Source organism: Colossoma macropomum, unplaced genomic scaffold (genome assembly GCF_904425465.1).
Source record: "Colossoma macropomum unplaced genomic scaffold, Colossoma_macropomum, whole genome shotgun sequence".
In the NCBI taxonomy this organism is placed as follows: Eukaryota; Metazoa; Chordata; class Actinopteri; order Characiformes; family Serrasalmidae; genus Colossoma; species Colossoma macropomum.
This window is the reverse complement of record NW_023494791.1, coordinates 31503892-31557606: the sequence shown is the minus strand read 5'-3', so window position 1 is coordinate 31557606 and position 53715 is coordinate 31503892. Positions and strand designations below refer to the sequence as shown.

General features: G+C 38.8%; 1 protein-coding gene across 1 annotated transcript; it reads right to left on the bottom strand.

Moving 5' to 3' along the window:
* Positions 1-575: 575 nt before the first annotated feature.
* si:dkey-117m1.4 lies at positions 576-28150 on the bottom strand. Its single transcript, XM_036574850.1, has 9 exons — positions 25177-28150; positions 10018-10124; positions 9314-9410; positions 8151-8346; positions 6880-6945; positions 5246-6207; positions 3853-4676; positions 1213-1401; positions 576-985 (listed from the first exon to the last, which is right to left on the bottom strand). The coding sequence occupies exons 1-9, from the start codon at positions 25266-25268 to the stop codon at positions 735-737; spliced, it is 2784 nt and encodes a 927-aa protein (XP_036430743.1). The 5' UTR covers positions 25269-28150; the 3' UTR covers positions 576-734.
* Between the last annotated feature and the right edge of the window lie 25565 nt (positions 28151-53715).

The following is a 53715-nucleotide window of genomic DNA, read 5'->3' as shown; positions in this document are numbered from 1 at the left end:
CGCTAACACTTTTATGCCAAAATAAAAACTGGGTTAAAGTGTTTTCTTGGCCTTTGCTTATGTTCTTTTTCTGTCTGAGTGTAAGGTAACAGCAGAGAGCCAGACACAGCTCACAAGGGACTACCACCATTTAAATTTTCAAATAGAATGTTAAGGGTGTTGATGACCTTAAGGAGACATATCGTTGCTGTCAGGAACGAAACCTCCAAAACAATAACTTTCATTATCAGTTCTTAAATTCGAATATACATTAATGTACCAAGTGGTCCATTCAGCATAAAATGTTTACACAATATAAAAGGTAGCAAGGGCTCAAATAATGACTAGTGATGATTAGTGTTCTTTCTTCTGTAAAGTCATAAAGATTGTGAAATGATTATGAAAACTCTGGCTGTGTTTGTGGGTTGAATATTTGTGGGTCAGTCTAGCATTAGAAGCACCTTTCCTCAAGTTTGAAAGCCTTAAAGTACCATTTCTATCTTCCTATACAAAACAAGTATGAATGTTTTTTTTTCTAAAAAAAAAAAAAGTCTTTTGTTTATATGTTAATCTTCATCAATGTGCCTCTGTCAATGCCTCTGTCAAAGCCTTGGCAAAGCACTGGAACAAAAATGTCTGCTAATTGTACATAAAAGAGGCTACACATTAAAATTACAGCTTTATTCTGGTAAATATTCTCACATTCTCTTCCTACTTTGGACTACACCTACGCTACACCTCCCTGTCTGGCCACCTCAGCAAACAGACAGGGTGGGTGGGCTCTGTCTCTGCTGGGTTTTTTTCAGCAGCTGAATACGATTGTGGCAGTAGAACTTAATGGCCCTCCAGTCACGGCGGTTGGTGACCAGAAGGGGGCACTGCTCGAGGCACCGTTCACAGTCAGCTTTAGCGGGAACACGCAGCTCCATGATGTTACGCACAAGATGGGACTCCACGGCTGCACGCTCTGCTTCAGACCAAGGCCGCTTCAGAACACCCCGTTTACCTGAGGTGGGAAAGGGAGGAGGGCGTGGGGAGAGAGAGACAGAGAAAGAGAGGACAATCATTGGTCATGTGCAACCACATTACTTAGTGTAGCTTACAGACAGAGAAAGGGCTGTTTGAAAAGGAAATCTTGTACACATATGGCCATAATCTTACACAGTAGTGAGAGTCTAATTAGCTATGTTAATTAGTAGACACTAATATTCATAAACACAATTATATACTCACCTGGTTTGGCCTGTCCAGAGCTTCTCTTGCGGCTTGGGGAAAAGGGAGAGGAATTCATTTTCTTGGGGCGAGGGGGCTTGTTGTTAGTGGTGATCTTTTTAATCATAACGGTGGGCGATTCATTCTTTTCTTTTTCCTGCTCTCCTTCTGATTGCTCTGACAGAGAGTCTGCAGAGTTCCCTGACATCACTGCAGAGAGACAAACAAAATAAGACAGATACAGAGAGAGAATATTTGACAGAGCTCAAAACCTATTACATTTGTACTCCTGTAGGCTTATTCATCTTAAGGCTTATTCATCTTAAGACTTATTCAGTATCTCAAAACTAAAAATTGTTCTGTAACAACTACACTGTGTCACAATTATGCACATGCCTTTTTTGTTTGTTTCTCCTAAACAGTCAGTATGTTTAAGGATTTTTTATCCTCAACAGTGCTGATGTTATTACAACTAGAAGTACTGATACTAGCAGTTTTTTGAAAATTCAACTGTTTTTATGCCTTCTGCAAGACTTTGCACTATTTGACACTTTTCGTCTTCAGAAAGATCTTTCTTCCTTTCCATATTGCATGAGAACTGTGACTTGCTTAATAATGTGGTAATAATAAGTTTCCCTTTAATCAAGATCACCTAGCAAACTAATTAACAAACCTGTCTGAGATTGATACCAGTTATCTAAAAAGATATGAGGAATAAAACAAACAAAAACTTTATTTGAAAAATTAAATCTAAATGTTTATTTTACTAAAACCCTACCAATATATCACTTGCAAAATAATTTGGAACATGGTGTATAAAACAAATATGTCATAGCTGTCTGAACAAAATGTCTTATATCCATTTCTTTTCTGTTATTCTTTTTTAATTTCATTTTAAAATGCCAGCTACTATACAAATTGTGTCAACATTTCATAATACATGGACCATAAAAACTGTCAAAAATGACTACTACATTTTGTAACATTAACTTACACTGAAAGTTAAGAATGTTTTTTTAAGTTTAAGTTACTTTTTTGGAGATACGAGGTAATAAAGGACACAGTTTCATGAATTCAAATTAATTGTTCCTTGATTCCATTGTATATGTTTTTTTATATTTTATTTAGTCTTCATTCTTATTTCTATTGTATTATTTTTAAAATATAACTTTTACTCACTTTGTTGTATTTATTCTTCTCTGCCTATTGATTTTTCATTGTTTATTTTTTATTTTAAAGTACAAAAGAGACTACATAAATAAAGCTTAGCATTTATAAAGGGTGTAACAATGCATATATTTTGTGTTAAAAGGTCTTGATTCTATAGAGCTGTATTGACACTGACAAAAGTCATGGGACAGGAACAAGTAATGTGTAGGACCCCCTCTAGCGCTGTGATGTGCAGCAACTCGACGTGGCATTTGATCCCACAAGTAGACGGAAGATAGCCACTCACAGCTCCATGGTATTTGTAGGTGCAGGACCTTGGGTGCGAATGGACCTCTCCACCACATCCCCTAAATGCTTGATTGGGCTCATGTCCGGGGAACATGCAGGCCACACCATTCGTTGGAACTCTCCAGAATGCTCTTCGAACCAATTCTGCATAATTTGGGCCCAAGAGCATGGTGCCTTATCCTGCTGGAATATCCCATCATTGTGGGAATACATAATGTCCATGAAGGGCTGCAAATGGTCACCCAAAAATGAAACGTAGCAGTCACTGGTCAATGACGTGTTTAGGCGGACCAGTGGACCCAACCCAGGCCATGAGATCACATCCCACACCAGTATGGAACCACCACCAGCCTGCACAGTGCCTTGTTGATAACTGAGGTCCATGGCTTCGTGGGGGCTTTGTGCACTACACACAAACCATACCATCAGCCCAAAACAATTGGTAGCATGACTAATAGGACTATGCCACATGTTGCCAGTCCTTCAGGGTCCATTTAGTAACCTCACAAGCCCAGGTGAGGCACTGTGTCCAATATCGTGGAGTCAACAGAGGCACTCTGGTGGGTCTTCTGCTCCCATATCCCCTGGAAGCTAAAGAACACTGCACTGACCTGCAGGATATGCATGTGGGCCTCCTGTATTGAATGTGGATGTGATTTCTGCCAGAGTCACTTGTCCATTCGCAAGGACAATTCTAGCCAAACGCCGCCAGTTACAATCATTAAGCACCCGTGGGCAGCCACTGCACTGTCCACTGTGGGTCCACTAGGTCCACTATGACGTATTCCTGATACACACGTGACACTGTGGATTGAGGAATGTTAAATGTCCACACAACTTTGGAAATGGAATGTCCCATCCGTCTGGCACCCACTATCATGCCTCGATCGAGCTCCAATAAGTCATGTCATCTTGCCATGAGCATGCTAGCCAGTGTTCAACCTCACTCACAAGATAACACCTCACAACTTATACAGGTGTTGACGTTCAAAAGGGCGTATTGGCTCCTACTTTTACATTTCCATAAACTGTTCTAAACATTAATTTTTAAATTTTTCAATACTGCACTGAAATCGTTATACCCTTAGTCTTTATGAGAGTGAAGAAATGGAGGTCTGGACCTACCAACAGATCAGAGTTTTATTGTTTTAATTCAGTTTAAGGTGTTAACAAATGCTTTAAATTTAACACACATCCACTCACCGTCTAACTCCAAGCAAATATGATGGAGACTCATGCCCCGGAACAAAACGCCATCCCTCTCCCCACACAGGACCACTCGCCCAATCAGGCCCATCAGCCCAGGATCCTGACCAATGGTAGCGCAGCTCTGGGTCACATGGTACTCCTTCTGCAGGAAGCTTTCCAGACGCTGTGTGGCATTTCCACGCTGGCCTTCCTCTTCTCCCTCACCCAGCAGCAGCAGTTGGGTTAGAATGGCCACCTGCCGGCGAACACGTGTCTGCGTTAGCGCCCGTGGGTGACGAGTACCGCTGGATTTGGCCAAACTCCGTAGGAGATCTGTACCCCGCAGAGGAGTGGCAGGGGAATGATATGGCCGGGCAAAAATGTAAGGGTTCTGGGGGTCCACTCCGACTCCGGGCCGCGTCTGCAAAAGAAGCTCCAGGCAGGCCTCAGAGTGCGGGGGCAATATGAGAGGCTGGACACGCCCCCTTTTGCCCTGGACTCCCACACGTGGCAAATGAGGCAGCACAAGCCGTTCGAAAGGGGAAAGTGAAGCCTCAAGTGGAGTCAGAGCCGGCGGGGCACCAAGAGGCACAGGCATGGGGCACTGTGGGGTAACACGGGCTTGGTACTCAGAAATGGTGAGTTTGGACACCTCACACTCACGGCGGCGGTTGTAGAGGATAAGCAGAGCCAGGCTGGAATGGCAGAGCAGACGCCATGCTTCAGCTGACTGAGGAGAGCGTGAGAGTGAGATAAAGGCGGAGTGCTGAAGACGCCGCAGGTACAGAACCAGAGAAGAAAGAGAGGACAGGAGGGGGAGCATGTGGGGCCGACGAGAACTGAAAGAGAGAGAGTTAGATAGAGATAAGAATGGAAAGGGAGATAAAGAAGAACAAAGAAAAACAGAGAGAGAGGGCAGATTATTTGTATGCATGGTTACATAATATCCATAATTAGACCTGTATTTTGTGTTGTAGAACAATATTTGGTCATTTTTTTATTATTAACTCTAATTATTCAATAATTGAAATTACTTTTACCACTGGTCAAACTGATTTTTAACAGCGAAAATCCAAAAGCAAAATTATGTTGCAGACTTAGAACGGAAAAAAACACATTAGAAACATTGCTTAGTTGAGCAATAACAACTGGTTGAGAGATGGACTAGAATGGTATAATGACCTTTACTTTTCTGTTTTTTACTGTCTATGGCTGGCAAATTAGCTAACTTGCTAGCAACCCAATCTGAGAATCTGCACTGCCAATATTTTGTTCTTGCCCAGGATCGTGCCTATTTCACCGAGATGCAAACTGCCAGTGTCTAATGTGAAAGTGGCTTTAGAAAGCTCTTTCATTTACACAGGACAGTATCATTACGGCACAGTCAGGTTGTACTCCGGGCTCTTACCTTGACAGGTCGCTCTTGTCCTCTGCTCCGCTGTCTTCCTCCCTCTCACCGTTCTCTGCCTCTTCCACCTTTGGCTGCTGTGTCTCCAGGTCCTTTGCTTCCATGGGAATCCCCTCTTCTTTTGGTTTTTCCACCACTTCAGTCTCTTCTTTGTCTTTCTTCACTTTGCGTCCCACCTTCCGGGACAGAGTCACAGGGGTAGGTGGGCTTCTCTTCAAAACAGACACTGGGACTCCTCCCCTACGGGGGGGGGTTATTGGTGGAGGGGCGGTGCTTTTGTGGGAAGGGCTAGAGGGGGCTGGGCTCCTTCTAGTTGGGGAAGGGGATAAAGGGGATGGGGACTGCTGTGTTGCTAGAACTGCATGCCCGGTTATTTCTTTATGACAGCGATGATGTGTGGAGGAAGAGGAGGAGGAAGATGAAGATGAAGGCAGGGAGGCATGCAAATGTGGCAGGTGAGCAGAGGTGTGTGCTCGTTCCATGGAAGCACGTACATCTGGCTGGTGGGCATGGTGTTTCTCCAGGTGGCGTGGGAGTGAGCGGTAGTGTCGTCCACAATACACACAGCACTGTCTCGGCAGCGTTACACTAACACCCCTACCTGCCGCTACGTTAATAGTACTCCCTGCAACTCCAGCTGGTGCAGGACACTTAAAAACAGGCCTGGAGGGGGCAGCAGGCTGCGGTGGGGAAGAAGGTAAAGAGCGGGGTAGTGTGGGAGGCCGCCCGGGGGGGCGCTGAGGAGGTTTCTTTTTGCTATTAGTATTAATCATAGGAGAGGACACTGTTGATTTGCGTTTTTTGCGGCAGCGAGGCATCCGGTTGTGTGCCTCACCGTTAACACAGTCCGATTCACGGTCAGAGTGGCTGGGCTCAGAGTGAGAGACAGGGGAGGACGAGGGAGAAAGAGACCAAGATGGTGTAACATAATCCGACAGAGGGACTGGTCCAGACTCATCCTCCTAAAGACAGAGAAAGAGAGTGATAGAAAGAAAGAGTGAATGAGACAAATATATATAAACTATTTTTTAAATAAGTAATATTTTAAAAGATAACAAGTAAGTATATCTTTCTAGCTGAATAATAATAAATATTGGTATTAATATCACTATAATGACTATTATTGTAGTTATTGAGAAATGTAATGTAGCAAAACTCAAAAAATAATTTGTGCATTACCATGCTATGTCTGTGTGTACACAAGAATTCAGGATATGGACTATTTTTGCTCTTACTGATTGAGATTCAGGGGCATTTTGTACACAGATGAGGGTACTTTGAAAAATAATATTATATTATTAACAAAATAATATTTGAACTTAACTAGAATACTAATATTTGAAGTGTCACTGTTTTATTAGTACGATAGCAACATTAACTTACACTGATTTCTTACTCATTAATTTAGATGTTTATTCAATTAATTATTACATTGAAAACCAGTTATTTGGAGCCATAATATGCTTCCATACCTGTGCTATATGAGGCAAAAATGTTGAATATGGGATCATTTTTGCGCTTGGTTATTTCCTGCGTTTTGTGTGTATGTGTGCATAATTTATGATGACACTATTTCTAAGCTTAATGTTTATTGAGAGGTGCAAGTTTTAAAGGAGATGTAGCAGAAACTTTACCTTCTTAATGTTCTCTTGGTCAGAGTGGCATTCAAAGCCAGCAGGAGGCACTGTGCCATGAAAACCCTGTAAAGGAGTAGAACAAGTTTGTTGTACACTATTCAATCATTTGCTCTGTGCATACACACAATGTGTGAAATACACCCAGTATTCAGGGGGTCACATGTTGGGTGGCTACTAACTCACTTGCCATAGTAGCGCTGATGGTAACTTCAACAGCTAAACATAAACAGACCATGGTTAAAATTCTTAATTGCCACCAGTGAATAAACTTGTGGCTGAAAACTGTCATTTGTTCACACTTAACAGTCCTAGGCTGCTACAGACATATTGAAACATACCTTACTGATTAAAAGTCTGGAATCACCATTTCTTTGGAAGTGATGTTTTCAATCTTATAAAGCCAGTATGGTTGCAAATAATGTATAAAATGACTGTAACATAATAGTCCTGTGTAACAAATGTATAGAATTAATTAAATTAATTAAAAAATAATCAGAAGGAAGCTATAAAATAAAAACAAATAAATCAAATGTTCTTGTTATATATGTTGTTATATTATAAAATAAGAAAAATAATATGAAAACTGTTTTCAAAGTGGTAGCATCAGTCAGTCAGCAAATTCTGCATCTTATGTGCTTAACCTTTATACACAAAGCATTCACATCCCTGGTCTTAACTGACCAATATATGCATTATTACTTATTATACCATAGTTCTGACCACACAACCTGGTTAGTTAAAAGTGCTCTACCTGTGTTGTTATATCTGACAACAGCACATTTTTCACATGTGTACTTACATTATTCCACTGACCATGGGTTGCTAAGTGACAACTGTGGTCACTACACTCTAAGTTGTTGCAACAATTTTTTTGGAGGAAGCAACTACCAGTATTTGAAACAATGTTCAGGAATTCTTTTCTTTGCTTTTTTCTTTACTTTGCAAAACTGTTATATAAAACAATAGAACACTCTAGAATATAACAGTTCTTATGAATACTATCATGTCTGTGATGACCTACATTGACCAAATCAACACAGCTGTGTCATTATTCAATGTAACATGCTCCCTCTAGTGTTCTGTTGCTTAATTATTGATCACAAATTACATATGAGCAAAATTAGCAACCAAAATAATTAAAATTAAATTAATATAGGTAAATGCAGAAATACATTTTATAACAAATTACAAGATCGTGAGTACTACTTAAAACCAAGAAAAGGTCTGCTCAGTGTTAAGGTAACAGCTATTGCCCTAGTGACTCTCACCATCGTGTTTTCTGCCAACTCTGTCAAACTGTAGTCCACAGTGATTTCCTCGCCCTTAGTGATGTCGCGGATTGCTATGACTACCAGCCGTACTTGATTGCCACAGTGTACTTCTCGAATGCGGCAGTTTGGAGGAGGGGGATACAGGACTGGAGCTCTACCACTACTGGAGCCTTCCGCTGCCATCTCTCCAGAACTGAGAGAGTACACGCGAGAGAGAGAGAGAGAGAGACAAAGAGAGCTACATTAACATATACTGTCATATCAAAACCATGAAATTTCTGTAAAAACTTCCAGCTTTATTTTTTTTACACCATTTTGTATATTTGATATCATTTTTTCCTTGTTTTACATCATTTGAAAATGCCAGCCAAAAATGACTTTACATTGTACAAAGATTTCATGACTATGGACTAATAGCAACTGTCCAAAATTACCTGTAATAATTGACAAATGTTAAATTGTTCAATGTCAAATGTCTTAAATTTGAAACTCAAAGTCTTTATTATAATACAATAATAAACATGCCATTCACAAAAAAAACATTAAAATGTAACTTTAAACAGGTAACTTTCAAAGTAAAAGCAAATTTAAAGTTGTCTGTTCTAGCTAACAACAGAACCTTGAGATCAGCTGATTTTATCAGCCAAATGATATTTCCCTCATGGCCTTCATCCAACTTCAAGTTGCTATATTTTTAAAGTAAGACTAACATGGATTTTCATTGTTGTTTCTGTATTGTTACTTGCACTCACAATATTACACTTGAATTTATGGTCTCAATATATAAAACATACACAACTCTATCACCATATCTATTCCACTAAATGCCCCCCCCCCACACACACACACACTTTTTACACTATTACTAAACACAAACACTCAGACACATATACACACATACCACCTGTACAAATATATACTGCAATACACACTCACAGACAGAGCTACACAGCCACAAATTCCACCACTGGACCAAAGATAATAAACACATTGCAATAAACACACACAGCCTGCATTCCTGTAATCCCCTACCTCTACACACACCCCCAGACTCTCTGACACACATGCACATGCATTCACATATCTCTCCAACCTCCATTTTCCCTATCTGCATGCACACACATAAACATAGTAAGACGTGCATTAACACACTCACACACCAGGATTGAGAAGAAGATTCTGGTGTGTAATATGGCCCCTCTGGCCCTTCTGCAGAAAATGATTTGTGCTTGTTCTGTATTCCCTCCCGACCATCACCTGAAACACACATAATGCATATAATATATTATAGTGTTACTTTGTAAGAATACAAGAATTCGAAAACGCAACAGTGACTGATGACTACAATTAATTGTGAGCTGCTACACTGGGAGGTGTAGAAATGTTTAAACAAAAACATAACATACATAAAAATGCTTATTACTTATTGCTTACTTATATTTATTACATTAATGTAATTTGTATTTGTTCTAGTATTAGTGTTTTTCTGAGCAAATAAAAAGTTACTTTTCAGATTTTCTCAGGTGCCTAAAACTTTTGCACATTATGAAGACAAAAACATTCTAAACTTCTAATGTAAATGAATGTTAAAAGGTTTAATTCCAAGTGATTGAGGAGCATTTCTGTTGGCCCTTTTATCATGAAAACTTCACACAATGTTAATGACAGTTGTTGTGTTCAAATGATGCAGAAAAATAAAAACTGGCAAAAATGGATATACATGTTTTTATAGATGCCATATTATAGATATATAATAATAAACTTATAATTCTCTTACCTTCTGTGTGTATACCAAACACTAGGTTGATAATATCTTGCAATTGAGGAAAACAATAATTACACAAAACACACACACACTCCCCACCTGGTCCGTAGCTGTGCTCCGACATGCTCTCTTCATCATCTTCTGTGGCAAAGACTCTATCACACACCTTCACCGGTGTGCCTTTCCTTTTCCTTCCACAACCACGTCTGTAACACACACACATATAAACAAACACACAAACAAACAAAAAATGCAAAATCATTTTTTTATTTTACAGCACATGGCAAATATCATCACACAGAGCAATCAATAATCTGGTAATCCCTTTGTATAACAGCTTCCAGTCTTCTGGGAAGGCTTTCCTCATTATGGACCTTGCTTTGTACACAGGGGCACAGTCATGCTGGAACAGAAAGAGGTCTTCCTAAAACTGTTCCCATGAAGTTGGAAGCATACGATAGTCCAAAATGCCTTGGTATTTCCCTTCACTGGAACTAAGCAGCCTAGGCCAACCCCTGAAAAACAACCCCATAGCATTATCCCTCCTCCATCAAACTTCACAGTTGGAGCAATGCAGTCAGGCACTGGTATTCGCCAAACCCAGACTCGTCCATCAGACTGCCAGATAAAAATGCGTGATTCATCACTCCACAGAATACGTTTCCACTGCTCCAGAGTCCAGTGGTGGCATGCTTTACACCACTCCATCCAACGCTTGGCATTGTGCTTGATGATGTAAGGTTTGCATGCAGCTGTTCGGCCATGATAACCCATGCCCTGATGCTCCTGTCGCACAGTTTTTGTGCTTATGTTAATGCTAGAGAAGGTTTGAAACTCGGCAACTTGTATGCACTATGCGCCTCAGCACCGGCGACACCACTCTATAACTTTACATGGTCTGTCACTTTGTGGCTGAGTTGCTGTGGTTCCTAAATGCTTACACTTTTCAATAATACCACTCATAGTTGATTGTGGAATATCTAGGAGGGAAGAAATTTCGTGAACTGACTTGTTGCAACGGTGGCATCCTATTATAGTACCATGCTCGAATTCAATGAGCTCTTTAGAATGAACCATTGTTTCACAAATGTGTGTAAAGGCAGACTGCATGGCCAGGTGCTTGATTTCATACACATCTGGCAATGTGACTGAATGAAACACCTGAATTTAATGATTAAGAGGTGTGTCCCGATAATTTTGTCCATATAGTGTGAGTTTATGTAAGTGACAAACATATCTGAACTGAAATAAATTGAAGTAAACAGACAGAAAATATCTGAGATAAAATTGGTGCACAAAATTATCCACCAAAAGCCTGATCCAGAGTCAGATCTAGCTTCAAATTTTTAGTCCAAACAGGCTTCAACCAGCAAAAGGAACCTGAACTGACAACAGATTTTCAGGCCTACTATAGTTTCTTATGAAAGAAGCAACTGAGAATGCTTAATTAAATGAGCACGAAGATGCACTGTTTGTGTGTGTGTGTGTGTGTGACTGACACATTCACTGAGCTGTGATAAGACTCAGTCTTGCAAACATGATATTGATCTGGCCGACCCTCCATCTGGATCTGAAGAGAGAAAGAGAAAGTGTGTGTGTGTAGAGAGAGCGTGCATGTGCACACATGAGCATGCAGGCGCATTTATGTGTCCAATTTCAATGCACCATTTCAGGCCAGCAGCAGCTTCATGAAGGTCTGGCCTGTCCTATGCCTATAGCCTATTCATGAGTAACGTATGAAAAACAACATAAAATACAAACCACTAAAATAAGAGAGAGAGAGAGAGAGAGAGAGAGAGAGAGAGAGCTTTTATTTATGGGGGGCATTTTAGGGTAAAATACACTGAAAGATTTGTACACACACACATACTACTCACATACACCACTGAAACACTCGCACACAACAAATATTTCAATAGTTTGAAGGTGAAAGAGAGCAAGAAAGAAATATTCTCACAGACCCAACAACAAATCCTGTCATGCATACACCAGTGACTGCAGTATGTGTACAATCTTCCACACACACGTGTGCAGTTGTTTCAGTGGTGTGTGCCAGTAGTATGTGCGTGTGCAAATTGTTTTGTGTTTTTACCTAAAGGGGGGGTTAGGATGAAATACACTAAAACGCACACACACATTTCTCTCACATCTCACTGAAACACTCACACACCCCACTGAAACACTTGAACACGCACTATGCACACACCACTGAAACACTTGTACATGTGTGTGTGAGTGATGGTACACAGACTGCAGTCACTGGTGTGTGCATGAGAGTTTTCAGCATGCCCGGAAGTTATTTCACTGTAACAGGATGGCAGATTTTTACAAAATAAGAGCATACTCAGCAGCACAAAGGAACAGAGTATCTGGAAAAAAATCTGTTCAGCCTCTTTTAAAGATGAACAAACAGTTGCTCCTTACAGTTTAATCAGCCTTTTCATCTTTAATCAGCTTTTCTGTATTGATGGTGATAGTGAGGATGTTTTTACTGCATCCTTGACTGTGCAGAATCCATACAAGATGACCTGCTAGATAGGCCCCTGACTGAACTGGAGCACCACACAAGAACTGGTCATTCCATCATAACTGTAGATCAGTGTTGAGAAAAGCCGACATCAAGAGAATGCATGACTCCCTTGGATGCATTTTATCAGCATCTAATTCACCTTTTACAACAGTTTGAAGGCCTAAGACAGCAATGAGGAAATATTTTCACAGTCTCAACAACAAATCCTGGTGACCCAGTGTTCTGATAAATTATGATACAGAATAAATAATCCTATATTTTTTTCCAAAAACCCTTTTACTTTGTTCTGCTGAGCATGCTCTTATTTTGTGAAACTGTGCCTTCCTGTTACAGTGAAATGACTTCCGGGCCAATGAAAACTGTCAAACTGTCAAATGCACACACCACTGACTGCAGCCCATGTGTGCAAGTAGTGTGTGTGTATGTGTGATTGTCTCAGTGGCGTGTGCGAGTGTTTCGGTAGCATGTCCGCGTGTTTCAGTGGTGTGTGCGTGTGTAAGTGTTACAGTGTATTTCACCCCAAATGCCCCCCCCCAAATATGCTGGTTTAATTGCTTCCCAAGATGTGAGTATGTCATTCAATTTCAATGTCTCTCTCTCTCATATTCCTCTGTCTCTCCCCCCCTTTTACTCTCCGTCTCTATCCTTTCTTACGCTGTCTCCTTTCCTTCTCCCTTTATTTTTTCTTTTTCTTTTCCCTCCTCTCAATGTCTCTTTCAAACCTTTCATGTTCTCTTGTTCTCTCTCTCCCTTTCTCCCTACCTCAGTTGTTTCTCCCTCTTTGTCTTCTTTTTCCCATCCCTCTCTCCCTCTTTCCCCTTGTCCTCCTCTCCCTTTCTCTCCTTCTGTCTACCCTCCTCTTTCAGTTTTTGTCTATTCACTTTGTTTCTCTCTCCTCGCTTCTCTTAACAGCCCTCACTCTTTCTCTCTCCTCCTAACAGTTTCTATACCTGTCTCTCGCTCTCTCTCTATCTCATATTTCTCCCTTTATCTCTTTTTTCCTTTCTATTCCCCCAATTTTTTCTCTTTTCTGTTCTTTTTCACTTTCTCGCTCCCTCCTTCTCCCGAGGGCTCTTGTTTCTCTTTCTCTCTCTCCTCTACTTCTCATGCTCTCTCTCAGTCTCTCCTCTTTCTTACATCTCTCTTTGTTGTTCTTTCTCTGCCTGTTTTTCACATGAATATTCTATCTCTGACTCCTCTTTCTCTTTCTCTCCCTCTCTCTCCTTCTATCTTTTACGTATACATGTCTCTCTCTGCCTCTTTCCTCCACTAACTTTCTTTTCCTTACTCCCTCCCTCTTTTTTCACATATACACGTCTCTTTCCTACTCCTACTTTGTCATTTTCCTCTCACTTTCTCTCCCTCACTCACTCTTTCTACCTTTAAATATACATCTGTCTGTCACCTCCTCCTCTCTCCTTTGACTTTCATATGCTCACTCTCTCCTTTTTTCACATATACAACATGTATCTCCTCCTCCTTTCTTTCTCTCCTCTCACTTTGTCTCTCACTCTCTATCTCTTTCACATATACACATCTCTCTTCTCTCACTTTCTCTATCTCACTCTCTCTCTTTCACATCTACACGTCTCTCTCTTCTCGTTCTGTCACTCACTTTCTCTTTCCTTCACACGTGCCTCCCTTCTCCTGTCCCCCTCTCTCCTTTCACGTTCCCTCCCTCTTTTACACATGCACAGGCATCTCTAGTGTTTGCATTTAGCTGAAATTCTGAAACTTTAACGTTTTTAAATTTCTTTTTTCCTCACAAAAACGGAAAAACTGAAACCTACTTTTTTCTCTCTATTCCTGTATTCATTATCTGTTTATCTGTTTTCTATCTTTTCTGTGTCCTGTTTTTCTTTTTCCCTCTTACACACACATGGACATGCACACACACACACACACACACACACACACACACAAACATATGTACATAACCCTCCACCAAACACATACACATGCACAAATTCACAAACAGGTCTGCTTTAAAAATGCACGTGCATGCACACATTCACAAGGACATACGCACACACACACACACTTCTTCAGTTTGAGCCCACATGTGTACTCACATACACACCATCCCCCACTTAGACTCACACATGCAAGTGCAAACACATGCACACACACACCTCTTCTTTTTAAAGCTCTCTCTCTCTCTCTCTCACACACACACACACACACACACACACACACAAATATCCTCTCTTCAGCCAAGCTCACATGCATGCACACACACACCCTCCCCCATCTCTCCAGCTCACACACACACACACACACACACACACACACACACACAGACACACACATTCTCTCTTTCTCTCTTTTTCTCTCCCTCACAAATAACCAAACCCAGAGTCTCATATTCTCTCTCCACACACACAGCACCAAATACACTCTCTTCAGCTTCTCTCTCAAAATGCTTGCTCTAACACACTTCATTTCCATAACACATATGCAGTGTTTCTCTCTCACTACCTGTCACTAACTCTCTTACTGTCTCATTCTCCTCTCTTTCTTTCTTTGTCTCTCTCACTAACTCTCACTCTCTCATTTTCCTTTCTCTCACACGTTTGAATAATGAACACACACACACACAACACACACACATTCTCTCTCTCACTGTATCATACTAATGCAGTCCTGTAACACACACACACGGTTCTTTGTTGAGAATATTCTCTGCTTCATTCAGTCTAGGCAACACACACAAACACACTGTCTCTTCAGCCCTCCTCCTCAAACATATATCCGCCTACACACACACACACACACACACACACACACACATTCTTCCTCTTTCATAAACAAAGTAGATTCATAAACAGTCCCTTTATTCGTTTTGTCTGTTCCACCTTTTCTGTTTTTTCTTTCTTTTTCTCTCTCCACTTCTTTCATCTTCTCTCCATGTGTATATATACATACACACACACACACACGTTCACACACACACACATCACTGATGTCAGAACAAAACCTTGTATTTTTTTGTTTTTTCAGTTTTTGACATCATTTGACAATGTCTGACATTGTGTCTAAATTTCATGATGAATGGACAAAAAGAAATGGTCCAAAATTACTTGGGAAAATATCTGGTTACATTGACTTTGCATTAAAAGTAAAGTATATTTTTCCTTCTTCTGTAAAGTTACCATTTTGGAGATGCAAGATTTTCTTCCAACAGCAGTGATATATTGTATCTGTCTTTCTTTCTATTTCTTTCTTTCTATCTATATATCTATATGTCTCTTGCTCTTTTTCTCTTAATTTCCCATTCTCCTACTCTCTCTATACAAGTCCATCTCTCTCTCTCTCACTCTCACACTCACACAACAACCTAACGCGTGCACAAGCACACACACATACACACACATACCCTCCCTTTTCTCTCTGCCTCTAAAGCACAAACACACTCACCCTCCCCTTCTGTATGAGCCACCAGAATACACACACATACACACACACACACACACTCTTTCTCTCTCTAGCACACATACAAACCACCTCTCTGTTTCCAAGGCACACACATATACACATACACACACTAACAAACACACCCTCCTCTTTTTTCAGTTTCAAACCTGCAAGCAAGCACACACTCACACACACTCACAAGCACACTTACATGCACACACACACACACACACACACACACACACATTCATTCAGATGCATACACACAAACACAAACACACACAAGCACACAGTGACACACACTTCCACACCGTTTTCCCTCCTCTCTCCTTCTCGCACACACACACACACCCTCCCCTTCTGTTGCTCTCTCTCACACGCACACACACATACACACACCCTCCCTCTTCTGTTCCTCTCTCTCACTCTCACGCACACACACACACACACACACACACACACACTACCCTTTGCCTTCTTCACACACACACACACACACACACCCTCCCTCCTCTCACTCTCTCCCTATTAAATTCTCTCTCTATCTCTCTCTCTGCCTCTCACTCACACACACAAGCACACATCTACACAACCTCCCTTTCTCTTTTCATCCCAATATACTCTCTCCTTCTTTTTCTTGAACAGACACAGACTTTTTCTTCACCTTACAAATCTGTCAATCTAAAACTGATTCTCACTTGTGGACAGACATTATGTGCTTCACACACACGCACACACACACACACACACACACACACCAGCAACACACCGTGACCACTAGGGGTGGGGCGACCGATTCTTAGATGCATCGTGATGCAGACGTGGATGATTCAGAATCTATTCACAAATGTCAAAAATCAATTTTCTAAATTTCTAAATTGATAATGTAATGGTGACGGAACACAAAAGGCAGAACTTTGCAAAGTGCAGCGCCCGGACAGTCTGAGGCGTGCAAACTACATTAAAAGCTAGTGCAGAGGTTGCCAACTCAAATGTTAATAAGTGTAATTTTGTCTTTTCGACAAAAATAAAACCACCTTAGGAGCCACAACATTTTGAGTCCATTTTACCATCTTAGCTGTACATGTGTCTCAGTATGTGCTGATGTCCTAGTGTAGGCTAAAAATAGAATACAAACAAAAACACAGACTTACTTTGCTCTGCTTTAAGCTTTAGCTCAGCTGTAGCCGCTTTTCTTGCATCACCAGCTGGAAACATTTCTTGTAAAATGTCTCTCAACTGTCGACTTATTACGAGGCTGAAGTCAGTTTCTCGTTTTTTTTTTCCGTTATACCTTAAATGGTGCCTGAGGTGCCAAAATGTAACTGCTGCACCATTTAAGATGGAATGGGAGAATTCGAACAAGAAGCTGGAGAACGAGAAACTTGACTTCAGTTTCACATGTTTTTTTTAGTGTTTGACAGTTTCTGGTTGCAGATTCGTCTTAAATCTCTCTCTTTGCCTTTTTGTTAGCTACTAGCTTGGTGAACTAGCAGTTATAGGCTACATTAATTCCAGCATTTAAGATCATTTATTGCTAAAACTGTGTAAATCTGTTTGAATGATCAGCAGAGCAAGGAGGAAAGGAGGATTATTTTATTTTTACCTCGAAATCTAATTCTGATGTGGAGCCGCAACCGGCCAGTAAGAGCCGAAGGTTGCCCACCCTTGAGCTAGCGTATGGAAGCACTTTGGCTTCTGTGGAGTTGAAGGGAAAATATTACATGTTTTCACCCATTTTCCGCCCAGTTGAAGTTGCTGCCAACCAAAGGACCATCGAGCAAGCGATGTCAGAGCTCCCACCCAACTTGGAAAGGACGAAGCGAATTACAAACTCTAACGCAACTTTTACTCTTTAGTCTTTGAGAACCAGGGCTTTCGTGCTATGTTGCACACTTTGGAGCTGAGATACAGCGTCCCGTCTCTAACACGGCGACCCCCGCTCGCTACAACGAGACCAAAACCGAAATCACTGGAGAAAACGAGTAGAATAGCTGTAATCTGCTGCGTGGACACCCATTGCCACTGGATCTTATTTCACCGTAACTGCGCATTTTATCGCAGATGAGTGGCAGCCTGTGTCTTATGTGCTCCAAACAAGAGCAGTGAATGAGAGTCTTGCAGTTGACTTGGCACATCACTTCCGTTTGATTTATTAATAAAAGATATTGGGAATAAACTCATTATGGATCATTACAAGTACTGTGTCTTACAAGTTCCAAGTTGTCACACAAATCCTGTATAGAAAAAAAGATGCATCAAGATGCATCGGTAATCGTTTTATAATCACATCGCAGCCCTCTGAATCGTAATCGAATCGAATTGTGAGGTGCCTAGAGATTCCCAACCCTAGTGACCACTATACACTATGGAGAGTCAGCACTGAAAATAATCAATTCTCATCATACTTTTTAATCAGGTTCACCAAAGTGTCCATTTCTGTTTCTCTTTTTTTTTTTAGAAATGCCATCTAAAAGGCACACACTCTCTCTTGTATATCTTGTTAGAACCTGGGGTTATACGTATGTCCCATATGTATTATTTATATGTAAATACCTATATGCAGGTCTGGGCAATGTGACAATATTTATCATCACGATAAATTACATCACAATATGTCACATTAAGCTTTTCTGAGCACACTGTGGATTCCAACTACATGTTCAATAACAAAGAGAGCATAATTAGATTCAGTGCCGCACAGTGAGTGAAATGTTAAACAAAAATCATTGGACTACTAGTTTTTGACAGCATTTGTTAAAATGTGTCACTTTGTCTTTTCCAAATGATCAGATTTTAGAAAAAATAAATGTTGTTATATATCATGTATCGAGAAAACTTCTTGAAGTATGGTGGCATTTCACTTCTTGGTTGGTACGGTAAATATCATCACTGTCGGAACAGGAGAAGGCAAAATCATTTATTACTTCTAATGTAAGTCAGTGTAACAAGACTTTTTTCTAAGCAATGTCTACTGATCCATTCATAATGAAATTCACACAATATGTGTATATTTGTGTCTGTTATTACCTATATGTGATTATACTATGTCATTGTATTATTTAACTGCAAGTGCATATATGTGTTAATAATGTGTATCATATGTATTATATTTAAGTACCTATATGTGATATTAATATGTCATATACGTAGCACCAATATGTAATAATAATAATATTCTCCATTCCTTATGGAGAATATACATATACAGCACTGTGCACCTGAGAAAATTATACTTAAAATTATATTTATCTTGGAAGTAAATGTTTATTTGCTCAGAATAACAATAATATTAAAAGAAATACAAATGACATTGACAATAATGTTTTTTTTAATGTACAAAATCTGTTTTTGTTTAATTTTCAGATATTTATATATGGATGTACTTATATGTAATAACATGTCCTTTATGTTTTATATATACCTGTAAGTACCTCTAAGTACATATGTGTTAATAAAGTAACAAGCCACGAGAGGCCGTGGGTTACTGCCATTTTATCACAGGGAAGGGTGTCCTAAAACACCCTTCCCCATGATAAAATTGCAGTAATGCACTGCCTCGAGTGGTTTATTACTTTTATAAAATGGCGGACAAAATAAAATATATTAAAATACATAATGTTCTAGATAATTATTAAAGTTATTATTAATAATAATTGACATAAACATGCATTCCGCCAGGAAATGTAGTTCCTTTAGAGTATGGTATCATCGCTAAGCAACCATTAACTGCTGAATGAAGAGAAGAACGTTTGGTAGCCAATCACTGTATATTGCAGACATTTCATGAATTTTTAAAACTTTTTTCATATAACAATGCACATATGTAACATAGCACCATTTAATACAAATACTTCCAGTTTATAAGTACTTTTTGGTCACCAAATTACCACCCCGAGTCTTCTTCTGCCAGTCTGATGATGCCACTTCTCTCACACTGGGGCTGAATCTCAAACGGCTCCCTGCTCCCTACATAGTGCACCACGTAGGAATTTAAATACTCCTGCACCCAAACAATGCAAAATATGACAAAAAATGGTGATTTGGTATTCATCCACATTCATACTCGACAAGCAGTTCACTATTTGACAGCAGAAGCTAGAATTTTTACAATTAATGTTACACAGCACACTATTTATCTAGGGAGCACGGAGCTGTTTGGGATTCAGCCTGAGTTTGATGCGACTTCTGACTTAAACACGGACATCTGAAGCATGTAAGCCATTCAGGTGACATTCTTTAGACTTTTATATTGCCGTTTTTTAGTGAATCATATTGTGAGTAATTCAAGCCTGTGATATTAATGTTGGAGTTGTTCAACATGTTTGCTATCTTTTAGCCTGTTGGCTAGCTGACCAGCCTAGTTCAAGTTTTCAGCCCCTCAGTTTAAACAAAACCGGGTTCTTACTTCATCAGTACACAGTGCGATCAGCATTAGAGTAAAAAATTAATTCATTAACAGCAGAAGGGTTTTTCGTGCCATGGCGCAGTAACACAGAGCTCAATTGCTGTGAGGCAGTCATAGCTGTGGTATATCGTGGATTTGACAACAGCTTCGAACACGGCTCAGCCAACCAGATTGTAGGAACTATCCGTTTCATAATATGTACTATTAGTGATAGCATATCAGCATCAATGGGTATTAGTATCGGACTAATAAATGATCATCCAAAAAGGATGAATCTGATCCAATCCTGTTACAAAAAGGGTAGTAGAATGTAGAGGTTGAATCAGGCCTAATATTTTGGCCCAACCCGACTTGAAAAAATTCTGTCAAAACCCAACCTAACCTAACCACATCATCAAGTTTTGAGTCTAGTCCAACAAAATTCTGTCTTAGACTGACCTGAACTGACCCACCATTACCCAAAGTGCCAAATAATACTTGACACGTTAACATGCAGTGACAATAATAGCCATCATTAGATAACAGATAAATAAAATGTACAACCCCATTTCCAAAAATGTTGGGGGTGCTGTGCACAATGTAAATAAAAATAGAATGCAATGATATGCAAATCATGTAAACAATATTTTTACTGGGAAAAATTCTCCAATTCTCCCTCAAATGATCTCTAATTTCAACAAAATGTGTAAAAACTAACCAAGTTTAATTTTAAATGTTTTTTTTTTCAGGTTGAAGAATGGTGTTCACTAGAAATGAAAAGGCATTTTGTGTGTTAAAATATGCTTGAACACAGTCAAACAAGAATGTGAAGCGTGCATTTTTGAGAGAATTCAATAAAAATGCACCAACTGGAAAGCAGATTTGGACATGGCACAAAAAATTCAAAGAGGAAAATTCTTGTTCGAATTTTGATAAATAAATCTTGCATTGTTCAACATGAAGCCTATTTAAATGCGCTTGCCTAGGACATGTAGTTACTCAGATATTCACATCTCAAATGATGTAAATTTTTTAGGGACACCCTGTATACGCCCATTTTAAATTTGATGCCAAAAAGAATTTCACCACAGGACACTTCTCCACTTCCCCTCAGTCCGTTTTAAAAGAGCTTGGGCACAGAGAAGGCAGCGGCATTTCAGGATCCTGTTTGTATATGGTTTCTTCTTTGTGTTTTAGAGTTTTAACCTGCATCTGTGGATGCAGCGACGTACTGTTTTTTACAGACAGTGGTTTTCAGAAGTGTTCCTGAGCCCATGCAGTGATAAACCCCTCCCCATCTTTACTTCTAAAAGACTCATCCTCTCTGGGATGCTTTTTTGTACCCTATTATGTTACTGACCTGTTGTCAATCAAGGACCAGGTGTTTTTTTTAGCATTACACAACTTTACCAGCCTTTTGTTGCCCCCCTCCCAACTATTTTGGAACGTGTTGTTAGCATCAAATTCAAAATGGGCATATATTTAAAAAAAAAAGTCTTAGTTTCAACTTTTGATATGTTGTCTTTGTACTATTTTTGATGAAATATAGGGTTTAAATGATTTGCACATGATTGCATTTTGTTTTTATTTACATTTTGCACAGCATCCCAAATTATTTGGAAATGGAGTTGTAAAAAATATAAAATGTTATGCGTATAACTAGAAAGGGAAAGTTCATTAACAAACTTTAAGTTGGCTTGAATAACCCAGCTAATTACGTTAAAACGTTAAAACGGTGGAGGACTGTTGATGGTTGCTAAAATGTTGCTTAGATGTTGCTAGGCGGTTGCTATGGTATCCAATGTGGTTGGTAAGGTGTTGCTAGGCGATTGCTTTTGGTGTCTCAGGTTGTTGCTAAGGTGTTGCTAAGTGGTTGCTATGCTATTAAATACACTGATTCCTTAAATCCACTCCACCTTAAATTTGTTGCTACCTTAAATCCACTGCCACTTTAAATCCACCGCCACCTTAAATTTACTGATACCTTAAATCTATTGCCACCTTACATTTACTGCCAACAACACAAGTGGGTGACTCCAGCATGCCAGACTAAAGGTAAGGAATGTAAGGAATAAAACAAAAGCAGACAGAAATGCAGGGTAAATCGGTTAAAAGGGGGAGGTGGGCTGTTTGAACCCCAGTGTGAAATTTTAACCTGACACCAGCCCAACATATATTTGGAAAGACGTTAGTACCCGTGTGAACCAGATGTCAGCAGTTCGGACACTGTAGTAGAGTGTTTGAGTTTTCTCTTGCGATGCTGATCTTAAGTAAATTGTTTCAATTAAAAGCTTAGTAGTTTCTAAAGAGAAAATCAAATAAGTAATGGCCAATCAAAGTTTTAACACTGGTACTGGAAAAAAAAGTGGTATTGTGCCATCTCTATGCACTATATACAGTGCTGTGCAAAAGTCAGGGACTACCCATTCGTTTATTCAATTTCCAGTTAGTTTCCAGAAAAAAAGCAGGAAACATACACACTTAAAAAAGATGGTTCTTCAATGGTTCTTTAGTAAAGAAAATAGTTTTATATAGAACCATGAACACTCAAAGAACCCTTTGCATGATTAAAGCGTTCTTCGCATGGTGAAAGGGTTTTTCCGATTTCAGACAGAATGTGCTGTAGAAGGTTCTATGTAGAACCTTTTTGAAAAGGGTTCTATATAGCACCAAAAAGCGTTCTTGTATTGTTACGATGTCAAGCTTATAATAATAGAAGAACCCTTTTTGGTGCTATATAGAACCCTTTTCAAAAAAGGCTTCTATATATCTATATAGAATCTTATACAACACATTCTCCATCAATCTAAAGAACCCTTTCATGATGCAAAAAACCCTTTAATCATGCAAAGAGTTCTTTGAGTGTTCATGGTTCTATATAGAACCATTTTCTTTACTAAACAACCCTTGGAAAACCATCATTTTTTAGTGTGTATTTAACAGAAAATTACACAAAACCTCCAAGACTAAGTACAATATCGAATCCATCAGTATGTACTTTGTCTATACTTTTTTGCACCTTACTGACACTTTACCTTTTTCATCCTTCCAATCTTAAAACCAATGAGTTATACATGAGTCCTCCCTACAAAAGTTTCCCAAACATGTCACGTCATATGAGGAAAGTCAAATGAAAATAAGTTAGAAGTTTCCAAAAAATTATTAAAATATGGAGAAAATAGATCTTCTGACAAATGTGCAAGACCTGATAGATCACTAAAACTGTACCTGAAAGGATGTGGAGCTGTGAACAAGCCATTACTGAGGAAAGGAAATAGACAGAAAAGAAGAAAATGTGCACCAGAACACTGAGTTTAACTGAGTGAACTTTCTAAGCTTTAAAAAATAAAATGTGGAGCTTCTGTAAGAAGTATTATAAAAAGTTAGGGCCATTTTTACCCCAATATATGAGAACACAAGCAGAGTCTATTAATCAGACACACACATACATACACACACACACACTACCTGTTCATCCAGCTTTCTCTTAGTCACACATAAACAAATACACACACACACACTAACATTCAGTCCTCCCCCATTGCATTATACTTAACCTACACATTGTACTCTTCTATTGGTTACGTATAAATACACAAACATATGCCCACCCCACGCACACTCTCCTGTTCCACCCCCACCAACCACACATATAAACAAACACTCCCTCCCCCAATCAGTAACACACACATATGCACACATGCACACACACACACACAAATCAGTATCCTTCACGTATTTAATCTTTTGTTCAGTAACATACCCTCACCCACCTTTAATATACACACATGAGCGTGCACATGCACTTTCATTCTCATTAAAACACACACACATGGAGTATGCTCACATGGGATGTAGCACACACACACACACACACACACACACACACACACACACACTGTTACTCTCTCACTCATACATACACACATACAACCCCTCCTCTCTTTTACACAAGCTCACACAACCCTCCCCTCTCTCACTCTCTCTCTCTCACACACACACACACACACACTATAATGTTCCCTCCTATCCACTCTCACACACATCACCTCCTCCCAGCCTCTCTCTCTCACACACATCTCTCCTTTCTGTCTTTTTCTCTCACACACATACTCTCACTACCACACACTGTCTCTCCACACAGCACATTCCCCTCCCTCTCTCTCTCTCTCACACACACACTTACTGTCTTTGTCACGCATACACTCACTCTCCCCGCCCTCCCTCCCTTCTGCACACCACTAACACACACACAGAAGCGCACGCGCACACACACAACACACGCACAGAGTACTTGTTTCTTTCTCTCAGTCAGTCTTTCTCTCTTCTCTTTTATACACACAGATACTATAATGATCATTTTAAACTGTCTTCTATAATTTAAGTTTGACAATGTTTATCATAAATTACTGTTTGCCTCTTGAAGTAAACTGACATTTAGTTAAAGAGATAAAAAGCCCGCATGTTTGACCAGTCAGTCTTTCACACACACACACACCACACACACGTAGCTGATTTTTTTCCGATTTTTAAAAGCTAAAATAAATGACAACTCATCGCCAGCACAACACGCTTGTCAAAGTACCTAATACAGTAACGAGTTCTTCAAACAACGCGATGGTGGTGACAGACAAGTAATAGTAATAACAACAACAATAATAATGATAATGGTGACAGGAATAATAATAAATGCAGAATAACATTAAAACTACAAAACTTTTCATTTTCCTCACAGAAGAGAAAAAGTTGACTGCTACAACCGTTATATTGTATAGCTATATTGTAGCTAACTGTCCGCACGCGCTGTGAAGTTTGAACCCCAACTGAAGCTTGGTGAGCAAAGCTAACTGAGTTAGCTAGGGTTAACTAACATTTAGCTGGTTAAGTTTTGCCGACTAGTGTTTTTCGTTATAGCTGGTTCTCTCACCCTCGTGGCGGCGGCGGTTTGCCGCCCTTTCCGTCGCTATCCAGCGTCGGAGGCTCTCGGTAGTCGAACAGCGTACGGACGATCTCCGTCATTTATTGTTATTTTCTGGCCAGTTACTCAGCCCTCCGCAGCGCTCGCTTCACGATTCCACTCCGCTTCGCCGCTGTATAAGCGCAGGTTATTTCCGCCACTACCAAGAAGCTTCTCCTAAGGGGAGAGGTCTGCTTGTTCTTCTATTCAACATATTTGAAAAAGTCAAACAATACATGTTCCTAATAAAAAAAGACTTTAATAATAATAAAATATATGAAAGCAAAACTAAATGAGTGTTTTAGTTTGAGGACAACTATAGTTTTATTGACACACGATGACCCTTGCACCGCTTCCCCGTGAATGGTCACGCCCGCTACAGTATAAAAGGGGGCGGAGCGGTTGTTTCTGTTTCCAAGCAAAGTTGATTACAGCGCATAAGCTGCTGAAAGCAAGTTATTCAACAATTAAAAGCGATTTAAGCGATTTAATAGTGATAATCTGCTTTTGGAAGAGAATTTAAGGAAAAAGTGTTAAAAAGTCTCTGTGAAGGCGATGAGGGTGGTGCCCTTTGCAGCACTGGACAGTGTGTGGCACTGGCATAACGATGATGATGATGATGGTGTTCAATATCCTAATTTTGAGACATATACATATAGTTAATTTAAATCAGTATTTCAACAGAACCAAGTGAAATATAATAAACAGACAATCCATATCATAGTAAACTACTACTACTACTGCTATTACTACTACTGTTACTACTACTACTACTACTACTACTACTAATAATAATAATAATGATATTAATAATAATTCAAATAAGCATAAAATCTGTTCTGCCTGTTAAAATATAAAGACACTGAATTCTTTATCCACATACACACAAACCTCTGATGCACACATCTAAACACACCCTTCCCCCACTCTCTCTCACACACACACACACTGACATGCACACACTCAGAAACTCATCATGCTCAACATGCATGCTCACAAACTTAGAAGCATGTGACGTGTGCACACACACATGCACAGATACACACACTCACTTCTACATAGATTGTTAATATTTACTTTTCACCTATTAAAAAACACATCTATTAAAGAGAAACAAACACACATAACAGAGTTCTAAATCACATTATGTTTAGGCACAGAAAATAGTAAAGTAATGAAATAATTGTCTTACAAAGCAAACGCATACACACTGTAGAACTCACAAAGGCGTGTGCGTGTAATTAACACACACTCGCGCACACACACACACACACTATCTGACTCTCACACAGATTCTCCCTCCTACGCAGGCGCACACACACATTCCCTCTCTCTCAGCTAATACACACACACACACACACATACACAGCTTTAACACACACCCCTCCCCCTACAATTCTCTGTCTCACTCTCACACACACACACACATATCCTGCCTCACACACACACATTCTCTTTTTTCTCTCTCCCTCTAACTCAGTTGCGCATGCACACACACACACACAAACACACACCACACACGCACACACACACGCACCCCTCCCCCTCTTTTACAGGCATCCTGCCACTCCTCTAACACACACACATATACTACACAGACACACAAACACACACACTCATTGCAAACACACACACCACCCCCACTCTTCCAAACACACATCCTGCTTTTTCTTTATCACAGTAGAATGAGCACACACACACACACACACACACACACACACAGACACACACACAAAGACAAAGGTGAGATACTGAATTGAGTCTGTTTTGAGTGACAGCTCAGATACAACTTATTTCCCTGCAAATCCAGAACTTACACACTAATAATACATTAGTAAAGCCCCCCTATGTTTTAAACAAACACGCCATTTGGAAACAAAGCCACCAGGCTGACAAGTGGTGCATGAACAGGTAAAAACTCCTAACTTCTGCTCTCCTCCACATCTTCTGCACATCATCAAAATAAAGTCACATCAAAATAAAACCAGTGTGCACAGTCTCATGTTGATACAGTAGATACTAAAGACAAGGGAACCCATTCTGATCTATCTAAGAATGATGGTGTTTAGAGATGATAGTGTTTAAAAACACAGCACTTTTTTGTCTGTGTCGCTAGATGACCTGAGCCAAGATGACCTCCACAACAAAGTGCCAGTTTCTTTACTAACCAGCAGAGGGAAGCACTAACTATGGCAGATCTGAAAGAGAATTCATTTAAACTATTAAAAATCTCTAACAGTGACAAGAACATACACTGATTTTCCAGTTTATTAGGAACATCTACTGTGTGACCATTTTATCAGGAACACCTACCATATAGGTGCACAGCTGTACAATTACAGACCGTGGCACATCTGTTGCTATGCAACACTGTACATCAATGAATCACCACAGGACAACCACTGACCAGATATTACCAGGTAGTGGATACTTCGCAGCACAGCTGTAAATGCTGACATGGTAGTGGGTATGGTGCTGATACGAGTGCATCAGGCACAGGTCAAAGCTAGGTTGAGAATAGTCCACCCAAAAATATCCAGTCAAGAGTGGCTCTGTGGTAAGAAACTGAACATCTATGAAGTGCATAGAAACTGATCACTGATGCATCAACAGATAGACTACGGTCTCTATCTGTACATCAGCAGGGTGGAGCTACAAGAGAAGGATTTTTAATAAAGTACCAGTACTCATACCCTTGTACCAGTTCCATATAAGTACAATAAATCCTGTTTGTACATGAAACCTTTGTTTGTACGCTGATCCTTACTTAAATGGACACCAATAGTACTATTTAAACCTTTAGTCAGACTGCTGATCTTTCGAACTGGAATGCTGAACTGTTTACACTACAATAGTTATAATATACTTTTATTATGCATACCCTTTGAATAAACCTACATAAAAGAAGTTTATTATCTGAAATAATAATAATAATAATAATAATAATAATAATAATAATAATATCAATTTTTATATAACAGAAATTATATTTAAACATAAATAAAGTACTTTATAAATAAAACTTATGACCTTTAGTGTGTCAGGTATATCTGTAATGTCATGTTAGCAGACTGTTTTCACTGTATTGTTGACATGTTTGCCAGCTGCTTTCGAAATGGTTGATTTAATGGTTGATATAAAGCTCACTTTTAGTACATGTAATAGTCAAACACAGGATAATGCACTGAAACATTCCTCATGTTTAGGGTAAAAGACAATGCCAGTCACATAAATACAGTGTCCTCCATTGTTATTACCGCATTTGGTAATTATGAGCAATTAAAAATATTAAAACAGTTGTTTAGCAGCTTGATGCTACACTGAAAATCTGAGAAATAGAAAATACTCTGAATGCCCCAGGAGTCTTGTTAGGATGCTTGGACTCCATCAAATAAACCTATAGCATTATTTAAAAAAAAAAAAAATCGCAAAATAACCAAGTAGGTGTTTCAGAGTCATTGCTTGTAATTAAGGTGTAACAACTACAGCAATGTTTGGCATTGACATGCAGCACCAGTCAGCGAGTTCTAGCACTGCTCAATACCTCTAAGCTTGGCATCTCTCTTCAAATTAAATCCCAAACCAAACTACACAAAGCCACAGCAGATGACGTAGCTCAAAAGTTACTCAGAGAAAGACAACCAGAGTCTGTGAGATGTACAGATTGTACACTGTACACTGTAAGTTATTTCACTTCATAATTTTAGCATACCAAGAGTTAACTGGCTGATACCAAATGTGATTAATCCACTAAAAGAAGAGTGTAAAATGAGCTTGAGCTTGGTGTTTCTAATCTGGCGTGTGGTAGCCTTTAGCAGGCTGCAGTACATTTTCTACATTTCCTTCACTGGACTAAACTGGAACCTCTGACCAAAATGTACTTTCTTCTGGTGTAGTATAGAGTTCAGACGGAGTCATGGTAACACTTTCCAGCAGGACAATGGTCTAGACCTGATTTATTGACTATAGTATAAAGCTTTTGCAGTGGTAATCTCTTGACTTGAGCCAAAGAGGAGAGTCCACAAGTGAGGACCAAAAACTGTAAAGGATCTGGAGAGATTTTGGATGAGGGAATGACCTCAGGATAACAACAATTCTATGGCCTATTCTGTAGCTTTTTCTGTAGGCAATTCTATAGGTTGTTTTGTAGCCTTTTTTGCTCATATGTACCAATGGTGCCGATAATTCTGGACATGGTATATTCTGTCATTGTCAGAATGCCATCATTTTCCATGATTTTAAATTATTTTCTCTTTGCAGTCCTCATTCTCTTTCTTGTTATTTTTTTTAACCTGGTGCTTATTATTCCACTTTGCAAGGACACCTTTCAACATTTTTCTGTGACCCCCTCTCTATTTCCCACTCTTTTTCGCTTTCTTTCTCTCTCTCGCTCTCGCTCTCTCTCACACACAGATATACACACAAACACACTTTTTACAAAGACATTCATTTCCTCAGTCTCCCCCTGTGTCTGTTTGCCGCTCTCCTTGTCCTTCTCTGTGTTTTCTCTGTCTCCACCAACAGCGACTTCAGAGTTTCTGAAGTTTGGCTGGACCAGTGAACTAAATCCAGCAGCATCTGGAGGATCCACTTCTTCAGGGCAAATGACCCAATGTCCACTACATCTGGCACCTAAAACACACACATGCACATGCATTTAAATTCTTTATTCAGTTATAAATGGGCTGCTAGTGGGTCCAGGCTTCTACTCTGCATTCCAACAGATTGTGACAAATGAAAGGATTAACAGAGTAAATGAGTGGAGAAACATAACAAGTGCAGATGCAAACAGGAGTATTGCAAGACACAATTAATCAATTTATAGAGTGGTGCAACTGACTAAGTGTCCAGAGATCACAAGTTAGGTCCCAAGAGATGCCACAGCCATCCATGGCATACTTGGCATCTCACTCTCTGGGTCGGCAGGATGGTCCTTCTTCTCCTCCTATTACTCAGTCCAATACTAGCCAAAATGGGCATCTGTTAGCTGATGTAACACAATTGTCAGTCAGTGTTCTATGGCTGCATAGTGTCAGTTCAAAAAGATGTGGTGGCTTCACGTGTTTCCAATAAAGCATGTGCTAGCCTTCACCCTCCCAGCTTGGTAGCATCGAGACCTAGTTGCATGGAATGAGTAAATCGGGGAGAAAATTAATATCCTACTATGCTCTGCAGCTATAAAAATGCTAAGCAGGTCCAGTTGACCTCAATTTTTGATCAAGATGCTAAGAAGAAAGGATTTAAGTGACTTTGAATGAGGGTTTGTTATTAGTGCAGGAGCGTCAGTTACAAAGACTAATCAAATGGCTAGCATTTCAACAGGAAAAGTGACTAAAAGTGACATCTGCATTTAGATCTATCGGAAAGACATCAGTAAACAGGCCTGGAAATTGTGGTCAAAAACATCCATTTAATGAGTGTGATGCTCATGCATTCATGTGGTATGTTTGGAAAAACAGAAGAGCAACTGTTCCTCAGGTAACTAAGAATGTCAATACAGGACATGATCAGATTGTGTGAACAGTCTGTCCACAACTACATAGAGAGGTTATTATAGTAGGGCATTACAAAAACAAGTGCAGTGCCAAAAGCATTGACAGTGGTCTACAGAGATGTGGAAAAAGTGATATGGTCAAATGATCCATCCTTCAACATATTCTCCAAAAGTGGGAGTATGTGTGGCATAAACCATGAAAATTAGAATCAGAATCAGTCACTTTATTTCGCCAAATATGTCACATATACAAGGAATTTGTTTTGGTGAGTGAATACATGCATGACATGTAACATACTACAACTCCAGCTGGGATGCTGTGTAAAATGTAAATAAATGTAAATAAAAACACAATGCAATGATTTGCAAATCTCATAGAGCCATATTTTATTCACAATAGAATAGAGAGCAGATCAGATGTGAGACATTTTACTATTTCATGAAAAATATTAACTCATTTAGAACTTGATGGCAGCAACACATCTCAAAAAAGTTGGGACAGGGCCATGTCTACCATTGTGTAGCATCCCCTCTTCTTTTAACAACAGTCTGAAAACATTTGGGAAGTGAGGAGACCAATTGCTGGAGTTTTGGGAGAGGAATGTTGTGCCATGCTTGTCTGATGTAGAATTCTAGCTGCTCAATAGTCCTGGGTCTTCTTTGCCGGATTTTTCGTTTCATGATGTGCCAGATGTTTTCTATAAGTGAAGAAAAGGACTTCAGGCAGGCTAGTTCTGCACCCGGACTGTTCTTCTGCAAAAGCCAGGCTGTTGTGATGGATGCAGTATGTGGTTTAGCATTGTCTTGCTGAAATATGCAAGGCCTTCCCTGAAAGAGACATTGCCTGGATGGGAGCATATGTTGCTCTAAAACCTCTATATACTTTTCAGCATTGATAGTGCCTTTCCAGATGTGTAAGCTGCCCATGACACAGACATTAATGCAACCCCATACCATCAGAGATGGCTCCTCTTGAGTCCGCAGGACGTGGCACCCGTGGTTTCCAAAAAGCATTTAAAATATTTTATTTATCTGGCCACAGAACAGGTTTCCATTTTGCCTCAGTCCACTTTAAATGAGCTTTGGCCCAGAGAAGACAGCGGTGTTTCTGCATCGTGTTAACATATGGCTTCTTCTTTGCATGATACAGCTTTAACTTGCATTTGTGGATTGCACAGTGAACTGTGTTTACAGACAATGATTTCTGCAAGTGTTCCTAAGCCCATGCAGTGATTTCCTGTGCAGAATCATGCCTGTTTTTAATGCAGTGCCGCCTAAGGGCCCGAATATCACAAGGCACAACATCTGATCTGTATTCTATGTTCTATTGTGAATAAACAATAAACATTTATTTACATTTTACACAGCGTCCCAACTTTTTTAGAATTAGGGTTGTAAAAAGACCAGACAAGCAAACAGACTGTTAGGGGAAAATAAAGGGGAAAATTAAAAAAGAAATAAAATAATTAGAATCAAGAATATTAAAGAGCCATATAGAGGATCTAAAAAGATGTGTGAATATCTGTACATATGTAGATAAAAATATCTATACATATGCAGGTCTAAATAGACATATATTATAAAAACTATTATATATAGAATATTACTGAATAATTAAAATATTTGCAAAAAATTAACATCTGTACAGTTGTGTTGTTGCTGTTGTAGATGTCCTGATGAGTTGGCAGACTACATCCAATTATCCTCTCCACCGTGTAGATAATGCGCTGGCGTTTAGACCGTTCTTCTGAGGTGGAGGAACCAAGCCAGGTGGTTATGGATGATATGGATGATGATCTCTGTGTAGAACTGGATCAGGCTTTGCGGCAGATTGAATTTCTTCAGCTATCTCAGGAAGAACATTCTCTGCTGTGCTTCTCTTGCTATGGAGACCTTGTTCCACTCCCACTTACATACCTGGATATGGTGTTGCCCAGAAACTTGATTGACTCCTCAGTGGAAACCATAAAGCCATTGGTATTGAGGGAGTGTAGGGAAGTCCACCACTACATCTCTACAGTCTTGAGCAGCAGGTGATTGCTGCTGCTCAACTTACCTTCTGTAGGCAGACTCCCAGTTGGCTAGGAGGCCAACCACAGATTGTGCAAACTTCAGGATCTTCATAGCTGGTTTCTTAGAGACACAGTAATAGAGACTGAAGACAAGGGTTGAGAGCACACAACCTTCTGCTACACCAGTACTGAGGGTCCTGTGGTCTGCTGAGTGTTTTCCTAGCCACACCTGCTGTCTCCGGTTTGTCAGGAAGTTCTGGCACTATGGTGTTGAACTCTAGCATAGGTTCCTGGACTGAATGAAGTGCACGAAGTGCACAGCCAAGTTGATTGCATCATCAACAGACCTCTTTGCTCTGTACTGCAGGGGATTTAGCAGATGGTTAAAAACTGCAGGGGATTTAGCAGATGGTTTGTAATAGGCCTGGGTAATATGTAAAAATAATTAGCATTATATTTTCTTGTTAAAAAATCCCACCCCTACAAACAAAAACCCTGTATGCCCATTTTTGACGTTTTTCAGTTTTTGACATAATTTGAAAATACAGGGTGATTCAAAAAGATTAATCCAATTTCAAAACGATTTGTTTCAGTAAATTGTAAATGATTTAAGTGAGCATAAAGATTAAGTAATTTTACAAGCGCTCAATATGACCTCCTCCAGCTGTACGGAAAGCATCAACGCGATAGTAAAATTCATCCCATACTTGATTGAGCATGTCAGGTGTCACTGTACTCATGGCTTTTTCAATGCAATTTCAGAGATCATCCAGGGTTATGGAACCAACGACGAATGCTCTGAGCTGTTGGAGGTTCACTGCCAGCAAAAATCATGTTGACGGATTCACTCTTATTAAAGTGGAGAATGCAAAACGCTTTCTGGTCAGGGGTCGCCATCTCCTCGCAGACTGAAGGGATCCATCTTCTGGTGACAGCCAGAAACTCTATGATCCCCTCTTTCAATTGGTATGTGATTGGTTCCTACACGCCTCATGGTTGTATGGCACTTTGATATTTACGTTTGGCGTGCAGAAGGGGAAGCCATGTGGTAAAGCTAGCATTACAGATTGTACCACAGAGAATTAACACAGGCAGCTTCTTGACATTCATTCAGGTCATTGGTGAGTTGGTGTTCATTCAGGAGAAGGGGAGTTTTTCTCACCTTATACAACATGTTTCCAAAGAAGTTGGGGCACTGTGCAAAATGTAAATAAAAACAGAATGCAATGATGTGCAATTCATTCACACCCTACATTCAACTGAAAATAGTACAATAACAACATATCAGAAGTTGAAACTGATAAATTTTATTGTTTTTCTTGAAAAAATACATGCCAATTTTCGATTTGATGCCAGCAACATGTTTCAAAAAGTTGGGACAGGGCAACAAAAGATTAGTTGAGTAATGCTAAAAAACACCTGGTGATTGATTGGCAACAGGTCATGAACATAATTGAGTATGAAAAAACATGATAGACTAAGTCTTTCAGAAGTAAAGCTAGGAAGCCTGCATGGGCAAATAGCGCAACAGTTCAAGATTTTTTCTCAATGTAAAATAGCAAAGAACTTGGCGATTTCATTAGCTATGGTACAAATTATCATTTAAAGTTTCAGAGAATCCAGAGAAATCTCTGTATGCAAGAAACAAGGCCAAAAACCAATATTGGCTGGCCATGATCTTTGTGCCCTCTGGCGACACTGCATTAAAAACAGGTGTGATTGTGCAGTGAAGAATCACTGTGTGGGCTCAGGAACACTTCGGAAAACCACTGTCTGTGAACATAGTTCATCGTTGCATCTACAAATGCAAGTTAAAACTCTATTGTGCAGAGAAGAAACAATATATGCACAGGATCCAGACACGCTGCTGCATTCTCTGGGCCAGAGTTCCTTTAAGATGGACTGAGGTGAAGTGTCCTGTGGTTCGACAAATCAAAATGTAAAATTCTCTTTGGAGATCATACACGCTGCATCCCCCGAGCTAAAGACCACCTAGTTTGTTATCAGTGAACAGTTCAAAAGCCAGCATCCATAATGGAAAAGCTGTGCATTAGCACACATGGCATGGGTGACCTGCACCAATAATGCTGAACAATATATACAGGTTTTGGAGCAACATATGCTGCCATACAGACAACATATTTTTCAAGGAAGGTCTTGCTTATTTCAGCCAAACAACATTCTAAACTAGCATCCTAACTCTTTCTATAGAGCCATGCTGTTGTAATACAGGCAGAATGTTGTTTGGCCCGCCTGCAGTCCAGACCTGTCACCCAACGAAAACATTTGGCGCACTATGAAACGAAAATTACGACAAGGGAGACCCTGAACTGTTGAGCAGCTAAAATTCTTTATCAATCAAGAATGGGAAAACATCTCACTTTCAAAAGTACAGCAATTGGTCTTCTCAGTTCCCAAATGCTTACAGAGTGTTGGTAAAAGAAGAGGTGATACAGTGATACACAGCAGTGATACACACAGGTGATACACAGTGGTAAACATGCCCCGTCCCAACTTTTTTTGGAATGTGTTGCTGGCATCAAATTCAAAATAGGCACATTCAACATTCTAAGTTTTCTTTGTACCAACTGAAATATAGAGATTACATGGTTTGTATATCATTGCATTCTTTTTTTTATTTACATTTTGCACAGGGTCCTAACTTTTTTGGAAACAGGGTTGTTGTTGGTAATCTCTTTGAGTCATTTCCAGACTGAAGTTGGGTTGTTAGCAGCAATGTGGCTTTTCTGCTTCTCTGAGTATTACTTCTCTGAGTATTACTTCTGCTGCTTTAATTCCTTTCTTCAGCTTTGTAGAGAATTCTGTCCCCACTCCTGAATACTGCCTCCCCTTATGAAACTGTCTGAGTTAAGCTAAAAAACATGGTTTGTTGTGCTGTATTTCACCTGTGCTGTAGTTAAAATGCGGCTGTCCTTGCAGAAACTGATGTATGATGTCACAGTGTCTGTATATTCATTTAGGCTCATCTCATTTTATTATCTGATCGGCCAGTAGTTTCCGTCAATTGCCCGTGTGCATGCCCGGCAGAATGTAAACAGCGAACAGAATGAAAGAAGAAAATCTCTCGGAAAGTAGAATGGTTTACAGTTGAAGAAAGGTTACTCTAGATGAGAAGTGCACGATCGTTGACATGAAGCGGTTTCTGTCCCCCTTGGCTTTGCTGGTTTGCTCTGTTCTCTACTCTGTGTAGCTGGAAGCCAGGGAGGCATAGCACATTGTCCAGGGTCAGACCAGAAAGCCAGGTCTTCATGAAGCAGAGGACAGATGCACTTGAAAAGTCCTTGATGGTTTTGTTTAGCAGAAGTAACTCTTCCAATTCGTTGTCTAGAGATCGCAGATTGGGGAGGAATAAAGACAGAAAAGGTGTACAAAACCGACGCCGTCTCAGCTGCACGTCTGCCTGCTCGCTGTGAGGATTGTGAGGATTTTTTAAAACTCTGAAGGATTTTGAATAAATTCTGGAATGATAGCAGGATAAATGTTGTTTCCGAAGTTTAGTAACTGTTCCCTACTCCAACTGGCTGTGTCTGGCGTACAGTAGACGACATTAACAACAAACACAAAACGTACAGGTGTCTCACCATGGCTGCCATCTGCTGCGCCATCTTGGTTAGGTACAAGCCTAAATGCTTGTAGTGCAATGAGGGGATCCAGTGGCACTGTTTTTTGCTTGCAAATCAATTCAAAATTACTTTGACTGATCACCTTTGTCCTATGATGGAATACTTCTATCCTGATAGAATTGGTTACTGATTAGATTGGATACTTCCAAGATGACAGTGCCCCACACACAGGGCATGAAGGGTCAGTGAATGGTCTGATGCACTGTCGACTCAGCGGCCACCAGGGTGCTCCCTAACAACTTCTTAATTATTACTGTACTATTATGTTGTTTTGTGGTTGGTGAAGCATGTGCCTCTATTCCCTTAATAACTAATAATTTAATGGAAGAATGACAATAAAATGATGTGGATCGAATTTTATCAGTTTTTAGCATTATTCACGACCCCTGCATATTTGGCTGCTTAACTGCTCTCAAGCTCTCATTTCCTTGGCAATCTAATGACTGCTTAGCAACCATTTCTGCCATTGACTCAATAAAGTCTTGAGTTCAGCCAGCATGCCAGATTTTATGTGTAAAACTTCAGATGTGGTGATCAAATGTGCCTGTACCAGATGTCTGGATAAAGGATTTGTTTTCTACGCATGTCCAAAGACAAAACAGAACTAAAACATTGTATTTGGATAAAACTTTGTGGTTAACACCACCTCACTTATCAATGACACTGTCTACTCAAAGGTGAGTTGTTTAGTTTGTTGGTTATTTGATAATATGAGCTAATTTGATAAAATAATAATCTGTATGTACAATAATACTTCTGCAAAAAATTGACACAGATTTTGGTGTAATTTTAACTGGTGTACTAAAAATAGTCTTTGATGAACCATCCAAATCACTGCTTGCATGGTTATTAACGTAACATACTAATGTCTTTTACAATTCTGTCTGTGCAATTACTTCATGATGTGCATGAAGTAAATTAGCTGATCAAACCCAAGCCTAGTAGACTGGCAGAGCCTTTCTAACTCTCACTCAGTAGAGTATTTTATGGGATTTTTTTTGTTTTCTGTTTTGGAAACACTTTTCTGTTATAGCCTGTCTTGTGGTAGCAGATTTGAGTCACAATTTATTGGGTACTAGCTGCTATGAAAATCAAAATAAAGCATTTAGAATTATACATTGTTCCTGTAAAAGTAATTCCATTTAAAAAGCTTCAATCACCTTTAACTATTAAAAGTGATATTTGACAGTAGTGTTATTTACATTACACGGTTGACTCTTGAAATAATCATAAGAACATTATTTTGATAAAAGCCAATCTAATGATGTAATACTGTGTGATGAAAGATTCCTTGTTATGTTCTGTTTGAATATTGGTTGTTCATGTAGTTAAAAAGTTATACTATAGTTGGTGTTTTATCATTGTGGTCCATTTTAACTTTGAATACTTCCCCCTCTAGGGGTCAATGCATGGCCTTGCATGAAAGTTTGGTGTTTATAATCCAATTGAAACAAATCCAAACATGAGCAGGAGTCACAAAGAAGCCAATTACAAATGTAAATAATTTAGACAAGTTGTGGTTCTCATTGTTATTAGTTGACCTTTAATTTTACAGCAAATCAGCTAGCAAGATGTGCCCCCCACCCTCTAAAGAAAATCTTGCTTAGGGCCCCCAAAAGAAAATTATGTAAATAAAAATGATGTCAATCATATGCTATGGCCTTCTCAGTAACCAGATCTGAACACAAATGGACACCTACTGGAGATTTTGGACTGACATGTTAGACAGCACTCTCCACCACCATCATCAAAACACCAGATAAAGGAATATCATTTGGAAGAATGGTGTTCCATCCTTACATTACAGTTCCACAGATTTGTAAAATCTATTTCAATGAGTATTGAAGCCATTCTGGTGGATTGTGTTGGTCCAGGCCAAACACCTTATTAAGACATTTTAAGTTAGTTTTTTTTTTTCCTTTAAGTTGTTATCTGTATATTATAAGGATATCTCAAGCTGTTTGTATTGTTTCCCATACAGTTACTGAATAACAAGCTTTAGGATATAATAAGCCCAAGTCATGTGATTAAAATATATTTAAAAAATATTAAAGTAGAAGGTCCCAACATTAAGTGATTTTTTATTATACTGGTTGTCCACTAATGCATTAACAAGCCAAGCTACTACATCAGCAATAATTACAAAATAGTAGAGGAACAAATCTAAGAATATTTTGTAATATTTGTTTTATATAATTTGAGTGCCATTCCCAGACAAATCTAGCAGTATGCAAAATAGTAATATTAAAAAATGTTATAATACAACCCCAATTCCAAAAAAGTTGGGATACTGTGTAAAATGTAAATAAATGTAAATAAAAACACAATGCAATGATTTGCAAATCTCATAGACCCATATTTTATTCACAATAGAACACATATCAGATGCTGAAAGTGAGACATTTTACCATTTCATGAAAAATATTAACTCTTTTAGAACTTGATGGCAGCAACGCATCTCAAAAAAGTTGGGACAGGGCCATGTCTACCATTGTGTAGCATCCCCTCTTCTTTTAACAACAGTCTGTAAACATTTGGGAAGTGAGGAGACCAATTGCTGGAGTTTTGGTAGAGGAATGTTGTCCCATGCTTGTCTGATGTAGGATTCTAGCTGCTCAATAGTCCTGGGCATGATGCACCAAATGTTTTCTGTTGGTGGACTGGTGACAGTGCCTGGCTTTTTCTTCTGCGAAGCCATGCTGTTGTGATGGATGCAGTATGTGGTTTAGCATTATCTTGCTGAAATATGTGAGGCCTTACCTGAAAGACTCACTGCCTGAATAGGAACATATGTTCTAAAACCTCTATATACTGTTCAGCATTGATAGTGCCTTTCCAGATGTGTAAGCTGCCTATACCATAGGCACTAATGCAACCTCATACCATCAGAGATGCAGGCTTTTGAGCTGTGTGTTGAAAACAAGCTGGATGGTCCCCCTCCTCGAGTCTCACAGCGTCTGTGGTTTCCAAAAAGCATTTAAAATTTTGATTTATCTGACCACAGACCAGTTTTCCATTTAGCCTCAGTCCATTTTAAATGAGCTTTGGCCCAGAGAAGATGGCAGCATTTCTGGATTGTGTTTACATATGGCTTTGCATGATACAACTTTAACTTGCACTCGTGGATTGCACAGCGAACTGTGTTCACAGACAATAATTTCTGGAAGTGTTCCGAGCCCAAGCAGTGATTTCCAGTACAGAAACATGCCTGTTATCAATGTGGTGCCGCCTGAGAGCTCACAAAGATCACAAGCATCCAGTATTGACCGTCGGCCTTGTCCCCTGCATACAGGGATTGCTCCATATTCTCGGATCTTTTGATGCTATTACATACTGTAGATGGTAGAATATCCAAAGTCCTTGCAATTTTCCTGAAATTGTTCCACAATTTTTAGACAGTTTTGCCCAGATTGGTGAACTTCTGCCCATATTTGCTTCTGAGAGACTGCCTCTCTAAAATGCTCTTTTTATACCTGGTCATGTGAGTTAGCTGCAAATTGTTCCACCAGCTGTTTTTTATTAGTACCACTTACTTTTCCAGCCTTTTGTTGCCCCTGTCCAAACTTTTTTGAGATACATTGCTGCCATCAAGTTCTAAATGAGTTAATATTTTTCATGAAATGGTAAAATGTCTTACAACATCTGACATGTGTTCTATGTTCTATTGTGAATAAAATATGGCTCTATGAGATTTTCAAATCATTGCATTCTGTTTTTATTTACATATGTTTACATTTTACACAGCGTCCCAACTTTTTTGGAATTGGGGTTGTAATAATAATCGGTTCCAGCAGCCTGGAGTAATACCCACTACTGTTGTGTGGTGGAAAAACATGCTGTTATCAGACAACAACAATGAGAACTCTTCTCAATTAATAAGACTGCAAACTGACTGTTGTGTATACATGTATACACATACTGAGTTGCCAGCTTGTTAGGTACATCTACCTCGTACATACATTCGTTGGTCATTTTATCAGAAACACCTACCATGTTAGTGTATATTGTAGATCTATAATTACAGACTGTGTAATTATATATAACATCAGTTATATCAGTTATTCCATTATTAAGCAATAGAACACAAGAGGGAGTGTGTTATCGCAAAATAACATCACGGCTGTGATTTGGTCGCAGGCACGAGCTGAAGGTTTTTCCCATCTTCTGAAAAGTTATGTATATAGAAGGGTTGCAACATATTGGTATTGTTGCCGATACTGGCACTTAAATGCAATATCAGTAATGGTTATGGGGATACAGATACCTCTGACTGACCACCATGAAGCAATTTCTTTCACACACGCAGACTGACGCATCCATGCGTACCAGTAGACAGAACTTAACGACACGGCGGTGATGAGAAACATGTTTTTAGCATGACATTACAGGTAATTTTAGTCAGTGGCCTAACTGCAATTTGTCACTAAGCCAGGAGTATTTTTTTTAAATAAGATTTGCCCAACACCTTGGACCTAAAGTGATCATGCACCAAAAATGACCCCAAAACTAAGGCATATTTTTAAAATAGAACTTAATATTCTGGGAGATCAAAAAGGACCTCAGGGTAACATCTAAAGATCTGCAGGGCTCTTTTATACATAGTTTTCTTAAGACTACCTGGATGAGACAGAACAGTATTCAAGAGGCTGACCAGCATCTCACTCGGTGATGGGGGACAATGGAGGGTGGGGGGGATCTTTCTACCCACCCAGAGAGAGCGAGGCCAACTGTTCTGCAGACACACAATGACCCTAAAAACACCAGTTAGTCTATAAAGAATAGTTCGAGCAGAAGCTCTGTTGCAGTTTGGAACAGATTAGTCAAAGTCCAGACCTTAATCCAATAGAAATGCTGAGGCAGAACCTAATGTGTTGTGTTTATTCAAGATTGCCCGTCAACATTACACAGTTGTAGCAGTACTGTAAGGGGGAATGGGCCAAATCAAGTCAATGAACAGTTCAAAGAAACAGTTCAAGAGTTGGTGAATCCGAACTTTTGACTGGTTCAGTATATTTAGTAATTTTGTGTTATTACTGTCTTTTTAATACGGCACACACACAATAATAGTGAGATATGTAGTGCAATTATGTGCTAGTAAACACAATATTATGATTATGATTATTATTATTGATACATCACATGATTATGAAGGCAAAAATTAACTGTTTCTACTATGGAAGCAGATCAGTAGAAAAATTCAAATGCAAGTGTAATATGTAAAATGGCAATGTATTCTTATGTTTGAATTTAAACTTTTTAACTATATACATGCAATTTATATATGCAATTTATGCAAATTCAAAGTTAAATTTACCAAAACTGCATATTTATTCTTTGTTATTAATAGTTTCAAAATGATAATTACAATGGAATTTACCATAAACTCATTTGCACTCTCTAATAAAGCTTTAAAATTTCCATTATTAAAGAAAACACAAAGCTTGAAAGATGGTAAAATTCACATGTAAAAAGGGAAAAAGCCCCTCTCCTCTTTGCAATTACATATGCTCAACTACTGTTCTCATTCTGTGGCAAAATGCTTTTGAAAATGCATTCGACCCGATTACGTTTTGTTTTTATGAACTTCTGCACTTGTCAATCATCCCATCAGGGCGGGGCGATGATCATTGTATATTCACATGAGGCATGAATATGTAGTTATGGGTATAAATTCTGATTTCAATAAAGCTAGTTTTAAGGCATCTAAATCACTGTGTAAATGAAATTGTCAATAATAGAATACCAAATGACAAATTAAAATGGTAAAACTGAATTTGAATTTTCATTTTCAGCCCAAAATTGCATGAGTGGGAAATTTTAATTCAGAACATTACCACTATTAAGCTTTCATTTGAACTTTGCTACTGATATGCTTCCATTTTTCTACCAGGTGTATCCCATCAGTGAATATACTTCAAGCACTGTACATTCATTTTCAATTTAAATCACTCCCACACAACACAAATCATTTTCTTCAGTATCTGAATGCCTTAACACACACACACACACACACACACAACCAAACGTACGCACATACACACACACACACACACACACACACACACACACACACACAAACGTACGCACATACACACACACACATTTTTGAGCGTAACTACCTCTGCGACGCCGGCTGCACATTTGTTGCTGTCCACCAGGAGGCGCTCGGTGCTCAGCAGCAGGTGTCCCAGTCTGTCTTTGACGGTTGCGCGCTGAGTCCTGTATTCATCCTCTTCGGGGGAAAATTCAATGTCCTCACGCTTAATGGCTTCGTCCAGCAGGCGGAGACACTCACTGAGCGCAGCGTGCATGAAGCAGAGCTTCTCTATAGGGGAAAGATGAGCAACCAGTGGAGGCAATGTCACCAACTGACCTCCGGGGGCAGCAAAGGACGGGAGGGACTCACGCTTAGTCTGGAAAAGAATGAGAGAGAAAAACTAAGCACTGAGGATGGAGCACACACACACACAAAAAAAAAAATTTGCAAAAAAATATAAAAACACAAAACCGGCTGCAGAATGGCAGGTTGCTTGACAACAATCTAATATAAAATACTTAAACAAGCAAATAACCTACCAATAAAACAAATAAAAAAAAAGGATGCAGGGCTCAGATGGCCAAGGCATTTTTACATGTCTGTACCAGTACAGGCATTAAAGTTCCATCTTAAATATTACAAAATAAGTTGAATTAACTTTTTTTTTTCCTATAATGTAATATAAAAACATTAATTTTAAGAAAATATAGTAATTGTCCTTGATTTTTGCTCCCCACACCAAATTGTTTAGTCATAAAAATAATGTACCGTTACATTAAACGGCTAATAAAGAGTAAATGACAGTTTTGGGCTGCATTCACATCTTTGCGGTAGATGGACAACTCTGCTACACAAAATATATGGAGAAAACAGAGATTTTTATGAGTTTTTCAGGTTTCAGAGAAGAGTCATGTAATTTATTGTTTAAAAACTGATGCAGTCAGTTTTGCATGAATTATTCAATCCCTTCACTTTCCCCTTCATCACCTGGGTTGTACCAAAGTCCTTATAGCATCTGTGGTTGTACTTCTCAGTGTTATTTGGCACAATAAAATAAATATGCTTGTTGAGGTGGGTTGTGAGGTTGTGGGGTTTTTTTTGTGGTAAGAACAATATGTTATTGAAACATTGTCATTGCTTAATCTGAAAAAAAAAAAACTTACCATGCGTATTTGGCACTGATCTCATGGAATGGCTAACTGATCAGACAGCCATATAAACAAACAAACAAACAAACAAATAAATAACCAAAAAAACAGAGCTTTCAAAGTTCTTGATCAGGAATCAGGTAATTAAGCTTTCTAATACTCCTCAGATTTTTCTTCTCACTGTATTGTATGCAAAAGTTTGAATACCCCCAGTCAAATTACATGTTTTGTTGTTTTTCTAAGTGAAACAAAATACACATCCTCTACAAGGAACACACTTAACTATATATACAACATAAAATATAAAATGTGCCCCAACTTTTGCGCTGGCCGCATTGTATGTTGTTTTATTTTTTTTTTGGTCAAATTTAGCATATAAACAGTAATTGTACACTACTATGTGAATATGTGTTTTCTGTAGAGGATGTTTACATTTCTCACTTAGAAAATCAACAAACCATGTCAATGTCACATGGTGTTCTTAAACTGTTGGGACTATTCACTCAATAGACAAAGTGGTGACCGAGCCTTTTGTGAATGCTCCTCTTATGCCCTATCACGATAGCATTACCTGTTATCTGTTCACCTGTTTTCTTCAGTCTAAAATCGTGTCTTATTTGCTTAATAACGATGACAACTTCAGTTAGGACTAAATTTAGGACATAAGCTATTTTAGGATTGCAGTTCTTAAGTGATCCTAACTCCAGATAAGAAAACAGTATTACAGAAACATCCTAACTAGACAAAATTCTGTCCTAACTTGATGACAACCCCAGAGATGTTTTAACTTCTGTTTAACCGCCTGTTTCTATCGTTTTATGCAGTGACAGGCGGTATAGTTCCCTATAACTGGTATAATGACGTTAAATTTATCGACACTGAAAACTGTTTTTTCAAACAGTGTTTTAAAAGCCACAGAAACTGCAGACACGATGTCCACCATCCCATCTTATTACCTTCGTGTGTTAATGTTGATGAAAACCTGTCAGAAAAAATATTACAGTGATGGTGATGAATAATGAAAAGACAGAGCCGAACATGTGGCTGTTTATTAGAAGGAATAATGTTAGTGCAGTCGGCTAAAGCATTTGGGAAATTGAAACTGAAGAGGGGCAACGCTCTGATAAAAAGCACGAAGCGCTGTACCGATATTCTTAACTTAAAGGTTATCGTGCTTTAGTTTGGTTTGACCTTTTTTAAATCTTTTTAAAAAACTTTTTAAAGTTTCAGCTGTGTGCATTTGGTCAGTTGATAAGAAACAGACATGGTAGTTAATCAACTACCATGTCTGTTTCTTATCAACTGACTTCAATTCTTATTAACTTCAATCAAGTAGGTTAAGATTTCCTAACCTAAGATTAATAAATTAAGATAAAATTTGCATCTGTAATACACATTTGTGAAAAATCTTATCTTGACTTGTCAGATCTTACGACAAAAAGATTTCTGGCCCTGTGTGTTTTTGATCATTCTACAATTTTCCCAGTCATGCATCTGCCCCTGTCCTGACTTTTTTGGAATGTGTTACAGGTATTACATTTTTAATTAGGGTATACTTACAAAAAGGTAAAGGTACAAGGTAAAATAAAGTAGATCAGGTAAAATATTAAATATTAAATATCTTTCCTTTGTGCTGTTCTAAATTAAAAAAATATGAAAGACATTTTACAAATCACAATGTTTTTATCTGCATTTTATCTACTGTCACAACTTTTTTAGAATTGAGTTTGTAGTTAAAAAGTGTTAGTTAAAGCATTGTGTTGCTTTGTATTAAAAATTATCTCAATCAGTTCCACAGTGAAATACATATTTTAGGCAAGGGGGCATTTTCCCCCCACTAAAATGTCTATCAACTCACTTTATTTATGGACTATTGACATTTGTCAAAACTATTTACTATGTATGGAGACTGATCTCCATGACACTAGGGACAGTCTGCATTCTGATGCGATGAGCTTTCAGGCAATGCAATGTACTACCAAAAGCAGTGCAGTCACTAAGTTAAATAGGCCCTTTTCACATTTCCACATTTTTTCTGCTGGAAGTAGTCACTGCAGGGTAACACTGCTTCCACTAAAGCAACAGCTATGATGAGTAGAGCAGGTATAGCTTACTCAAGTGTTCGAGTTTGAAGCAAAAACAACCATATCTCAATTTCAGTGGTTTGTCAGCTGACGATGAGCAGAGGAGAAAAAAGTTTGTGTTATTAACAAAGGAATAAAGTTTGTCATACGGAGGAAAAGAACCTCAGTGTCAGCATTTCACAGCTGCTGATCAACATAAACATTAATGTGCATTTTTTAAAGTTGCTGCTACAGCCTCTTTCAGAGAAGCAGTTTTCATTTTCTCTCTCAAACGCTGTCAGCATCAAGAGCGAGTGGAGCAGATGCTTGTTCACTGGAGCCAGTGTTTGTGTAAAACGTCTACAGCGGTGCTATGGACAATGATGACCTGGCATACCCCCCTGCTGGCATGTGTGCATGTTTAGCTTTTTGCCAACTAGTTTATTGTTAGCAAGCTGTGTCTACATCTCCAGCTAACATGGCTTACCTAGCGTTTCAATTAGTTATTTTCACCTATTCATTGATGTTAGCTGACATTATTGTGCTCTAGTAGCCTTCCTGTGCATTTGATGCACCGTCTTGCACTTCACTAAGGTAGAACATATTTTATACTTTGATAAATATAGTTTATTTGCTAAATATAGGTTTTATACTTACTATATAGTTAACACTTGTTCAGGGTATATCCTGCCTTCCGCCCAATGACAGCTGGGATAGGCTCCAGCACCCCACCGCGACCCAGAAAGATAAGCGGTTTAGATTATGTGTGTGTGTGTGTGTGTGTTCTCTGTGCTGGCACCCAGGTGGTGGAACGAACTCCCACTGGCTGTCCGTACAGCAGAGTCTCTCGCTGTCTTCAAACGCAGACTGAAGACACATCCGTTTATACAGCACTTAAATGAGCACTGAATTAAGTATTGATTGTAATGTATTGTAAAGCACTTATGTATTGTATTGTATTGCACTGCTCTGTGTTTAAATCTGTTCCTTTTTCATTAGGTGTCAATGACTTTCTGATTCTAGCAGTATCTGAGCTTAGGACTGGCTTTCTCTCTAACCTATTGGTAACTAGCGAAGATACTTTCTCTGGATAGACAAAGCACTTTTTGTAAGTCGCTCTGGATAAGAGCATCTGCTAAATGATGTAAATGTAAATGTAAAAATGTAAATGTGTGCGCGCGTATGTGTATAGTTAACTGAGATGGCTTGCCCCCCCCGACATGTCTCAAATGTCGCCCATGCCCTTAGGTATCAAGAGAGAAAAAGTGGGATCAGGCCATCCCTTTCTCCAAACAACCTTTGACACATGCCTAGCCTGGTTGATTTTGAACAGACCCTGCCTTCATGAGGGATTCATAAATTTCTAAAGTAGTGCATTTAGATCCTGGTCCAGGAGTAAACTTGCAATATACAGTTTCGTTACAGTTTTGCTGCGGCGGCTTTGGCATAATACTTATTGAGAAAAGTACAATACAATACTTGAAGTGAACTGTATTGTTGGAGAACAGTGATTTAAAATGGAGAACAGTAACAGACATACTTTTAAAACAGACAGCTTGTTAAAAATACTTACCGTCATATGCAAAAGTTTGGGCACCTCTACTTAAATGACATTTTGTTGATTGCTGAGTGAAAATAAGTTAAAACATGCACTACCAAAAACAGTTTTGCACATTTAATACACAATTACGGTTTATTTGTGGAAATTAATGTATTAGTATGTATTGTATTGTCCCACATTTGCCATGCCATATTTAAGTTTGTTCTCTGTAGAGGGTGTGTTTGTGACGCCGTGACAGAAAATCAGACGCTTGCGGATGAAAAAATGAAGGTGGTTTATTAACAATAAACCAACCGGAAGCAAAAGGGCACAACTCAAATCGAGGTCAAAAAACACAGTCCAAAAGTCAAAACACAGATCTGTCAGAACAGCGAAAGTACCAAGGGAAGAGGCAAAAAGTCAAAAACAGAACAAACGAAGCAAAGGTCAAAACACGGAGTATAATCAAACAGGTAAATAACGCTCAGTAGGTTTCTAGGAAACAATACCGCACAAAGATTTCAGACTAAAGCCTGGGCTTAAATACTGCTAACTATCTGTCATATGATCATATGCACAGGTGAACATAGTTAGTACTCAGGGGATTGAGAGCGCTGATAGGTACGGCGGTGAAAGTCCAAAGTCACATGAGACCCCACTGAATTCTGGGCAATGGAGTTCTCTCCGGAGCTGGATTCTGAGTGCGGATGTTCAGTCATGTGATCTCCCAGAGGATTCTGGGAGATGAAGTCTGTGTCTTCCATAGAGTTGACCGAATGCGTGACAGTGTTGTTTCACTTAGACAGAGACTTACAGTGCCCATTAGCATCAATACAATAAAGATCACACTAGCTGGCACTCACTAGACTCTTAAAAATTAAGGTTCTATGGCTTTGTTGTTTTATCTTTAAAAAGGTTCTACACACTTATATCTCATGTACAGCAATGTTTAATTAAAGAATCACACACTGCAAGGTCCTTTAGGGAACCCTAATCAGTTTTAAGGTACCGTTGCACAGAAACCTTTTTGGAACGGGTAAGCACAGCATTTATTAATTAAAAAAAAACTGGCATACTGTCATTTTGCATTAAGTATTCCTTTTTACAAAAATCCAGATGAATTTACTCAGTGCAAAAGACAAGAAGTGTTCACCTATGGGCACTCACATGATTCTGTACAAGCCTCAGGAGATTGAATAAGGCAATAAGTTGCGTGTTCTGCTTTATTCTTCAGACAATTTGCCAGAACACCCTGTATACTTTTACTGACTTGCTATGTTACATGAGCGGTCATGCAAGCTATTGGCAAACAACCTCCAATATCAACCAGATGAATAAAAAGTACCTCCTGGCTAGGGTGGCACAATATGGACAAAATACTAATACTGCAATTACATTGCTACATACTGCAGTTGTGATATTCCTTGCAGTACATTAAACAACACTGGTGAATTAGTAATGTGATGTGATTATAGATCAGCCTGTATTATTTAGATTTTTTTTTTTAATAATATTGTTTTTGTTATTTTGATTTATCAAAATGTCCAGAAAAGGCATCTGGGACTGTGACTGGTCAGGATGCTCAAAGCACACAGTGAAAAATATAATGATTGATTAGAGTATATCTCATTTATATATATTTATTGCAGCTGTGTGTATAATATTGTAAAGGCTGAATAGTGTAATATAGCCTTCACTTTGGTGCCGCTTTGTCGGTTAAAAACATCATACTGCACTCTTCTAACAGTAAAATTATATGGTATATATTATCTTAATGATATCTTGTTGATGACATGGATGGTAATGGAGTTGAAATAGCCCAGTTTCAATAGAAACTGTGTAGAATAGTCATTAAATTAAGTTTACATATTAGCCCAAATCATGTATTGCAGTGAGTTATTTATACCTGTCTTAATATTTTATAAAGATTTATTTTTGTTATTATTATCATTGTTATTGTCATTATTATTTGTAGATGTTGTTATTGTTGTTATTAACTCAGATGATTACTACAAATTATTATTATATATTTCAACGCTGCATGATGAAATATACAATACTAACAAATATTTTACAAAGTACATGAACATTATATCAGCTGTTAAATATATCTTGGTAGTGAGTATTACTATAATAATAATAATAATAATAATAATAAGATATATTGGTAGTTATTATTGTTGTTGTTGTTGCTGTTGTCATTATTGTTGGTAATAACTTCTGACTACTATTTATTATATAACTTTGTGATTACTCCTATATACCTACTACAAGTCCATAAAATATGTTCAGCTATAGACAGTTCAAATTTGCTCCTCTTTGGTAACAAAGTAATGAATATAATCAAGCCAATACTGGTATATTATTAATATTATTATAATACCTCTACTGAATATGTTCGGCAGTAGATATTTAGACTTTACTGTAATCAATAATCCATACAGTCACACCTCTTGAATTGAACTGAAGAGAAATGATAAGAGAGACTCAGGAAGAGATTTAACTAGACATTGCTTTATGTTTTATGATCTTATAGATTCATGTCTAAAAATATCCAATAAAAACTTTCACCAACACAAAGCTACATTCCAGGCCACTCCCTCTCTCCTGACTGCCTTTTGCAGTAAAGAGCAGCTCTGCTTTGGCATGTACAGAAAAGGGAAGGGCAGAGGGGGGGGGGAGTTATTAGCTAGTCATCTGCTGTGATCACTGGAACAATCCCATTGTGAAGCCAGAGGTGGGTAGTACTTAGGCTACATTCATTCAATTCTATGTAATGAAGAAGTAAATTTGTGATAAATTTATGAATGATAAATACTTTTACTTCAATTTAAGTATATTTGTGTGGATTTTTTTTTCTCATTCCATTTTAGTCATTAGCATTCAGTTCCAAATTCCTTTTATGGGTTAATGTCGTTCTCTTGTGTTGACTCAGCTTCTGGGCCTTAGCATTTTATTTCAGACCAAAAAGGGCACAAAAGAAGGAAAACAGAACCCAACAAATTTCAGTTCATTACTGACAGATTCTCTAAGTTCCCGTGCAATTCTACAGGAAACTAAGGATTTGAGATGGACCTGAGATTTTTTTGTTGTAGCTACTTTGACCTCTGCTTTAGTAAAATAACTAAATTAACACTACCTTTACTGCGGAATGGGTTCAGGCTTCTCTGTCTGTAGCTTGCCCAGGCAAATAAATAACAGTTTGGACGGAGGTCTTCCCACACTCCTTCATATACTAAACCTTTCCATCTTCACAGACACCGTTTAATTCCTTCTGCTGCTCCAACATAAACACTTTACATTACACACTGCGCTTACATTCTTAAATTTAGCTCCACTCTGTGTCCTAGCAGTAAGAGTTTGATTTAAAGTTTAAACTTAACTTACGTATAACTGCAGAAGATGGGCGCATTCTTCGTGCAGTAGCCGGGCAATAGCTGCTGCTTTCCCAGTTTGGCCTCCAGATCTCTGCCTTCCAGCCATCTACTCTCTTTCTTCTAATTAAAACAGCTCAAGGTAACCTGGCCTGCTAGAACAAGTACTCTTGGCTTAAAGACATATTTCATGATTTCCATTACTCGTCCTGTGGTGGACGGTGAGCTTTTGTTAACGACGGAAAAAACGTTCTTTACGTAAAGTTAATGAATTAGGGAGACTACTTATGTTTCGGACGTTCACCGGTTAAAATATCATAGTCCGAGCTGCTCAAGCCCTTTCTGAGAAAACAACCCCTAAGCCTTGGAGGCGGGACTGTGTAGAATTTACAGGGCTGGACCAAAAATGGACGAATTGTTCTTTTGAACCAGTTCGTCTCAATGATTCATTTGAACCGATTCACAGGTTCAACAGAGTCGAACTGTTTGCAGCCTCTACAAAATGGTTAAACCAAGGGTGCTCAACCTTTTCCACCCCAGGTACCACCTATATATTACTAGAAAGTCCACAGAAAAAATGCTTTAAAAATATTTTAGGGAAAATTTCAACTTTTGGGAGCCTCAATATGCAATTCGTATCAATGAACATAAAATACCAATACCCTGCTGGAAACTAACCGCTTAGACCAGCATGAATTCCATGCTGGTGAAAGCTGGCTTATGGTCTGATACTGGTCTGGTGTAGGTTTAACTGGTCACCTAGCATAATCATGCTGGTTGATCAGCATACCAGCACACAAAACACAACATCCCTACTGAAAAAACAAAACAAAACATAGAGACCATTAAGTGTTTCTTTTGGGTCCTGGCGGTTTTGTAATGTGTTTGGCTTTTTAATGGGTTGATATCAGAATGTAAAGGATCCTAATGGTTTAACAGGTGACCAGTGACTGATTCTAAATGCAGTTGATGGTTTACTAATGGGATCTAAAGGTATTCTACAGGAAACAAGTGGTCTCTATTGGAAATCATTATTCCAATTCCCATTAGAAAGCAAAACCATTAGGTTTTAATCCTAATGGTTTATAATGGCTCTTTTTCAACAGGGATATGCTGGTTTTGGTGGTGATCAGTCTGTGCTGTTTTTTTTCTTTCAGGGTAGGTTAGCATAAGCTAAATTAAGCAACATTTTTCACTTACAAATGGACAGTTGGGACTTTGGGAAACCTTTTGTGCATAGTTGCTGCATGGCTTGTATTGTTTACTGTTTGAAAACATTTTATGTTTGTTTCTTATTATTAAGTAAATTATTTGTTAACTATTTTTTAAATCAAACTGCCATCTACCTCTATGGGCCACTGGCTCCTCTTCTGCCAGTAATGCAGGCAGAACTATCGTAGCCTCATAAAATATCTTTTTTTTTAACTCAAAGTACCAAAAATGAGAGAATGTATATTTTGAACCGGTTGGTTGCAGTGAAATGTTTAAACTGATTTCAAGTTGTTCATCTAAACTGAAGCAAACCCTTTGTCCGTGCTGTCAAAGCAGATCACTTCCAGTCCACAGCTCTGCAAAGAATAGCATTTGGCCTCTTCTAACCCTCTGAATAAAACCCACAAAGGCCTTGCTAATTAGCTGATGAGTTGACAAGAACAAATTAATATTTTTTTTTATTGAACGTTCAATACAATCCTGTCCAGCTTGAACTTCTGGTATTGTCAGCGCACTGATTTTGCAGTTGCGTAGGCTGAAACATGAAAATGTAACAAAAACACAGGGTAATAATACATAACCTGGCCACACATATGTAGATATGTAATCAAATAAAAAAACAAATTACCCCAGGTTTGTTTATTTACAATAAACAAGTGCGAGCAACTGTGTTGAAGTCAGTTGTGTATTCATTATTTTAGCTGGGCAAAATGCCAAAAGTTCACATTTCAAGGCCTGCGTTAAAGTTGAATGGAAATTGTGCTTTCCCTCTGACTTACACTCTGGAACATTCCCCTGCAGGATTAGAAACAGTTCCAGCTGGGGTGGAAATCTTGCTCAAACATGAACCAAATTCATTAACATCAACAGAGAAATTCATGAAAATATTGTTGTGTTTACTAAAATTGCCTCAAACATAGAATTCTAATATTACGAATATTAATTCAGCCTTGTTAGAGTTATGAAACAGTTCTACTTTCGCTAAGTAAAAGGTGCAGGTCTGGGGGTTCATGGACATAGAGTATTGTAAGTGGGAGTGTCGGTGCTGACGTTCGTAATTTTCTCTATGGTACATTTCTTATAGTAGCTACGGGTTTTCAATGGTAACAGAGACTTATTCTCATAGATTTATTTCTCATTGTCTCAGTGACAGACTGTTTTTTCCCTGATCTCTTATATCTTCAGATTAGTGGTATAGTCTTAGACTCTGTTCATATTGCTCGGGTTATTGTTCTGCTATCCAGTGTCAACCAGAGGAGAATGAGTTCCCTTTTTCAGTCAGAATTTTTTTCTGTAAAGCTGTTTTGTGACAATGCCTGTTGTAAAAAGCGCTACATAAGTAAACTTCGATTTAACTTGGCACTTAGTTCTATGTAGTTAAGTACAATTTTCACAAATATGTGTCCATATTTTTATATGATATTTTTTTTGTTCTGCTTCTATATTCTGGCATCCATCTGTGTTCCACCATGTTCTATGTTTACCACCCTGTATGTGTTCCACCATGTTCTACATCTATTTTCCTGTATGTGTTCCACCATATTCTATATCTACCATGCTGTGTGCACCACATTCTATATTTGCAATCCTATACATGTCCCACCCTGTTCTATAACTCCGTCTTGTATGTGTTTCACCATGTTCTATAACACAATATCTAATATCTGTCCTTTTCTGTATTTTTGTTCTGTAGTCTTTCAGGACTTATGTGTGACACCCTGGACAACAGCCAACTCACTCCCACAATTCATGCCCATGTGCTGTGGATTTGATTTCTTTTTCTTGGTACATACACAAGCTCCACTATGTGGAGTAACCTAGAGTCCTTTTTGCTGCTTCTCTTGTAGATTGTAAAGTTTATATCTCGATCTATAATACTGCTGGACAGTAATGAAAGTTAATATTGTCAATATCTGCTGCTGACAACGCCCCTCCTCGACAGCAGAGGTCACTCTTGCCTGAATACAAGTTCAGGTCCTGCACTG

Coding starts and splice junctions, on each gene's coding strand:
- si:dkey-117m1.4 (XM_036574850.1), bottom strand. CDS start 25,268: ATGACGGAGATCGTCCGTACGCTGTTCGACTACCGAGAGCCTCCGACG. Junction 9,411..10,017: donor GGAGCACAGCTACGGACCAG/GTGGGGAGTGTG, acceptor TGTGTGTTTCAG/GTGATGGTCGGGAGGGAATA. Junction 6,208..6,879: donor ACCAAGAGAACATTAAGAAG/GTAAAGTTTCTG, acceptor CTCTGTCTTTAG/GAGGATGAGTCTGGACCAGT.